Source organism: Palaemon carinicauda, chromosome 1, assembly GCF_036898095.1.
Source record: "Palaemon carinicauda isolate YSFRI2023 chromosome 1, ASM3689809v2, whole genome shotgun sequence".
Taxonomy (NCBI): domain Eukaryota; kingdom Metazoa; phylum Arthropoda; class Malacostraca; order Decapoda; family Palaemonidae; genus Palaemon; species Palaemon carinicauda.
Window position 1 is genome coordinate 84,935,665 of NC_090725.1, and position 60,000 is coordinate 84,995,664.

The 60,000-nt window shown below is 40.9% G+C and overlaps 1 protein-coding gene across 1 annotated transcript; it reads left to right on the plus strand.

Moving 5' to 3' along the window:
• Positions 1-14,011: 14,011 nt before the first annotated feature.
• On the plus strand, positions 14,012-27,843 carry LOC137649443 (uncharacterized). The gene is made up of 11 exons (XM_068382430.1): positions 14,012-14,106; positions 17,298-17,426; positions 19,716-19,864; positions 21,302-21,451; positions 21,780-21,954; positions 22,484-22,552; positions 23,179-23,318; positions 24,186-24,335; positions 25,527-25,680; positions 26,177-26,275; positions 27,599-27,843. The coding sequence occupies exons 2-11, from the start codon at positions 17,321-17,323 to the stop codon at positions 27,784-27,786; spliced, it is 1,380 nt and encodes a 459-aa protein (XP_068238531.1). The 5' UTR covers positions 14,012-14,106; positions 17,298-17,320; the 3' UTR covers positions 27,787-27,843.
• Positions 27,844-60,000: the final 32,157 nt, after the last annotated feature.

Sequence of the window (60,000 nt, forward strand, 5' to 3'; positions counted from 1 at the left end):
GTTACAATAAAAATGTGTTATATACATTATTAGTAGAGCCCAAGTCCATTAAGCATGAAGCTTTTATATGGACCAGATTTAGTTAACATAAAAATAAGGACATGCAAGTGTCATGGCCTAGTTGAAGACACTCACAAATACAAATACATGCACATACAGACCTTCATATGTACATACATAAACACATACATACATACAATATGTACACATACACTCACATACTCATATATACATACAGCATAGCATACATATACACATACATTCATAAAGAAATACAAATGAAAACATTCATACAAACATACATATGTACACATAAGTACATTTACATACACATATACATATACAGTAATGATATAGTATCATAAATGATAAAAGTAGGAAACAATTATAATAGTAATATTAAGAAGGAAATTTGAAGAACGACTGTTTTAATATCCAAGAAGTGTGCGAATGATTGCAAGATAGAACTGTATATAATAATACACGCAGTAGGATTCAGAATGATGCCGAGAAACCTTCATTGTAGAGTTTTGAAGAAGCACTTATGGACATTTTCTACACAGAAAACTCATCCAACATTCAGCAAAAAAATGTATAGTTATTGCTGTAACCAATATTAGTTTATTTGGAAGGTATCTTCGTTAATTGCAAGAAATATCTATGTTTATGCATACGTATGATATATATATATATATATATATATATATATATATATATGTGTGTGTGTGTGTGTGTGTGTATGTGTGTGTGCATGTGTTTACATGTTATATATATCTATATATATATACATATATATTATATATATATATATATATCTATATATATATATATATATATATACTGTATATGAATGTGTGTGCAGGTATGTGCATGTCTGTCTCTTAAAAAATTCTTACTAGGTGTTGAAACACATATGTCATCTCTTAAGATAACAATTTCCAAGTCTCTTCTCATGCTCAAAGCTAACATTCTGAAAAAAAGGAAATTATTGATAATTTGCTCGATTTATTTCATCTGCGGAAAGCTGCTTCAATCATCAACTAATATCTGTCTTCAAGGGTATTCTAATTTTACAATGGAAAGTCACTCTGAGGTATTTCACAATATATTCATAGCACACATACACGCACACACATACACACACACACACATATATATATATATATATATATATATATATATATATATATATATATATATATATTTATATATATATATATATAAACAAGAAATGCATCCATTTCTATTCAACTGCAGGACAAAGGCCTCAGACATGTCTGTTCATGTCTTAGGTTTGGTGATGGTGGAGGATTTTCGTCTGATCGCTCACTGCAAACCAACCTAGTATTGATGGCCCTAACTAGTACAACTTCGCTGATCATGGTAATGCGCAAACCCTGTCACCACGTTAAGGTATCCCCACAAATTAAGGGATATACAGTATATATATATATATATATATATATATATATATATATATATATATATATATATATATATATATATATACACACTCACAAACACGCACACACACATGTATATATACATATATATATATATATATATATATATATATATGTGTGTGTGTGTGTGTGTATCACACATATATATATATATATATATATATATATATGTGTGTGTGTGTGTGTGTGTGTGTGCTTGTGTGTGTCTGTATGTGTGTTTCTTGGAAAGTCTCATAAAATAAACAGGGAATTGGAATTATTGATAATTTTCAGCCAATACATATTTGCTCTCTTACCCAGAGAAGAATGCCAATGTGTATTGGGTGAAAGTAAGAAATTATTTTAATTTCCATAGTTTCTTTCATGGTCCTTTCATAGAAACACGTTAAACTGTTAGATTATAGTTAGAAGATATATATATATATATATATATATATATATATATATGTGTGTGTGTGTGTGTGTGTGTGTGTGTGTGTGTAAATATATACGCATATATTATTACTATTATTATTATTATTATTATTAATTATTATTATTATTACTATTATTATTATTACCCAAGCTACAACCCTAGTTTGAAAAGCTAGATGTTATAAGCCCACGGGCTCCAACAGGGAAAAATAACCCAGTGAGGAAAGGAAACAAGAAAATAAATAAACTACTAGAGAAATAATAAACAATCAAAAAATATTTGAAGAACAGTGACAACAATAAATTGGATCTTTCATTTATAAACTATAAAATCTTAAAAAAAAAAAAAAAAAAAACAGAGTAAGATAGAATAAAAGATTGAATAGAATAGCGTGCCCAAGTTTACCCTCAAGCAAGAGAAATCTAACCAAGAAAGTGGAAGACCAAGGTACAGAGGCTATGACACTTCCCAAGACTAGAGCATAAAAGTTTGATTTTGGAGTGTCCTTCTCTTAGCAGAGTTGCTTACCATAGCCAAAGAGTTGATTCTACCCTTGACAAGAAGAAAGTAGCCACTTATCAATTGCACTACATTAGTTAACCCTATGAGCGAAGAAGGATTGTTTGGCAATCTCAGTCTTGTCAGGTGTATGATGACAGAGGAGAATGTGTAAAGAATAGGTCTACCATTTGGTGTAAGTGTAGACAAAGAAAAAATGAACCGTAACCAGAGAAAGGGATCCAGTGTAGTACTGTCTGGCCAGTCACAGGATCCAATAACTCTATGGATACTATCTCAAAGGGTGGCTGGTGCACTGGCCAACTTATTACTATTATATATATATATATATATATATATATATATAAATCTATATATATATATATATATATATATTTATATATATATATGTGTGTAGCCAAAGAGTTGATTCTACCCTTGACAAGAAGAAAGTAGCCACTTATCAATTGCACTACATTAGTTAACCCTATGAGCGAAGAAGGATTGTTTGGCAATCTCAGTCTTGTCAGGTGTATGATGACAGAGGAGAATGTGTAAAGAATAGGTCTACCATTTGGTGTAAGTGTAGACAAAGAAAAAATGAACCGTAACCAGAGAAAGGGATCCAGTGTAGTACTGTCTGGCCAGTCACAGGATCCAATAACTCTATGGATACTATCTCAAAGGGTGGCTGGTGCACTGGCCAACATATTACTATTATATATATATATATATATATATATATATATATATATATATATATATATATATATAAATCTATATATATATATATATATATTTATATATATGTGTGTGTGTGTAATAAAGATAAATTATGATATATGTAAATGAATGTATGGTTGTGCATAATTACATAGCCATCACGTTAAGGGCTAGCTGAAATTGTAGCAAGAAAAGTTATGCAAAAGAATCCCCCAAATTACGAAACTTATTTTTTGTATTGTGAACACAGCACAAGCAAACAGCTCCGTTCAAACCAACAGACTGAAGGCCGTATCAGAAAAGGATTTCCTCTGATATTTTTGCTCAGCGAAGGCTACCTTTCATAGTTGATAGAAGCTATTGTAATGAAATAACACGCGTGCTGGTATTCGAAAACATTATTGATAGAAAATCATTTTCCTTTCCTCTATTATCTTCGAAGGGATGGCAATATATATATATATATACACACACACACACACACACACACATATATATATATATATATATATATATATATATATATATATATATATATATATATATGTATATGAATTACAAATATCTTATTTTGAATTAGCAAATTGCTGCAAATATGAATGCTTTTCATAAGCTTATATTGCCCATTTTTTTCATCTTCAAATTATTATTTTGGCTTAGCTTCCGATTTTGAAGTATATTTTGCAGTATTGTCTTGATTTATAAAAGAACTTTTATTTCCTCAGTAAAGGCAAGCTTTTAGAGTATGAAAGTAGTAGAAAATATGCCCAACGTTAAAGAGAGGAATTATAGAAGTACAATTTTTTATTGAGATCTGAGATTAAGCTTAAGATCTAGTCCAGTTATTGCGTCCGGTCGTGTTACCATGGCTTTTAAGAACCACTGACAGGATTTTTCAATGAAAAAGAACTAGTCCGATCGGTTTACCAGTGTTTCTTTCCATTATGATGTTTTGAATATGACCTTGACGCTGGAAATAATAACGCGAATTTCCGTTCCAAGAGTCCTATGACTTCAACTTGTTTCAAGAATAGATCATTTGTCATTAAAGGTTACTGGTCTTATAACAGCTATGGTTTTCTTCCGTAATCACTCTGTGTGTTTGTATCTTCCCATCGTTTTTCTCCTCATTAAATTATTATAGGAAGAAAATAATACAAGAATTAACTCTACAATACATAGACGTTTATTAATGAAATGACGAGGAAATATTGCCTTCAAGCAATATATAGGATTAAATTATCTTTCTACATTTTTCTACCATTCATACTAAGATTCATTTTCATCTTCATCTTTACCTTTTAATTTTCATTATCTTTCTTTGGTTCGCATTTGCTCTCAATTGATGGCAGTCTGCTGGGGGGTGGGGGTGGGGGTGGGGGGGTAATGTTTATAGTAATAGCCGCACCCCCATACTCCTGAATTTTCTGTATCCAATCATCCCAGCATCATTCCTAGACATCAACATAAATCTCACAACGTCGCGCCTACAATTATTGTCCATTTAATAAAGGCCGCTCATGAATGGCAGAGGCGAGGCACAGTGATATTGCCCTAGCAAGCAGGACAGTCCCCGAGAGACTGACCATATATACATAAGATCAGCACTCAAGCCCCCTCTCCACCCAAGCTAAGACCAGAGATGGCTAGACAATGGCTGCTGACTCATCAGACAGACCTGTAGTTTCCTCCAAACCCCCACCCTTAGCTCACAAGGATGGTGAGGTTGCAATGACCAACGGAAGTAAGAGGTTGAGTGGGACTAAAATCCAAATCTGGTGAACAGCAGGCAGGGACGCTTCCAATAGGCCACCACAACCTTTGCATCATTCCATGCCTAATTATGTTGAACTGCTATGGGAGGTTACATTCCCTTGTCTCAAATACACTTTCACACCAAACCACTTACTCACCAAAATAAAACTTATAATTGCATGCGATGATTAATACTCAAAATCCTTAACACCTTCCTCACACACATGAATATATATATATATATATATATATATATATATATATATATATATATATATATATATATATATATATTATTACTTGCTAGGCTACAACACTAGTTGGAAAAGCAGTGGCAGTCGAATGACAGTTCTTCTTAATATTTCGTATAGATTTCAAATAATTTCACACTTTCACGACCTCTCGGTGAGGATACAAGAAAACAATTTGCCCAGCTTGACATTTGTGTATTAACTGATTTAGCGAGTCGGACTAATCCTGTTCTCTGAGAATGGGTGACCTCTAAATCTTAATCTTTTGATTCCTTCTGGTTTATTTCTACCTACAGAATTTCAGTACACTGGAGTTTTTTGTAATCCTTTTAAAGACATACACACAAACACGCACACATACAAATATATTTATATATATATATATATATATATATATATATATATATATATATATATATATATATGAATATATATCACAAGCACATGCCACACACACACACACACACACACACACATATATATATATATATATATATATATATATATATATATGCATATATATACAGTATATATATATATATATATATATATATATATATACACACACATATATATATATATATATATATATATATATATATATATATATATATATATATAATGCCGTATATCATATTCACTCAGATAAAGATGTGAAATTAATAAAGGCATGTGCACCTTGTTTTTAGATGCATTAGAGACTTTTAATCTATTCCAATATCTTTTCCATTGGCCACCTGGGAGAAATAGCCGAAAAGGGAACTATATCCGGGATAATGACCGAATGAACTGCCCCACCTTTAAGACCTTAATCCATCCTCTGCTTTAGGGCTTCTCCAGATAAAATGACCGAAATATTCAAGATTCGATGCGAAAAAAAAAGATCTCAGCTGCCACTTTCGTTTGGGAGCACTATAGCCCAGTGAAGAAAGGAAATAAGGAAACAACTAAACTACAAGAGAAGTAATTGATAATTGAAATGAAATATTTTAAGAACAGTAACCACCTTCATCTTTCATATATAAACTTTAAACCATGCTAGGCAGTATATCTTAGCAATTCATGTTTGCCAACTGTTATACTCGTATAAGGAGATGAGCAACTTGGTGGAGTAATGAGAGCTTTGGGTGTGGAGGAAATGTCCCCTAAATCTCGATGAAGTTGCTGGCAGCAGGGTGACGAATTGGGTTTATGGCGATGGACAAACTGTCTCTTCGGCTTTTACTCCTGATGCCTGGCGGTTGATCTTACTACAATTAGTATGGACCGACAGGGGTCACTTGCCGTAGTTAGATAGGCACTGCACATCACGAGGAACTGGCTATCCCTTGATGTTTCTGGCCAATGAATCCTTTATGGATTTAGTCATTCATGGAAAGAGAAGATGACAGAATGGCCCCCAGTCCCCTAAGTAACGGGGTGCTAAGAATCTCCCGGTTTATAAATACTGAAGAAAAATTGAAAATAGGTAATTGGAATGTTAGAAACGTGAGTCAGATTGGAAAGTTACAGCAAGTGGAGAGTTAATTTTTTAAATATAGTTTGGATATCTTGGCCCTAAGTGAAACACGTTGTAAGGGGATTGGTAAGGAAACTTTAGATTAGACCAAGGTAATATGCATATCTACTCAGGAAGATTAGATGGAGTTGGAAGAGTAGGAGTAGGAATGATGATGACACCAAGAACAGAAAAGGGAGAGCTGTAAATAGTAGATTGTTACTAGCAAAGTTCAAATCAAAGCAGTGCAATATGAGTATTATATTTTTTATGCCCCAACAAATGATTCCCCTGAAGATAGGAAAGATGAATACTATGGAGAACTCCAAAGGGTAATAAATGAGATCCCTGAGAGAGATATGAAAATTTGTATTGGGGACTTCAATGCTACAGTTGGAAGAAATAATCAAGGGATAGAGAATATGATTGGTATCGTAGGTCTTGGCGAAGTTGCAAATGAAAATGAAACCCATTTCATAAGTTTCTGTTCAGCGAACAAACTTGTCATTGAGGGTACTCCTTTTCAACACAAGAACATCCGCAAGTATACATAAACTTCACCATGTGGCATTTACAAAAATCAGATAGATCACATTGCCATTAATAAAGAGAGAAGGAAGACTCTAACAAATGTAAGAAGCTATAGAGGTGCTGATATTGGTAGTGATCACCAGCTCCTCGTTGCCACACTGAAATTAAAACTGAAAGCACCCAACAGAAAGATGGATAGAATACCTAGGTTTACAAGAAGAGAACAGAGAAACATTTGCAATTGAATGTAGGAATCGATTTGCAGTCTTAGAAACTTCAAGAGACGAAGAACAGAAAATTAATGAAGAATGGTGTGATATTAAGAACATATATCAGTCAGTTGATAGTGAAGTCTTTGGACACTCAGTTCCAAAGAGAAAGCCATGGATATCAAATGATACTTGTGATACTATAAAAAGGAGACAAAGACAGATATTGATTGTTGGTAGTTTTCGACAAAGTAATGAAAATGACAAGGTAGAGCATACTAAGTATTCCAGTATTGACAGTGAGGTCAAAAGAAAAGCCAGGAATGACTGGAAAGAATATTTAGACAGTAAAGCTGATGAGGCTGACAAAGCTATGAATTCTGAAAGTGGCTATGGTGTAAGAATTTCTCATATAATTATTAATGAAATCTCTACTGTGGCAAAGAAGAAGAAGCATATTCCCATCAAAAAGAGAGGTAAACAAAGACAACATTGGATGGAACACTTTAGTTAGGTTAGGAATAGGAGATATGAAGGGAATAATTTGATTCATTTACCTGAAGTTCATGAAGACCTTCATGTGCCCATGAGTGAGTTCAGTGTGTTTGAAGTCGAACCTATCCTACAAAACTAGAGATGGAAAGCACCAGGATACGATGAAATAACTGTCGAGATGATACTAGCCGAAAATTAAGTGACTCCCAGACTACTTACAAAATTATTTTGTAGAATGTGGCATGAAGAAGGAAAACCTAATGAATGGGAGTTAGGAGTGTTGATGAAAATAGCAAAAAAAGGAGACCTGGCTGATTGCAATAAATACAGAGGCATAACACCTACGTCAGTTGTTATGAAAATATATAGTATGCTTATTCTAAAGAGACTGGAGAGAAAGATTGATGAAAAGCTGAGAGATGAACAAACAGGATTTAGAAAAGGTAGAAGTTGCAATGACCAAATTATCATTTTTTGACGTGTTGTACAGCAATGCGTAGAATGTAGAAATCCCCTTTTGGTGGCATTTGTGGACTATGATAAAAGCCTTTGATAGTGTGCACCGGCCAATTTTGTGGAGTCTTGCATTATTATGGAATTCCTCTTAAATATGTAAATTTGATTAAGTCTGTTCATGAGCATAGGAAGTGCAAAGCTAATGTTAATGGAGTCTTATCAAATGAATTTCCAGTGAAAAGCGGAGTACTTCAAGGGAATGCGTTGCCACTTATGTTGTTTATCCTCCTCATGGATTTTGTAATGCATAGAATAGTCAGAGATGGTGGAGAAGGATTGGATTGGATTGGTGATAAGAATTTAGCAGACCTAACGTATGCTGATGATGCTGTCCTTGTTAGCAGAAACCACAGGATTTGCAATGCTTGCTTACCAGAATGCATGAAATATCACATGAGGTTGGGCTGAAGATGAATAGAAGGAAGACAGATATGATGAGAACGGAGTATGCAGTGGAAGATGAAATATCATTGGAAGAAAAAAGGATTAATGAGGTAGAATCATTTAAGTATTTAGGAATTATGATCTCCAATACAGAGTCTTTAGAATTAGAGTTTAGTGAAAGATTTAAAAAAGCAAATCAGACAATAGCTAGGTTAAGTATAATTTTGAATTCATATCGCCTGAAATTACTAATAAAAAATCAGACTATATATCAGTTTAGTGAGATCGGTGTTACTCTATGGACATGAGTCATCGTATGACGATGAAACAATCTCCAATAGATTTAGTAGATTTGAGAACAAAGCCCTCAGAAGAATATTGGGAGTTAAATAGCAGGACAGGATTAGAAATGAAACTATAAGAGAGATTACTCGAGTGTCATATGTGGAAGATATCATGATGAGGGGTAGATGGAGATTATATGGGCATGCTCTTCGTATTCCCCAAGAGAGATTAGTTCAGCAAACGTTCATCTGGGCTCCACAAGGCACTAGAAAAGTTGGAGGACCCAGGCCTACATGGCCGAGGATTATGAAGTGAGAAGTAGGAGATGATGAATGGAGAAGTATTGAATTAAAAGCTCAAGATAGAGACGACTGGCGAAATCTAACCGAGGCCCTTTGCGTCGATAGGCGTAGGAGATGATGACATAAATTGTAAAAACTTGAAAAAAAAAAGAGGAAGAGAAATAAGATGGTGTGCCCGATTGTACCCTCAAGCAAGAGAACTGTACCCCAAGACAGTGGAAGACCATGGTACAAAGGCTATGACACTACCCAAGACTAGAGAACAATGGTTTGATTTTGGAGTGTCCTTCTCCTAGAAGAGCTGCTTACCATAGCTAAAGAGTATCTTCTACCCTTACCAAGAGAAAACCACTATCATTTATGAGTAACTAATTAACTAACCAAATAGCTAACCAATGGTAGTTCATCGTCTCCGATAATTAAGTACTTTCAAAGTTCGTAAATAGCTGTTAAATGCATAGCAAATACTTCCACTTTTTTTTTTTTTTTTCTTTTTCTTTTTTTTTTTGCAGTAATCTTTTTTCCCCGGTATCTCACTACTGCCTCTTTATGGTGAGATACGATACGCCGAGGTCTCGTGACCTGTTCGTTCTAAATTCTGTGTAGAATACCTTCATTTCTTATGAGGCCCATAATTTTCTGCAATAAGAGGTTACTTCATATGGTGTCGTTTTACAGTTCAGGCCTCTACATTATAGGGAAGAGTTAAATACACACTGATTTTTGTACTTGGATTCTAGTGCCCAATCTCAGGTATTTGCTCTGAAAACCCCTAGTCATAATCCAGCCAAAAGCACGCGAAGCCCAGTTTATTTTATCCATCTTCGTGTTTCTAATAAATCTCGTGCAAGTTATTGAGTAATTCTTATTGTACTCACAAGACAATTATAAGCCGTTGTATTTCAAGTTATAAAATGTTTGCTACTCTTTAGTTACCGAAGATCTACAGGAGTTCTTATTGTGACATCTTAATCTCATTTCGCTCCTAAAAATCTCGTTTTCTTAATATTATTCACTTTTCTGTGTCACCTTGATGCTTTCTTCAGTCACAAATCTTACCATTCCTTGATTTTATCACGGTTTCCGTATGTACTGCAATTTCAATTCAACAACTTCATTCTAATTTTGGTTTGTATACCTTTAGCTTTCAGCACTATCTCTAATTATACGTTCGACAGTCTTCCATTTTCATCAATATGCACAGAAATAAATCCATTATATTGGCGAGACATATTTGATTATTTCATACTTCGACAAAGGATTAAAATAGCATTATTCTCCTCACTAATACCGTGCAGTCCACAATCAGAGAGGAAGACTGCTTGCTCTCGGTGAACCTGGGGGATGTGTATTTTCAAATACATGTCCATCAGTCCAACAAAAGTACCTCAGCTTCATCTTCAAGGGAATAGTGTACCAGTTCAAAGCCCTGAATCTTGGACTGTTCACTACTCCCTAAGTATTCACGCGAGTGTTCAGTGTTCACTCACTCGCCTTGCTCACCAAACGCTGTATATGCTGGCTTGGTCACGAGATCTGTCACTTGGCTTGGGCCTTTCGAATAGAGATATGCCTTTTGAGGAATCTCTTGCTAGAGGCAGTTGCTTCAGGATCTAGACAGATTACTCTCTTTTGCCACGATCTAGGGTCCGTGATGAATTGGGAAAATTCAAATCTCATTCTCAAGCAGAGCATGAACTACCTGGGCATTCTAGTAGATACGGCAGATCCGGAAATCTTTCCACAACGGGATTGCATCAGAAGCCACAGAGAGAGAAAGTGAGAACTCTGATCAGGAAAGTTCCATTCATCTCTCCATCTGAAATATTTCTGTTCCTGGATACATCCAAGATGGGATAAGGAACCAAACGCGTTAGGAATATAATTCCTAAGAGAAAAGCACCTGCTACGTATATGCAATGTGTACATACATATATATATATATATATATATATATATATATATAGAGAGAGAGAGAGAGAGAGAGAGAGAGAGAGAGAGAGAGAGAGAGAGAGAGAGAGAGAGAGAGAGAGAGAGAGAGGTTGTTACATAGATATGTATGGGTGTGTGTGCATGATTTGTTAATAGTAGCAATGTTCCTGATAGCTATTTTTAGAACTATGTCTGCACCATTTAACAACTTTTGACTTTGTAATATGTACAAGGTTGGTGACTCATAGGAAAATAGGAATTGCATTGATACTAACCTTGTTGGTTGTGGTTAAATGCTACATCCCAGTTAGTTGCATTGGTCATATCCTAAGGAGGCCACCTAAAGCACATAACAACAAAAGAGCAATACATCAGCATGTAAAGGTTTAAAGGCCGCTCGTGAATGATAGGGGCAAGGGACAGTGACATTGCTCTATCAAGTAAGACAATGCCCTAGAGACTGATCGTATTACATATGATCAGCGACCAAGCCCCCTCGTCACCCAAGCTAGGACCAAGGAGGGCCAGGGATTAGCTGCCAATAACTCAGCAGATAGACCTATAGGCTCCCCCAAACCCCCATTCTTAGCTCACAAGGATGATGAGGTTGCATCGACCAAAGGAATTAATGAGTTTGAGCGGGACTCGAACCCCGGTCTGGCAATCATCTTGCCTGGTGATTGCCAGACTGGGACACTACCACCAGGCCCCCACAACCCTAATGGTACATAGGACAAGGAATCGTCCATAATTGACTCAATTGGAGATAACTCTGTGTAACTAGCAATTACTGAAGCAGTGAGTAACACAGTGCAGTAAGCTATGCATTGAACTTCCTAGCGTCCTTCAGCTACATTTCCGTGCAATGGAAGGAAATTTTAATGCAATTCCCCATGACTCCCACCGGGGGCAAAAGAGTCCAACTTTTATGGCTTTACAAAATTCATACATGACTAACTCAAACAATCAGGTTTATTAATCAATTTTCACTTGTTCTTTTATTTACTTTCAACTTTTTATTTTATATTGTATAGCACCACACTATTTATATATTCAATGTTTTGCCTTGTTATTAAGCATAAGATGATAGTTGAAACTACTCTCTGCATAATCATTAATAAATGGAGATTCTTATAAATTAATAACTTATATCTTACGACAAAAATTTGGTAATTGGAATAAAAAATATGAAGGAAGATTCAAAATACACCACAAGTGCAATACATTTAATAAGAATAGTTTACGAAAAAAGTATACCCAAAAAGTGTCTATATATATATATATATATATATATATATATATATATATATATATATATATATATATATATATATATATATATATATATATATATATATATATATGTGTGTGTGTGTGTGTGTGTGTGTGTGTGAATGAATGAATGAATTAGCAGCTTTCCTAGAATAAGGTGATAAAAGAGAGATTGCATTTCCTTCCTAATGAAATGCGGTTTTTCTTATGAGTTTATGTTTTGTTCTAAACGCTGCAGCCAAGTGCAAAAAGCTGGATTGAAATTTGATTTTGTTAAAAAATAGTCGTGATTAGCGCTTCAAACTACGATCCAGAAAGTTAAGTCACAACCAACATCGAAATCTTACAACTTATTAGTTGATTTTAAACTGTCAAGTTTTGCTTTACCAACGTTCTCATATTTAAGGCACAATTAAATTCAAATGTCCACCCACACTCTCTTACGTCGGTGAAGGTTATGAAGGTCTGTGAGTGTCAGCAGACTATTGAATTTGGCTGTACCTTATCGGTTTGCAATTGTTCGCAGTCTCTAAAGTGGTCTTTACTAGTCAGTGCTATTAGTGAATATTTAACATAAAGTAGAATGTTTTATCTTTCAGTGTGCTCAAGAGATTTGTTGGTGTCAGTAACAAATTAACAATATTACCATCAGTTAATTACTCAAAATCTTTAATCAAGAAATATTCCGTGTACAAATGTTGTTTATTACTTTACGAGGCTGCATGGAATGACAACTTGATCCCTAAAACATGCTGAGAGAGAGAGAGAGAGAGAGAGAGAGAGAGAGAGAGAGAGAGAGAGAGAGAGAGAGAGAGAGAGAGAGAGAGAAAAAAATTATCGCCATTATAAATTCACTAAAGTTATTGGCAATTTAGTGAAAAGTAGTTCTCATTACCTGATTATTCTTTGTTGAATATTCAAAACCTAATACTGGCTTATAAACGTTTATGAAGGATTATAAAAACATTACAAAGCTTGTAAATATTTTAAGATGCCTATTCACTATCATGTTAGCTTTCTTAATTAACAAAAGAAGTATAATCTAATGAAAATTTGTTGCACTCAATTCCATAAAAAGTTGTGACTTAATGGTATCCCCAACTCTTCTCTCTACTTAGTAATTCTCCTTAGCAATTTCACAATATCCCTTAGATTTACAGGTAAGAAAATTTAGGCATCCGATGACCACACACGCGATGAAGTCAGGGCATCCTACTCCAGGTACCGCTATTCCATGACTCATTTATGACGTCATTGTGGCACTTGTTTTATGAAGATAAACAAAACTTTCCTTCATTTTATTAGCGGTACAGAGTTATTTAGTATTGTATTCTATTGCAATAACGTTAATTAGTGCAAACGACAGCAACGATATTATATTGAAAACTTTAAATGAGTCAGAGAACTTTGGTGACGTCATGACAAAACCCATGACATCATATCCGATTCGGAAACAATAAAAGACTGTAGCTCGTGTAATTCCAAACCATTCTTAGTTACTGAAAGATTGTGAGTGGACGTATATATTATTCTTCTTCACTCCTTTGGCAGAGTTAAATTTTCTTGTGCAAAAATAGGTAAGAAAAATTTTTTGTTTTAGAAAGTGTTGACCTGGATATCGGATCATATCATTTGGTAAAATGTTTTATTTCTTGCTGAAGTTACTATTTTCATATTGATTAAAATATACACTTTAGGGAATCTTCATGAACACAGGTGATTTTTATCAATTCTCGAATACAGCCTAAGTACATTTCGAATTTTTTCCCAATACATTAATGCAGTTTACTTTTTTTGCCTCTCGTTATTTTCTCCTTGTCAGAGGAAACATGCTCCATAGAGTTTGATATTTCATGTTAATCTCATTGGGTTAACCCTGCTTAAAATTTTCTATCAAAATAAGAAAAATAGCACCCCATAACTCTCTCTCTCTCTCTCTCTCTCTCTCTCTCTCTCTCTCTCTCTCTCTCTCTCTCTCTCTCTCTCTCTCTCTCTCTCTTCACATTGCTCGCATGAGTAACAAGATAATGAACAATAGCAGACATAAGTGTTCAACCTAACTTCAAGTTCAATGTCATCACAATGACTTAAAGACTTGGACCTCGAAGAGGTAATCCTCATCCTCCACATCAGGGTGAAACAATTCACGAGAAATTCTCCCTTCGTTCCCTGGGAATCCCGTTTGAGTCAACGTATTTGTGCTTCCTGTAGGACGAAGGATTTCCTGCTTCAACACGACCAGTTAGTGATTCATGTCTTTATTCCGGTTCATTTGTGGGGGAAGATATTCTTTCGCGTAAACTTCTTATCAAGTAAATGAATGAGGATTTGATGTCGGGAAACATTCAGATATGAACAGAGATAACTGACCATTCATTAAGGAGAAAATGCCTAGCAATCTCATAATGTCTAGTTCTAAAGGCTGCGGTTTAGCAGAGGAAATGCCTATATCTTACTGGAAAAGGATATGTCAATTCTGCATCACAGTGTCAGAAATATCGAGAACAGTAATATGAGAAAACTAGATAACAACATTGATATTTTCAGTACACAGGGTTATCTCGCAAAACAGAGAGAGAGAGAGAGAGAGAGAGAGAGAGAGAGAGAGAGAGAGAGAGAGAGAGAGAGAGAGAGAGAGAGAGAGAGAGAGAATCTTTTTCGCGTCAGTTATGCAGGCTGACTTATTATACTGCGTTGAGACATATCATGTTTGTTGATTATTGTTAATATGAAATTGGTTTCTTTCTCTTTGTATTACGCTGATAAACAAATAAAAGGGCTGAAAACACTGACATAATTAGATATAAGAAAATTATTTTGTTTTTAACTATATGTATTCTATATATGTACACAAGTAACATTGTTTATTTGGACGCATATACATATAGCAAAGTCAGCTGCTTGAAAAATGAAATAGTATTATTGGGAAGAGCATAGCACGTACTGATATACATCCAATATATATATATATATATATATATATATATATATATATATATATGTATGTATATATATATATATATATATATATATTTATATATAAATATAAATATATATATAATATATATATATATATATATATATATATATATATATATATATATATATATATATATATATATATATATATATATATATATATATATATTCCTTTCACGCTCTTGGGAGAGAGTGTGTAGTCATACCTTGGTGAGAGTGGGTACCAAGAGAGGTACACTCGGAAGCCACACTCTTCTGCAAATTACCGAACCAGGGGGTTTATTTAGGAAAGGTAGAGGGGGTGGGAAGGGTTGACTCTTTATGTATGCATAAGCAACCACCTGTGAACCTGTAAACTTGATCCAGACATCAAACTCCTTGTCCGAACCCACGGTTTTCCCAGCCAATTCTACATTTTAGAAAGTGTCAAGAGAGAAGAAGACATTTAAAGGCTGTATAGATGGGAAGGAAGGGTTATTAGTAACGAAGAACTTTAACATCAAGGAAACAAAAGGACAACTAGAAAGATCGAAGATAACATGTACAGTGTATAAGGTGCTGGCGACATTGCTGAGGAACCTTATGTGTATGGGCATGCTGGGGCTGATTTTGTTGAATTTCAAATTACTAGAGGCTCATCGGTGATTCAGTAGTTAAAAGTACGAATGTGGTAGTAATCGTTGACTCGCGTTTCCACTTGAATCCTCCCCTTTCATCGAAAACATACATTTATCTATTATACAAATAAAGCTCCGTGTGTGTGTGTGTGTGTATGTGTGTGTGTGTGTGTGCGTGTGTGTGTGTGTGTGTGTGTGTCACTTCTCGTTCATCGGAAATTAGATTAAAAAATTTCACTTTACAAATAAAGTAAACACGTTAATAACATAGGATGTGCTGACACGTTTTCTCTGGCGAGAGGTTAGTGGCTGGGCTAAAAGAAAACTAGCATTTGTAAATACATGAGAAACTATTATAATATCAAAGATTCATGATGATAGCTGATTAATCAATTGCTGGCTTATGAGAAAGAAAGCCTTTGTTGAGCCCCGCATGATACAAACGTCATACCTATGCGGTGATGGCCGGAGGGCACAACTGGGTGAGTAACCTAAAGCAAAAGGGAATACCATACAGTTAATGGATGGCCGTTCCTAGTATTCCTGGCTTCCTTGGTTCCCTTGGGATTCACTATATTTTATACTTACGATTACTCAACCTTTTTAGTAAGTATCTGTGATTATTAATATGCTTTTATTAGCCTTCCACTCGCGTCTGTTTATTGTCTCTCTATTCCAATTTACACCCGCAATTTTGCTTAGCTCTTCAATGGTCATCTCTTCCTCCCTGTTTCCCAACTTCATTCGTAGTCTCTAGGGACCCATTCTATTTTTTCCTAATATCCGTATATATATATATATATATATATATATATATATATATATATATATATATATATATATATATATATATATATATATATATATATATATATGTATGTGTGTGTGTGCGTGTGTATATATATATATATATATATATATATATAGAGAGAGAGAGAGAGAGAGAGAGAGAGAGAGAGAGAGAGAGAGAGAGAGAGAGAGAGAGAGAGAGAGAGGAGATATATATATATATATGTATGTATATGTGTATATATATATATATATATATATATATATATATATATATATATATATATATAAGTGTATATGTGTGTATTTAATGTTTATGTAGATTTTTATATTGATAGATATACACAAAAAAATCACTCATTTTTAATTTGTCTTCTATACAGGTGGGTCTCTTCTCGCAGTCACCATGGGAGTCTCGGCATTTGCAGGACGTTTAACTTGTATACTTCTTGTGACAACACAAGTATGCTTCTCCAATCCCGTCAATCAGGAGAAAACTACCATGATTGTCCGTAAGTATTTTAGTTTGTTTTCAATACACTGTTAAAAATTTACGGTAAAAAACAGTAAAATCCTGGAATAAATGTTGCCAGGCATTTACCGTATTAAAAACGGATACATTGACGTAAATGAGTGATATTGCAGTCACTAACCTGTCAAAGATAATAATAACGTATGGTAAAATTACGGTCGCCTGTATTTTACTGAAATACGGCTGGGAGCAGTATATTTTTACGGATAATTTTTTTTTTAACTGTGTATATCTAAATCGTCTGTATTTAGAGTTTGAAATTTTTCATACTTTGGTGCGTGATAGTAAAAGTATAATGCTATATAACATTTGATTTTCTCATTGAGAAATGGGAAACAATTGCTTTCGTCTTATTGACATCGGCAGACTCACAATGAAATATAATTACAACTTTACATCGTATTTATTTGAAACTTGGTAATCTTATGAGGATAACCTCTGGGTGACCTCAATTAAAGCAGGTTTAAGGAAGGGGGATAATTAAGGGTCAGTGGAAAACAAACCAGCGCTAGAATTCATATATTGACAATTTTGTGTAATAAACAATGTTTCAGGATATTTCTTCGTGTAAAGTTATTAACATAGATGACTGTGTCGGTTTTGACCAGATATTGGATATCCAGAACGTTATTGGTGTGCCCTTTTGAGACTATTTTATGTAGCGTGGTTCGTATAGATATGCCTTTAGATACTTGACCCATATGAAATAAATTCCATAATAAACTTGCATTAAAAATCATATTATTGTAACTTCTAAGGTTATTTTTAATTAACATGTTTTTTTTTCTGTCTTATTCAAACACTACCCGAAGTTTTTTTTTTTTTTTCCCCCAAAGAAGGATGGCATTTGAATAATATTCATGAAAATTGAAACAATGCCTGTCATTAAGTGACGCTTTTATCTCAAACTACAAGTTACTGAAGATTCTCTTGACTTTATTCTCAATATTCTTGAAGAGTATTCAATACAGCATAGATTAGTGTCACATTTTTCTAATTTTGTAATCTCATCTCATTTGTGCTCAGAGATATATATTCTTTGAGCCCTCATCTTCATAGAAGAAAAATTCTGATTTTACATTATAGAATAACCTGAATAGAATTTCATATATGATAGATTATCAGTAGGTTTTCTGAGTATGGAAAATTTAAATATATTAATTTGTTTAACATCTAAAATGATTATAAAAGATAGTGCATCCTTTCCTTTATCCCTAAAATATACTTTCATTTTCTTTTTTATCTAGATTCAATTTCATGGATAGAACCAATAAATTAATACTGGCATAAAACCCACTGGTTCCTATTTTTTCCTTCAGAATCCCCAGATCCCCTAAGCATTGTCAACATACCACTACCCAGTAAATTGACAGACCATATAAAACTGACCAACTTTATCTAAAAAGACTATATATATATGTGTGTGACTATATATATATATATATATATATATATATATATATATATATATATATATATATATAGATATAAATATATATATATGTATAACAAAATAGTGGGGGACAAAGGATTACCTATAGCCATACCAAGAACTAGCTCATAGGCATTTCCATTCGAAATGAATTTATATTTTAGTAAATAAACAAATAAGGGCCTGCACATAAATTTCTGGGTAACAATATATCCTGAAAACGTTAGTAATTGCAAGTACAAAAGTGCGAGATATGAATGTCATTTCTGGTTGATTGCCATTAACCTTATATTGTCATTCTGTTTTAGATGTGACTTATCTGATGTCATAGATAACCTAACCTCGTAGGAATCCAGTATTTTGTATAATTTCATGTATTTCTTTATCAGCTGTGTGTGTGTGTATATATATATATATATATATATATATATATATATATATATATATGTATATATATAGATAGATAGATAGATAGATAAATAGATAGATATATCTATAAATATTTTTACGCATATATATATATATATATATATATATATATATATATATATATATACACATATATGTATATATATACATATATATATATATATATATATATATATATATATATATATATATATATATATATATATAATATTAAAAGACACTTCAGAGTGAGCCATTTCCATTTTCAAGGAATTTTAGAGTAAAAGACCTTTTATTATACAAAATTCATCAGTAAATAAAGAAATAGAAGGAAGTTTTGTTTGTCTTCATAATTAAACATAATGCTTCCTGCTATAGTGGAATTGAAGGTTTTGGAACTGTATTTTTTCTTTCTTCTGATCGCAACAGAATATCCCGGATGTCCTCACTACCTCATGGACGAGAACATGGTCACCAACCAGGTCGTCGATTTGGATCATAGTTTGGCCTTCCTCGTCAGACCCAGCCACCCAACCATTTCCTTGGACATACTTGTTTCCCCTAACACAGCTTACCAGGTGAGAAGAATGGAAGTAGTGTGTCTTTAATGAATTATTTCACATTTCAACCTCCGTAAGAAATTCGTGGTGGGTTGATAGAAAACTGCAATATCTGAACAAGAAAGGAGAGCTGAACTGAAGGACAATCTCATATTGAAAAACAAAAGAATAATATTTTGTCAGTCAATGATGTATCTGCCATTGCACAAAAGGTTTAATCATTCATGAATAGCAGAGGCAAGGGACAGTGACAATGCCCCAACAGAACAATGCTCTAGATCCTGACCATATACACATATGATCACTGCCCAAGCCGCACCCAAGCTTGGACCAGGGAGGACCAGGCATTGTTTGCTGATGGATTATCATGTAGAACTATAGATTCCCCAAACCCCCCATCTGTAGTTTACAATGATGTTGAGGTTGCAGAAACTACCAGAAACTATCGAGCCTGAGCGAATCTCGAACCCAGTACAGCAGATTGCTAGGCAGGAACGTTTCCAATAAGTTACCACAACCCTAGCAAAATCTTCCTCATTGACATTAATGACAAAAATATGTGCTATAGCAATATTGGTTGAAATATAATAATTCATTCTGTATAGGAAAATGATCTTTATACAATAATTAAGTATCCTTAAATTGAAATCCAAAGAATACAAAGTCTTCGCCCCATTTCCAGTATAACATTGATTTCTTTGTAGCGTTGTGCTGTCCACATTTTTCCTTTATTCTTTTAACATCTTGAATTTCTGTTGAGAGGAACACGGTTGAATATGATTGATTCTATTTATATGAGGTTTCTTTTCATTGAAATTTAGAGTTTTCTTCTTAAAAATTATGGAGTTTAATTTCCCTAGTTAACAGTTCAATCGTAATACATATTTAATTACAACTAATGCACACACACACATACATTTATACATTTTATATGAATAGGAGATCTGAATAGGTGAAAAGGGACACAAATTTATTACCTCTTTAAGGGTGACCTATTCATCCTTCCTCGGAGGTAAAGATAGGCATCACTGTTATCTTTTGTACAACCTTATTATTTTTTTTACTGATACGAGAATTTTTAATTCTACACAGGAAGTCTCCCAGCATACTCAAACCATTATCATAATGCTATTGACTTTCATTCTTATCTAAAACTACTTTCATCGATATATTCTTCTTCTTTTTCCCCACCGTTATCCCTACATTAAAGGGTTGATTGCCTGATGCGCCCTCTCCAATCCCTTCCACCATAGGCATACTCTTCCACCAACCCTCTTCTCTCCATATCATCCTTCACTTTATCCTGCCATCTAATTCTATGCCTCCCTCTTGATCTCCCCCCCACTAACTCTCATCCATATATTCTTGAGTTTGTTTTCTTCACAGCATTAAATTGAAGGAAAGTTAATAATACTACAATCAATATCAGACCCAAATTGCTTTATTTTATTTCAGGCTGTAGTGGAAGGCACCAACCTAAGACTTGAACAGTGCAACTTGGATCGAACACGATGTCAAATCATGCAAGAGATAAATTCAAAATCATCCAACTTACTAAATATTAACCAATGGAACATGGTCAACATCACCCTAGAACAGAGCACAGTAAGTTGAGGTTTCGTGTTTTTGTTGAGACTAATATAGAAAAATGGGAAAGCTCTTGTGTTTAATCAATACATAACTTAGAAATCCTAACCGAAAATATGCAATTCTTGACTAACGATTTATTTCAAATGTTTAAAGATGACGATGAAATTGTGTAAAAATATTTTAGTGTTGCGAAAATTATTTCATCTACTTCGCTAGAAGCTGTTTTGTCTTAAGTTCAGGTTTATCAATGACAATGACAATAACTCTTCGACAACAAAATGCCGTTTTTCAATTGAAATCCTTAATCAGCATTTCTGTACATTAATAACGTCGATATTTGCAGATAACCGTTTCTGTGAACCAGAGGCAAACCGTCAAAGCAGAGCTTAAATCTGTGAGCTGGGACGGCTCGTCGAAATCCAAGGACGGAGAGCAATATCTACATTCCAATGTTAAGGTGTCACTTCGTCTAGTGCAGATTTCTGGTTACTCTCTGCTTGTCAATCTTGTCTGCAATGGTGAGTCGGAATGCTCGCGAAAAATTCTCGCACTTGCGTGAAATGTCGATGTCGATACTAAAATTTCTGACATCGGAAAACTGTTCATTTCAATTCGCTAGTCTCTTACTCGCTTTGCAGTTCAATATTAGTAATGATGTTTAAATTTCTTAAGTTTTCCCAAAACGTTTTTAAGAAATTGTAATTTTTTGATAATATTTAATAGCTTTCCTGTTACCTTGTATCCTTTCATACACCTTTTGAATAACATTATATAGTTAAAGATTATTAGCTTGTAAAAAATCCTTAAGAGAGCTATTTTTCTTAATACCTAGTATTAAAGATATAAATATTCTCTACCTAACAGTATATGGAATATTTTAAATATTAATTTTAGTCTTAACATATCTGGATTGGAAGTGCACTCTTGCAATTGTTATATAAATTACCGAGTGCCTATCTCCAGAGGTCCACACAATTCAATTAACTAATTAGACCTTATAACAAAGAGACAGATGAAACCATGCTAATGGACAAATATATCTTGCAGAGACTGAGTCCCCCGTAATCGAAGAGGTGACGATGAAACCACGTGTTGTAACTCCGTCACTGCCCAATCGTAAGTTTAACGGTGTTCCCTAATTCTTTAATGGCTGGATTGTTTGATTGACTGTTAGCTAGTTGTCTGCTAAAAATTTTTATTAATGGCATAACATCTTTAGTGGCAATTTCATGAGAAGTTGCGGATGTTTAATGCAAATTAAAAGTAACTATCAGTCCAACTTTTTCTTTTCATTCTTATCCTCGTTTTACACTCCAAAATCAAACCATTGTTCTCTAGTCTTGGGTAGTGCCATAGCCTCTGTGCCATGGTCTTCCACTGTCTTAGGTTAGAGTTCTCTTGCTTGAGGATACACTTGGGCACACTATTCTATCTAATCTCTCTTCCTCTTGTTTTGTTAAAATTTTTATAATTTATATAAGAAATATTTATTTTAATGTAGTTACTGTTCTCAAAATATCTTATTTTTCCTGGTTTCCTTTCCTCAATGGGCTATTTTCCCTGTTGGGGCCCCTGGGCGTATAGCATCCAGCTTTTCCTACTAGAGTTGTAGCTTAGCAAGTAGTAATAGCAATAATAATAATAATAATAATAATAATAATAATAATAATAATATTGTGTAAGAAGTAAATCGCAGCGTCCCAGATCTGCTAATTTTCTTGATATTCTCTTTTGGTTTTCAGCTTTCCCATCCTGCCCGGTTCATAGCGTGACGCTGGACCAACCCCTTGAGTTGGAACTTGAAGATGAACTCGTGATGGCTGTTCTTCCATCCACCCATTCCCTTAACATGCAGGTGTCGGTCGAGGATAGAGCATATCAGGTACAAATTGTTGGAGCGTTTGGGATTTTGAATAATATCTGCTTACTTTTCAAAAACTAAATGGTGCTAAGCTTACGCCAAGTCATTGTCAGGTCGTTATAAAAGATTATTTTTTTCCGTTTAGATATCTTAGGGAACAAGAAATGCTGGATATAAGATGCATAACTTGAAGGGAATCGGGGAAATTGTATCATGATAGCTTAATGTTTTATTCCAGTTTTAGGCAATGTACTCCTAAAAAGAAAGTGTGTCCCTCTAAGTCCAAAAGTTTTAACTGCTAATATGTCAATGCATATGTACATTTTTCATTGGTAAGGACGATTTAATTGAAGATGGAATTGTCCAATGGGAAATTTGCTTTATTATTTGTGGCGTTTTGCAATCAACCCCTGTAAAGATCAATTAAAGCCCATAAAATTAAAGAAAAAAATAAACATTTCTGAAATGTCTTCTAAGAAGAGCGACATTATAGTAATCACTGGAAGTTGATTTTATGATGATCAACTTGTATCTTTATGTAATGATTTCAATCTTCAAAAACATTTTCATGTGATTTTTTATTTTTATTAATTTCCAACATAGAATCACATTTTGATGGTGTTTGTCGAGTTCCTTTTGGCTCAAATAATTGTTATATTATACTGACGAAAGTAAAATAGAAATAAATGCACTCGCATTGCGTTCATGTTACAAAAAAAAAAAAAAAAAAAAGCTAACTGTCTGAATTTTTCATACAATTCTTAAACTATGCACATTTATAGGCGTAATTTTTCTTTGAAGAAAAGAAAACACAAGAATATTATATATTCAAGATGAATTTTTTTTTTTAATACTATTTTCTACTGTTCTTTTTAATCCCCCCAACAGGCTAAAATTCAAGGGTCAATGACAAAACTACTCCAATGCAGCCCTGACGGAACTCACTGCGAAATGATCGATGCCAGTGGTGTTAAGGGGTCAGATAAATTGAAGGCCAACAAATGGAACTACGTCACTGTGTCTCTCATAGGAGGAAAGGTAGGGCAAATAAATTTCGAATTTACTCCTCCAGGCTCAGCTGAGAGTTGCTGTTCGATGAGCATTTATGTACTTTTTCTTCTGTTGCCAAAACAGAAAATGTGTGTGAAACAAATAATTGACAGTTGGAGTCTCCTAATCTAGAAAGAGTGAATTATCTATTTTCAGTACTACGGAAGCTACCTATAAACAAAATATAATCTTTTTAGAGTAAACCTGAAGGAAGGTGGTCTTCCATTACTATAGTCAATTTTTTTTAGTGAGGCAGATTTGCACCGACTCGCAGGGGTGCCCTTTTAGCTCGGAAAAGTTTCCTGATCGCTGATTGGTTAGAATTATCTTGTCCAACCAATCAGCGATCAGGAAACTTTTCCGAGCTAAAAGGGCACCCCTGCGATTCGGTGCAAATCTGCCTCACTAAAAAGAATTGACTATAATACCTCTACTGACTTCGGCCTTTATTTCAACTCTTGATAAATCAAACATTTATAGTATCGCCAACGGAATGAGAAATCATTCAATGGAATTTAGAGTTCTTGAAAAACACTTTTTAAGTAGGATTTGTAAAACAAATTTAAATTTATTGAGAAAACCCACTCCTATAAGATGCATGATTCATATCACTTGCTATGTGAAATTCCTTTTCTTCATTATTTAATAGACATTTTAACAAGTTTCCATTTTTAGACTTTGCATTGCTATGGATACCGTGGGGAGAAATACAATATTTAAAATTTTTAAAAGGTTTTCGTTATTTACAAACTCAGCTCCACTAATACTTTCTTATCTTACTGCAGTTAACTTTGATTTGGGCACTTGTGACCGTTGAGATCTTCACAATATTAACCTCTACAAATGCATCTTGCTAGTAAAATTTATTGCTAACTTGAAACGGTTTGCACTACGATCCTTAAAGTGTAGATTGTCAACTATAATTAACAAAATGCAGATAACACAGACAAATTATGTTCTTATTCAATAACCACTTCGATGTACTCTCCCATCATAATCAAGCCTCTAACATAGTAACTACTATAAGGGACTCTCATTCCAACTTGAGTCCTTTTCCATCCATTGTCAGTCCTAATTCTTTTCGGACATGTAAAGTTAAATCCAAGTTCTAGCAGGATGGAATTCATGAAAAAAATTCGACATAAGAACAATGAATATTTTTTTCTTTATTTGTTTTAGGTGACCTTTCAAATCAACACGGATTATGACCCCATGGGAAATTCCATGTCATTCGGCCCTAATACCGCTCATGCCACAGTGGTTGTCTTTGTCCCTGAACCTGAACCTTCTGAAGAGACTGGCACCGTAATCAGAGTTAATGTTCGCTGCGATGGTAAGTAAAGAATTCCAGTAATCAATAAAACTGGTGCTTATAAAGAATGGGAAATTAACGTATATCAGTTAAACATTTCATACGTACATTTTTAATGTGTTGTGACCAAGAGTTAGAAAGTATTGGGAATTGCATTAATTAAGTCGCCAGGGACTTCTTAGTCTGACTTTAGGGGGAGGGAATCCACCTGGAATATTCAAAGTGTGATTTAAAAGGACCAGTTAATATAAATTCAAGTCATTGTGTTCCGTAAATGACAGTTGACAGTTTTGATATTCATCGGGTTAAAGTAAAAATAGAAGATTTCTTCTGTTCTGGAATTACATTGTCAATTCTACATCTGTAATTTCTGATGATCAAAATGGGACTGATCATGATCAAGTCCATGAAAAACACTGTTATATACCAAACCTGACTTGATATTCTTTTTAAGTTATTGCAGTTTTTGAACGAATGTGCACATAATGCTGAAGTGTCATTGTATTTTTTCTAACAGAAGCTGAAGCGACAACGATCAGCAAAGATGAAGAGACAACAATCAGCAGAACTGAAGAAACTACTATCAACGTCCATTACACACCTGCACCTATAGGAGGTGAGTGAATCTGACCAAAACACCATAGGGAGGTAGTGGCATCATTGCACAACACACGGTGCCGGTTTGGCACTATTTTAAGGTCTTTAAATTGTTCTTTGGCTCCCAGCTACATATGCTTTGTAGCCCACTACTTTAACAACCCCCCCCCCCCCTCCTCCTATTTTGTTGTCCGGCCTCTTTTATCTTTGACTTCATAATGCATCAGCGGAGTCCCCCCCCCCCCCCCCCCCCCGGTTGCATCTGGGCACCATAAGCTCCAGATCCGGATCATATGGCTTAAATTTATAAGTACAATCGAACCAAAACAAACTTTCATCCAACCGAAAAACTTTGAGCTAATGTTTTGTAGTTATTCCACTTAACCTCTTGAAGCATGCACTTTTTCGGACCTGCATACATGTGTATAGACCTTACAGGGATGACAGATCCTCGTCTTCAAAAATTAATGAATGAATAAAACAGTACACACGGGGGGGGGGGGGGCAGATAGTTCATTGTGGAAGTGACCAGTATGAAAAGATTGATTAGGATCGTTGACCCTTACACTCTTGAAAAGAATGGCGTGTGAAAAATCTCCCCAGCTATAGGAACATCACTTTGTACAAGTAAACTCATTCTTAAATCTCAAGTATCAGTTTAGAAAAGCACAAGCGTCATTTAAAGAGCATTTTTGACATTTTGAAAGAAGACATAGCTGGCTCCATGATGTGATCCTACCAAGACATGCTATAATTCCTTTTTACTTCTAATTGCTGTGTAGGTAGAAAAGGTATTTAGACTAGGCGAGGTCCTGAGCTACATAGCACTTGGAGATCCCCTGTTGAACGATCACACACACACACACACACACACACACACACACACACACACACAAATAAAAGGTGTCACAAACCAGGTTTAGTTGAAAGAAGACTATTCAGGAAAATCAGTTAAAATTTTGGTACACAAGCTATTTTGAAAAGCTCAGTACACATAAAAACATCATACTTTGAAACCCTCCATAAGCTTGTATAGCATACTGTATGCCTAAATTTTGTACTCTCTGACGTTCTGTTCATATCTGTGTTACATTTTAATTTTGTAAATTAAAGGCCATTTTAACCTGCTAACAAGAGCCACAGAATCTTTCCTAGAGTGCTAGATTCATTTCTAAGACACATTGTGTTGGTAAACCTTATCAATACTTATCACCCAAGTTATGGTATGGTACGTTCTCTCTCTACATACGTAAGTGTTTGCTATGTTACGGACATGCTTCTCTACAAACATAAGAAAATTATGGCTCATACTTATTCCTCCCATCTCCATCTTTAATTACAGAGACAACAGTAACTCCAAACGACACTCAGGATGACTCTCATGTTTTGCGGGTCATAGCTATCATCCTGGCAATCATCATAGTCATCCTACTAATTGCACTGATCTATTATTGCTACACGACAAAATGCAAGAAAGGGAATTCGCAAACTTCCTACCAGCTTCAAGAAGACACCCAGCAACAACATTAATATAAGACAGTAGTCGTGAGAAAGGGTTGAATTATATATAATTAGGTTAATTTTAATGTTAATGATAATAACTGTAATAATTATAATAAAATTGTAAAGATAAATGTTGTCCCCCATCTTGAAGTTAGAACAAGCTAATAAATCCCTCCCTCTTTAATAATGATGACCAAACCTAAGCCTTGAGTGGACATTAGGTAACAAATACCGGTAGGTAACCTGTTGGAGAACAAACGAGTACAAATTACTGCTGGTCCCAAGACCAGATAAATGGGGGAGAACTGTTGCCTGGTCTAGCCAACCAAGTATGAAAACTGTGGTAAAAGCTAAATAATTAATCTCCATTCAACAATGGAATGCAATGGGGCTAGGGCATACCCTGAAAGCAACATTCTCTAGTATCCCTTGAATGCAGTGAGAAAGTGCAAAGGGTACCGCAGAAGTCATGACTGCAACTGAAGAAGTTAGTAAGGAGTAGGGATTGGAAAAAGAAAGAAAAAATGAGAATTAGAAATTGGAATGGTAGCCTCACAGGGGAGGGAAGAGAGGTGGTTGAAGTCATACAGAGAAGAAAAATTAGGATTCCATATATAAAGAAGACTAAATGGAAGGGAAAGGTGTAAGAAAGCTTGGGGAAGGATATAAAGTTACTACACATGGGAATATGTAGAAAGATTTCCGAAAAGTTAACTATTAGTCTTATATAGGGACATCAATGCCAATGTAAGTGAGAGTTCTGATGGCCTCTGCATATCCCCTCAACAAAAGTGCAGTAGAAGAGGAGGAGAAACTCACAAGGAAATTAGAGGAAAATATATAGAAAGAGTTCCAAGAAGTGAACTGTTATTGTTATATGGGAATATGAATGCCCATGTAGGCGAGAGTTCTAATGGCTTTGAAGGAATACATGGAGGAATAGGTTTTGGAAGAAGAATCCAGGAAGGTGGAAGATTGTTAGAATTAGAAGAAGCTATGAAACTGGTAATCTTACATGCACAGTTTGAGGAAAGGAGAAGTCATCTGGTAAAATATAGAATGGACAAAATGAAACTCAAGTTGACTATATTTTGGCTGGGGAGTGAGACAAGGAAATTATTTTGGATTGTAAGGTTAATCCAAGTGAATCTGTTGTAGTTTAATAGAAACTGGTGGTAGCAGATTTTAGGTTGAAAGCAATAAGGATAAGCCCCAGCCAGGAATGGGAGGATCAAAACAGCTGAAGGGGGCGAGGTGAGAGAGTTCAGAAGTGAAGTGGAAAGAGAATCAGAATCACCTGAAGAGATGTGAGATGTTATGAAAGAGATTGTAGTACCAGCCAGCAGCAAAGGCCTAAATGGTAAACCGCTACAGAAAAAAGAAACATGGTGATGGAATCAAGACGTTTAAAAGCTGTGAAGGAAAAGAGTATAGCTGGAAGGTAGGAAGAGGTGAACAAGTACCAAACTAGTGAGGGATATAAACAAATAAAGAAGGAAACAAAGAGAATGGTAGCAATTGCAAAGGGAGAAGACAGGAGAGCGTGGTATGAGATGATGGGAACACCAGGAGAAGAGATAAGCTACAGATTTGCAGAAGTGGGAAGAAAACACAGACAGCATGTAGGAAAGGTGTGAATTATTGAAGATAAAAATGGAAATATCTTAATTGAGGAAGAGGCAATCAAGAGAAGATCAAAAGACTATTTTTACACAATTGTGAAACGCTGAGAGTGATTGTGAAGAACTGGAAAATGTTCCTCCAGTAAAAGGACAAATAGAAAACTATAGAGAGAGTGAAGTCTAGGATGCTTTAAAGAAAAGAAAAGAGAATGAAGTTGCAGGGAAATTAGCAGCAACAATAAAAATGGTCAAAACATTGGGAAATCTAGACAAAGATTGGGTCCACACACTCTTGGAAAAGATCTGAGATGCAGAGGACATGCCAAGGGACTGGAAAAATAGTTGGATGATGGAATTATATAAAGAAAGAGATGTGTTAAACTGTGGGAACTCCAGAGGAATGACCACTTGGAGCCTGTATTCAAGATACTAGAAAAAATAGAAGGAAGGTTGAGAGTTGATAGATATATATGAGCAGCAGTTTGGGTTTAAGAAAGAAAGGGCACAGTGGGTGCTATCTTTATGTTAAAACAAGCCCAAGAAAAGTACCTAGAGGGAAACAGGAAAGTTTACAGGTTTTTTTGTGGATCTTGAAAAAGCATATGAGAGGAGGGTATCATTAAGTCAGTCTATTGGTGTTTGAGAAAGATAGGAGTATTGGAGAAGTTGATAAGGTTAGTGATAATGATGTATAAGGGGGCAAGCCTTGAACGACCATACAGACAAAATATGGGGAGACTGAGGCATACCCTGTGGTGGTTGGCCTCCATCAGCGATCTGCTTTGAGGCCATTCCTGTCCCTTCATGTTATAGACACTTTGTCATCAGAATTAAGAAACAACGAAGAACTGTGGGAACTGATGTTTGTTAATGATTTAGTCATTATAGCAGACACAGAAGACAGATTATAAGAGATTTGAATAGAGAAATCATAAATGTAGGACTGAAAATTAATATTAGTAAAACTAAGATAATGTTCAATGAATATGCAGAGACAACAAATTAGGGTTACGGTTGAACCTCTAGAGATTGTTAAGGAATATATGTATTTAGGACAGAGAGTAAGTGTTTCCTCAGAACATGAGACTGAAATTAAATGGGTAAACATTGAATGGAGAGCCTTTGGTAAACAAAATGAATTTATAAAAAGTAAAATGCCACTTCTCTCTAAAAAGAAAAGTATTTAATCACATGGTCCTGCCAGTATTAACTTATTCATCAGAAACTTGGAGCCTTACGTAAGCTTTAGAACATAAGATAGTTATAACTCAAAGAGCTATGGAAAGAATAATGATGGGAATAACACTAAGAGATAGAAAAAGAGCAACATAGATACGAGAGAAAACTAAAGTAGAGGATACTCTAACAATATGTAAGAAAAAAAAACGGACATACAGAGCACAACTGTATAATGAGAATGGCAGATATTAGATGGACATTAAGAATGACAGAATGGGTCCCTAGAAATTGCTAAAAAAGAGAGGGGAATGAAGAGAAGACGATGGATAGACAAACTAAGAAAAATTGCGAGTATAAATTAGCGTATTAAGTCCATAAATAGACGGGAGTGGAAGGACATGTCTGAGGGTGTGCGTTTGTCCTGAAGTGACCTAGTTAAGGCCAATGAGGATGATGATGATGATATAAATATAAATACATATGTATGTATATATATATATATATATATATATATATATATATATATATATATATATATATATATATATATATATATATATATATATATATACAGTATATATATATGTATATATATATATACACATATATATACAGTATATATATATATATATATATATATATATACATATATATCTATATACAGTAATACCTTAAGATACAGGTATAATTCGTTCCAGAAGTCAATTTGCTCGTTTCTTTAAAAAATCTAGTCTGGTCCGGCCCTCTAAAAACATCAATATCAATGATAGTGGCAATGGAAAATACATGTTTTTAATTGCTATACTGTATGGACATACTGTACACACACACAAAATGATATAAATGATTACTGTGATATGAAATAAAACGTGGTTTTATTATGAGCTCTTACCTTCGAGACAGACGATAGTGGTGGGGTGTGGAGCAGAAGGGAGGAAGGGAATTTGGATGGTATTGTAATACTGTTCCTTACGCATAGCGTAACATGACAAATTTGTAGTGTAGATAATTTGTATTTTTCCTAACCATACAAACCTTAGCTATTTAATTAGGGTATTACTTTCGGCGTAGCGGAAATGACGAGCCATTAGAATTTTAACAAGGGTTTACTACCCCCTCGCTAGTTAGCGAGGGGGTAGGGGAGGGGTAGCTAGCTACCACTCCCCCCTCACACACCGGTGAGTAGCTCACTTTGCTTAGAGGTAGGACTTCCCGGGGGACAGGGCTAGTGGGCAAGTTTGATTAAATAGCTAAGGTTTGTATGGTTAGGAAAAATACAAATTATCTACGAATTTGTCATTTGTTCCGTAACCGAAATACAAACCACGCTATTTAATTAGGGTGACTTAACCCTTAGGTAGGGTGGTAAGTCCCAGCTGTACTGGCTTTGGCTTTTGCCCGGGGACTCAGTATCTGAGTGTGTTAGAACTCAAGATAAGGAGTCCCTGCACCTCACAAGTGCCTTGCTCTGCAAGGACCGCGGCCTACGTAAGCTAGTGTGTGAAGGAGTGAAGTGTGACTCATCCTAGGAAGTTGACCTGGAGTCCTTTAGATGGAAATCTAGGTTAGGACGATCCCAATACCACCTCGTAAGGGTATGGGGACGTGACAGTATTAACTTAATACTAGGAACACAAGGAAACATGGTTTACCTGCAGTGGTTTGAGGTCAGCTGTGCAGAGAACCCAGGATGCTGCTTTCCCCAAGAGAGGGGAGAATGAAGAAAAGAATAGGGGCCAGGCATATCTTTTCTTTCATGCAGACTAAAACCGGGTAACAATGCCCTCAACCTTCTGCTACTTGTCCATTAAGGTGCCTGAGGTTTAAACCAGCTGTTGTGCAGCCACCACAGGGCCGATAGAGAACGTATCGAGCCTCCTGTGGGTCACGTCTTGCAGGTAGTGGGCTGTGAAGGTCGTTTGACGATTCCAAACCCCTGCTTGTAGAACCTGCGCGGCAGAGTAATTTCTCTTGAATGCCAGGGACGTAGCAATGCCCCTGACATCATGTGCCCTAGGGCGACGTGACGGAAGAGGGTCAGGATTCAGGGAATGGTAAATAACCCCGCGAATCCAAGCTGAGATTGTATTCTTAGTGACCCTCCTCTTCGTCCTTCCTGTGCTCACGAACAATGCTTGCACCCGAGGACGAATTGCAGCTATTCTCTTAAGATAGAGCCTCAGACTCCTTACTGGGCACAATAGGAGATGGTCTGGGTCATCTGTTACAGAACGGAGATTCGAAATCCGGAAGGAGTCGAACCGGGGGTCCGGCACTCCTGGATTCTGAGTCTTAGCTACAAACTCAGGGACGAATCTGAACGTTACCTCCCCCCATCCCCTTGAATGGGCGATGTCATACGAGAGACCATGAAGTTCGCTGACTCGCTTGGCCGAGGCCAGAGCAAGCAGAAACACCGTCTTCCAAGTCAGATGGCAATCAGAAGCCTGGCGTAATGGTCGAACGGAGGTCTCTTAAGAGACCTGAGGACTCGAACCACGTTCCATGGAGGAGGTCTCACTTCCGGCTGAGGGCAGGTAAGTTCATAACTTCGTATGAGTAGAGAAAGTTCCAGCGAAGAGGAAATGTCCATTCCTTTGAGCCTGAAGGCAAGACTTAAGGCTGAGCGATAACCTTTCACTGCCGAGACTGAAAGGCGCATTTCTACCCGCAAATACACGAGAAACTCTACTATTGCTGGAATAGTGGCATCGAGTGGAGAGATACCCCTTCCACGACACCAACCACAGAAGACTCTCCACTTTGCCTGGTAGACCCCTGTGGATGACTTTCGCAGGTGTCGAGACATCCTTTCCGCAACTTGTTGCGAAAAGCCTCTCTCTGTTAGGAGACGCTGGATAGTCTCCAGGCGTGAAGTTGTAGTGATGCTACGGCTTTGTGGAAGATGTTGGCATGTGGTTGTCTGAGTAGCTTGTGTCGAGGAGGAAGTTCTCTCGGGAGTTCCGTCAGGAGGTGCAGAAGGTCCGGGAACCACTCTGCGTGATGCCATAGCGGAGCTATTAAGGTCATCGAAAGGTTGACCGATATTCTGGTCTTGTTGAGTATCTTCTCATCAGACAGAACGGGGAAAAGGCGTAGACGTCGATGTTGTCCCACCGTTGTTGAAAGGCATCTTGCCAGAGTGCCTTGGGGTCCAGGACTGGGGAGCAGTACAGCGGGAGCTTGAAATTCAAGGCTGTCACGAACAGATCCACCGTCGGGGAACCCCACAAAGTCAAGACTTTGTTGGCTACTAGACGATCCAAAGACCACTCGGTACTCACTATCTGAGATGCCATGCTCAGACTGTCGGCGAGCACATTCCTCTTGCCTGGAATGAAGCGAGCTGATAGTGGAATCGAGTGGACTTCGGTCCATCTCATTATCTCTACTGCAAGATGGGATAGCTGCTGTGAAAAGGTACCTCCCTGCTTGTTGATGTAAGCCACTACCGTGGTGTTGTCGCTCATCACCACCACGGAGTGACCCGCTAGGTATTGTTTGAACTGCTGAAGTGCCAGATACACGGCCTTCATTTCTAGCAGGTTTATGTGGAGGCCCTTTTCTAATTCTGACCATAGGCCTGAGGTCCTGTGGTTCAGAACGTGGGCCCCCCACCCTTTTTTTGAAGCGTCCGAAAACAGCATCAAATCCGGGGGGAGGACGAGAAGATCCACTCCCTTTCGTAGGTTTTCCTCTGTCAACCACCACTGAAGATCCGTCCGTTCCGCAGGACCCATTGGGACCAAGATGTCCGGGGAATCGTGTCCTTGATTCCACCGGGACTTGAGTCGCCATTGCAGGGATCTCATTCTGAGGCGACCATTTGGAACTAGACCGGCCAGAGAAGAAAGGTGACCGAGGAGACGTAACCACAATTGGGCTGGGAGTTCTTCTCGTCTGAGGAAAGGAACTGCGACCCTCCTCAGCCTTGCTATCCTGTCGTCTGATGGGAAGGCTTTGTGGAGATTGGTGTCCAAGATCATGCCTAGATATACCAGTCATTGAGTTGGAAGCAGGGAAGATTTCTCGAGATTTACCATGATCCCTAGATCTTGGCAAAGTCCCAGAAGCTTGTCTCGGTGTCGAAGAAGGGTCGACTCTGAGTCTGCCAGGATCAGCCAGTCGTCCAGATAGCGGAGGAGACGGATGCCGATCCTGTGTGCCCACGAAGAAATCCGTGTTAACACCCTGGTGAATACCAGAGGTGCTGTGGAGAGACCGAAACACAGCACCTTGAACTGGTAGATCTTGTTGTCTAGGCTGAATCTTAAGTACTTCCTTGAAGACGGATGGACTGGGATCTTTAAGTACGCGTCCTTCAGGTCCAGTGTACGCATGAAGTGTTGTGGTCTCACCTCAAGTCTGACCGTGTCCACCGTCTCCATGCTGAACGGGGTTTGTTTGACAAACCCGTTCAGGGCTGAGAGGTCGATGACTGATCTCCAGCCTCCAGACGCCTTCTTTACAAGAAAGAGTCGACTGAAGAAGCCTGGGGAACTGTCGACGACCTCCTGGAGAGCGCCCTTCTTTAACATGGCCTGGACTTCTGCCTGTAGGGCTTGGCCCCTTGCCGATCCCATGGCAAAGGAGCTCAACGACACTGGATCCACTGTCAGGGGAGGTAGCGATGTTATGAACGGGACGCGATATCCCTGACTGATTACGGAAATCGTCCAGGAATCGGCCCCGAGTTGCTGCCACCTTTATGCGCAACTTTGAAGGCATCTCCCCCCTCTTGTGGACATGCAGGGGGACTGTCAATCCTAGCGTTTGCGGCCTCGGCCGCTCCCTCTAGGATTCTTTCCTCTCCTGGAGGACTTTTTGCCTTTCTTGTCTTTGACAGGAAAGGGCTTCGACACCGTTGCCTTCGCTGCCACAGCCGGTTTCGTTGTCTTGGACGGGCGAGGTTGTTGAGATGCCGGAGGTTTATAGAGCTTTGATGTAAGAGCCCTATGAAGGAGGGAGTCCTGGTTGGACTTCTTCCACCTCTCGGCTGCCTGTTCCAAGTCTTTAGGCTCGAACAGGTTCTTTCCTAAAAGGGAAGAATGTCTGAGCCTGCTGACCTCGACGGCTGGGACCTTCACGTGGAACCTCTCTGCCACCGCATCACGACGTTTCAGGATTGAGTTGGCCCACAAGTTCGAGACTTGGTGGGCCAGAAACTCAATGGTGTGGGTGCCCGAGAGGAGGAAGGTCTCCAGGGCCTTCCTGGTGCTCTCTTTAGACAAATCTTCGGATCGCAACAGGATGCCAAGAGATCCCAGCCGGATGTCAAGCCACGAAGTAGCCTGCATGGCACACTTTGCAACCTTCTCCTGGCTTATGATCTCTGTTGCCGAGAAAGTCACTTGCCGGCTAGAGAGTCTCTCAAGAGGGACTCCCTTGGTAAGCTCTTCCACAGAGTGGTGCAGGGGAAGAGCTAAACAAGCCTCCTCCGTGATCACGAAGTACCTCCTCTGTTGGACGCGAGGAGGAGGGAGGAGTTTGTTGCCACGGCTGGAAGAGGCGAGCTCGGAGAGCTGGCCCTCGAACTTATCCCTGGCACTCTTCACCCCTTGGGACCAAGGCAAAGCTGCACTGGCCGTAGCGGGTTTCTGAGTGCCAAAGACTTGGTCCAGGACCGTGTCCTTGCCCTCGCGAGGAGGAATCTCAGGATCGGGAATCCTGTTGAGATGCCTCATCAGGGTCAGGACTTGCCAGAAGGCATGCTCTGACTCTTGTGGCTCCCCTCCTGGAGAACTGGCAGCGAAGTCTCCCGTCCCCAAAGACTCTTCTTGGGGGGGGGACACGTGGACGTTCTCCGTGGGTCTTGTAGGTTCTGGACGGATCCTTGAGGATGACTTGGGGACTATCTTGGAATCCTTGGGTTCCCTCCTGGGAGGAATACAGGACTCCAACAACAACGTCTGAGGGCTCTTCTCTGCTCCAACCTAGGACGATTCTCCAGCGCGAGGTGGGGTTTCTCCCATTGGTGCGATGGGAGAACACCTCACCTCGTAAGACTCCCATGAGGACGGAAAATGCTCGTCCACGGGAGAGGGAGAAAACGTCTGGGGGGGAGAGGGAGCCTTCCTTAAGGATGTCCAAGGAGCCAGCTTGACCCTCGGAGAAGTTACCACGGTTTCTACTCCTCTCTTTCTCTTCAGTGGGGTCGGAGCCGCCATAGTTTTGAGACCCATCTCAGCGAAGGCAGGTTTGACAGCCTGCACGACAGCTCTGATGAGGGATCCAAACCATAGTGCTGCTGTCAGAGACTCCCTCTGAAGGGAAGAGGATCGGGCGATCCTTTGGAGTAGACACGACTGCTGGACCTTGCCTGGAAGGAAAGGGAAGAAGAGGAAGGTTAGTTCCTCGACCCATCTGGTGATTTCCCTCCCTCCTGCGAGCGCGATGGTTTGCGCTTGCGGGGGGGATGGGGGGGGGACGTGAGGATGACCTGGCTGCTCTCGTTCCTGTAGGCTCGCGCGGTAGCTCGCGTTGCCTCCCGATGAGAAACGCGCTGGGGATCGCGCTGGTGCTCGCGCGACATTACCCTACTAGGATCGCACTCAGGCGATCGGTCGCGCGGGGATGACGGCGAGGGCACGGGGGCGAGCGTTGGCGCGCAGGAGAGCGATGGCGCGTTGGCGACCGATGGCGCCCAGGCTAGCGATGGCGTCAGGCGAACGATGGTGCGTAAGGCGTGTAGGCGAGCGATTGCGCACAGGTGAGGGTACGCGCGGGCACGCAGGAGATCTTATAGATGGTAAGAGGGCGCGCTGGCGAGCGATGGCACTCAGGCGATGGAGCGCGCGGGTGCTCAGGAGATCGATGGCGCGCTGTTGCGCAATCTGGAGAAGCAGGAAGCGCAGGCGGTAGTGCAAGCGTTTGCACGCGCGATAAAGATTGTTCGCGAGCACGTGGGCGTGCAGGATCTTGGTGAGCTCTAGGCGAGCGCCCACACACAGGGGTGTTACCCTAGCGCGTGGGCATGCAGGAGGGCCCACAGCAGGAACTGGTGTCTGCGCGCGATGGCTGACGAGCTGGCGGGGTCCTATGGCGCGTAGGCGAACGCTGAAGAGAAGGAGAAACTCGGTTCTTCCTTCTTGCGCCCAGATCCGGAGATCGTGGGCACGCAGGCGAACGCTGACGCACAGGTGAAGAGCGCTGGCGAGCAGAAGATCGTGGGCGCGCAGGAGATCGTGGGCACGTGGGGCGCGCATCAAGATGAGGGCTCGCAGTTGTACGCTGGCGAGAAGAAGATCGCTGGCGAACAGGAGAGCGCTGGCGAGCAGGACAGCGCTGGCGCGCAGGTGAGCAGGAGAGCGCTGGCGAGTAGTCTCAGCTGCAGAAGGTCTCTGGGGCGTTGTCTCCGAGTATGAAGTTCTGAGCAGAGAGGACTTCACCGCAGGCGAGTGCTCGCAGGCAATTGCGCGCGAGCGCGCAGGAGAACATTGGAGCGCAGGGAATACCTGGCGCTTAAGGGACTTGCTCACATTGTGAGAAAGCCCCTTTTGCCCCGAAGGGCGAAGGGACCGGTGCCCGTTGGATAACGGGATGCGTGGGCGCCCAAAGCGCGTCACAAGCCAGGAACAGAGACGGCAGGTCCGAAGGTCTGGCAGGCGAAGGAGAACGATCAGCAGAGAGGTCCAAGGATGCAACTGCAACGGTCGGTGCACAGCGAGGAGGATCCTCAGCGGGGGACTGCGGCGGAGAAGAGCCGGAGAGGCGCCTCCTAACTCCCTTGTGAGGAGAAGGAAGGCCTCTACGGCGAAGAGGAGGGCGAGCCTTCCGAAGGATACGTCCTCTGGGGGCGGCAGGCAGACCATCGTCAGTCCTCCGAAGAGGAGTCTCTGTCAGTGAACTCCCCCGAGGGGAAGAATCACCTGCAGGAGAGACCGTTGGACTTAGCTCCTCCCTCGAAGGATGTTCGGAGGGAGAAACTAAGCCTTCAGCTGCATCTGGAACCAAGGCAGGGGTTTGACCTAACTCGTCGGAGGCCCCTGCCACAACAACGTCGACGATAGACAGAGGGTCAACCTCTGCTACTGCCGGCGACTGTTTGACAGCAGCCCCAACTTGATTATGTCAAACAGGGCTTCCCTGGAGGGCGAGCCCTTAAGCCCCAAGGAAGCCCAAAGCTGCAACAAATCATCATTAGCAACAGTGTTAATAGATAAATCCTCCCCCGGGGGAGGAGGAGGAGCTGCCTCGCTATGGGAGGCAACTCCCTCTCCCGAACCCCGAGGTCGGTCAACAAAAGAACAGCCTACACTACCACTTGACGGCCTCTCGGAAGAGACCGATCGAGCGGGAGCTTCGGAGGAGGTTCGGGCTACGGAAGAAGAGTCCTTGGAATTTTCTTTCTTCAAGGAAACCATTGAAGGAGAAAGATCCCTTTTGGACTTCTTCTTCCAGCGCCGGGAAAACCTCTCCCACTGGGAGGTAGACCACTCCCTACACTCACTACACACTTTGTCTCTATCACACCGTTGGCCCCTGCAGAACGGACATAAGGTGTGAGGGTCCGTTTCGACCGCCAACATACATGTACCACAAGGGCGGTCAGGTAATCCGGGGCACTTCCGCATAATGGTAGTGGCCAACTTCCAAGCACAAACTGCAAAGAAAAAGCAAAAAAGATTAAGACTGTCAATAAGCGAGGGTGGGAGCAGACACGTCTGTTCATCACCCGAGCTAAAAGCAAAGTGAGCTACTCACCGGTGTGTGAGGGGGGGAGGGGTAGCTAGCTACCCCTCCCCTACCCCCTCGCTAACTAGCGAGGGGGTAGTAAACCCTCGTTAAAGATCTAATGGCTCGTCATTTCAGCTACGCCGAAAGTAATACCCTAATTAAATAGCGTGGTTTTTATTTCGGTTATGGAACAAAATTGATTTTAAAGTCAACTTAACTGAACTTAACTTGAGAGATGTCCACAGAAATCAATGACCATATGAACTGAACGAATGATGCAGGTTTTGAATGCTACCAAGAGCTTGGCCATCTAGCGTTAGCATCGGTAAGCATGCTCATATCTCTATATTTTGCTTGTATCATAATGCAAAATTTTGCTAATAGGCGGGCTTGTATCTCAAAATAGGGTCCCTAATTATGCGAGAATTTGGACGATCAGTAACCCTGCATAAATGGAAAATTGCATATTTCAAAACACAACAGAAATAATTCCATTAGGGCCATGGCTACCAACAACTTGCCTATTCAAATATGTTTACTGCCCATTTCCAATACTTTCTGTGTACTGTACTGTATTTTTTTTATAATATCAAATTGTTCACGTAAATAAATCAAACATTTAAAATACTTTCAAAGTTCTAATTACTTGAAAAAGGTTAAAATTACAAACAGGATGGGCGTAAATACCTATATATCCCGTTATAACACAACCTAAAATACAGACAAATTTTAATAAGTTTGTCATCTATTGTATAAGACAACTGGTGAATAGCAAAACCATCACTGTATAGACTAGCTTTTGTTGTATCATTGAAAATCCAAAATTATCAAAATAAAGGCGATTCTATGTCATGCGTTTCCTAAACACGCCAAAAAAGGACAATGAAAAAAGACAACCATTGTTTTGTTTACGTTTATCTATTTGACAACTATCCTACCAAGTATTGATTATATGATGATTTTGTTAATACCAATGTTATCCTACTTAATATTTCTTAAAACTTCGAAATAAATGAAATGAACGACATTTATATACTGTAATGTTTTTCTTAAAGACGCCGCCTGAAACGGAAACCTTCCATTTGTTTACTATACACTCTAGCTTCGATCATAATAAACAAACGAAAACATTAAACACTCATGATCAAAGTGATAACTAACGATATTAAAAGTTTTTAGTAAATATTATGTTATTACAAATATTTTACTTACCGTATCCATATAAATTCCTACACACGTAGCAAAGCAGTAAGACTATGATTTTGCGTTTAATCAACAATAGCAAACTGCCGCTATGACAGAATGATAGTTTACGATAATTCTAAACTGTTGCAAAAGATAATTGTCCATTCCATATCCAAAATACTTTTCCTAACTTCAGTTATAAAACGGATTTTGAGCGAAGCGAAAAATCTATTTTTGGGTGAGATAGCCATGGCGTCCTGATGGAAGGTTCCTTTTTGGTAGCTTCCTTGGGTAAATAACTACTAGATATTCCCAGAGAATTTAACCACTGGTTATCACAGAATTCTAACTTCTGGAGCGAGTATCCTAAAGGTTTCCCTTTAAGACATCGGCTATCAACAGGGGACGCATGTATTAACGCGCCACATAGCTATCTGCACCCCACATAGAGTTAACACTTCGATGTGGAGGGGCGGAGAATAGCTTGGGAGCCGTTCCACAGCTATACTCGTCCGTGGCTACTTTTGGTACTGGAAACGTAAACAAACGGGTGCCATTGCTAAATGACGTCACGTCCGTCCTCATCCTGACGCCAGTTGCTTGCCAATCACCATGATACAGCAGGACAGGGTAGGACCTGAAAGGCTGGACGAAGTAGCAGGGAGGGTCCATCAGGACGCCATGGCTATCTCACCCAAAAATAGATTTTTCTCTTCGCTCAAAATCAGTTTTTTGGGCTCAAGCCATGGCGTCCTGATGGAAGAATACCAGAGAATCAATGTATCGTGGTAGATTTCCCCTTGTAGTGTAAGTGCCGAGGGCTTTGAATAGAGTAAGCATAGTAACCTCGATAGAGGTTCCGTGGGGCTGAAACTTCCTGCCCCCCTTGGCAGAGAAGTCCCAACGGACCATGCTGAGGATCAAAGTGGTTCTTGAAGGGCTACCCACCTTGCGGGGAGAACGTGAAGAACTCGGAGACAAGACAGAATGGTTGATATTCATATAGGAACATTCTCAATGACAGACAAGTGGTGGTTAGGCACTGTATATTGTAAAAAGAGAACGGTCTGGTCTCGAAGGTATAGCGCAAGTAAGTATTCAGTTAGGAATAATTACATAGCATAGGTGAGTATATAATATGGATTGAACCAATTATCTTCATCATTTTTATACAGAAAAAAGGAGGGGATAATGAAACTATGACAACCATGTATTTCATAGTATAAGTAGGAGTGGATTGAGACGCACAAGTAATAAAATAGAAATTTTATTTCACAATTGCAGAATATGGTAAATAAATGCAATAAGGGATGTAAAAGTAATTTACAATAAATTATAATGTACATAGTAATGAAAGACTTCGCTCTTGAATCTGAAAGAAAATTTCAAATTATTAGAAGGCACAGGTTCCAGAGGAACGTCAGTCTTTAATAAGGAAAAAACACATCATGCTCTAGGCATGCGGCACTCATGTGACGACTATGACATTTCACCTTGAAAAAGAACAGTCTATGAAAAAACACTAAGTGTCTCTGAATTCACTACGTATCACACGAGGGTCAACATAGGCACCCGAGGAGTTAAAGTCCCAAGTAACTCACTGTTCTATGCAGAGTTAGGTGCAGGTTTCATAACACTACCTGCGGCTACCACAAAATGTTTGACTTCATGCACTTGTTTCGCGTAATGCTTGAAGAAAACACGCGAGGATTTCCAGCCTGTGAAACTCTTGAGGCTTTCGAAATTCATGCTCTGAAAGAAATTCAGAGACGATGCGACTTTTCTAGGATCATGACCTGCGGGTGTACTGTCAGGATCCGCTCTGCGAATGAAGTAGGTGATTTTCGCTCTTAGTTGTTTCAGTGACAGGTTGCTATCCGATGTTTCTCCTTTGAAGAGTTGGCCTCCACCAAAGTCAGAAGTTCTACGAAGATAGACCTTGAGGCTCTCTACTGGACATAGAGAGGCATCTTCTTTCAGGGGGCAGATTCTCCAAGGGCCCCATCTTTTGGTGGGTAGTTCGTTTTTAGCGAGAAACGTCGGATCCGGGAAGAGGGTAAGGTCTCCTGAGTCTGTAAACAGAATGTGACCCTCGTCCCTTGATAATGCCACTATTTCGCTGACTCGGGCTCCTGAGGCAAGAGCAAAAAGAAATATAACCTTTTGAGTCAGATCCTTGAGAGGGCACGAATCGTTGTCCAAATTGGAGGCAAAATGGAGCACCTTGTCCAGGGACCAGGAGATAGGTTTTGGTGGGGGTGCTGGGCGTAGACGAGCGCATGCCTTCGGCAGTTTATTGAAGATGTCGCTGGACAGATCAATCTGGAAGGCGTACAGTAGTGGTCTAGTCAAGGCCGATGTGCAGGTAGAAATCGTGTTGGCTGCTAAGCCCTGTCCATGAAGGTGAATGAAGAAGGACATGCAAAAATCAATGGTGATTTCCGTAGGATTTTTTGCCTTGACGAATGAGACCCATTTTCTCCAGGATAATTCGTATTGCCGTCGTGTGGATTCGGTCTTGTATTCCTCGAGGAAGTCTAGACTTTTCTTCGAGATCCCAAACCTTTTCTTCGCGGCTAGGGAGAGAAAATCATGAGATGAAGGTCCCTGACTTTCGATGATGAAGCGAAGACAGTCGACTTCTGTACTTGCTGGGAGAGAACTGGGCCCGGGAGAGGGATCAGCGTGGGTTGTAGCTCCAGGACTAGGGGGTACCAGTTGCTCCGGGGCCACTTGGGAGCCACTAGGGCCGCTGTTCCTTTGAAGGTTCTCAGTTTGGAGAGGACTTTTAGCAGAAGGTTGGTGGGAGGGAACAGGTAGATCCTGGACCATCTGTTCCAATCCAGTGACATGGCGTCCACTACTTCTGCCTTGGGGTCCTCGTACGGGGCCACATATCGAGGAAGTTGATTGTTGTCGCTCGTTGCGAAGAGATCGATCTGAAGTTCTGGGACTTGGTGAGAGATGAAGGAGAAGGATCTTGCGTCTAGAGACCATTCCGACTCTATCGGGCTTGTCCGAGATAGAGCGTCCGCCGTCACGTTGCGGAATCCTTGTAGATGAACTGCAGACAGTTGCCATTTCTTCTTCTCTGCCAGACGGAAGATTGGGAGAAGCACCTGATTTATCTGGGGAGATCTTGAGCCTTGGCGATTGAGACATCGAACTACCACCGAGTTGTCCAGGGTTAGACGAATATGGATCGAGGGAGGCGGGGAGAGTTTCTTCAGAGTTAGAAGGACCGCCATGGCCTCCAAGATGTTGATGTGAAACGTCTTGAATAGGGGAGACCATGTTCCTTGAGCCTGTTTTTGGTGGGAGTGACCTCCCCAACCCTCCAGCGAAGCGTCCGTGTGGATGTTGAGTGATGGAGGTGGGTGTTGAAGAGGGATGGACCTTTTCAGGGCCTTTGCTTCCGACCACGGCTTTAGGAGTAACCGAAGTCTGTTTGGGAGCCGTCTCTTGAGATCTCTTCGAGCGATGGATGCGGAACGTCTCCAGACTCCCGCGGCATTCTTTAGCTGTGCACGTAGCACTGGGTTTGTCACTGAGGCGAACTGTAGAGAGCCTAGAACTCGTTCCTGCTGTCGTCTTGAGGTCCGTTTGGATTTCAGCAGTCTTTTGACAGACCCTGCTATTTCCTTCCTTTTCTTCTGGGGGATGGAAAGGCGGTGTGACTGAAGATTCCACTGGATTCCTAACCATTGGAACTTCTGAGCTGGAGAGAGGCGAGATTTCTTTCTGTTTATCTTGAATCCCAGGTGTTCCAGAAACTGGGTGACTTTGTTGCAGGATCTTAGGCAATCTTCGGGCGATGGAGCCCAGACCAGCCAGTCGTCGAGGTAGGCCATCACCCGGACGCCGCGGAGGCGAAGCTGTTGAACGATGGCGTCTGCCAGCTTTGTGAAGATCCGTGGGGCCACATTGAGGCCGAAGGGCATGGCCCTGAAAGCGTAGCTTTTCCTTTGGAGTCGAAATCCTAGGTAGGAGGAAGCGTGGTGGTTCATTGGAACGTGCCAGTAGGCATCCGCCAGGTCTATGGAGACCGTGTAGGAACCTTGAGGCAGAAGGGTCCTTATCTGTTGAAGAGTCAGCATCTTGAACTTGTTGTTCGCTATGAACTTGTTGAGGGGGGATAAGTCTAGAATGACTCTGAGTTTGTCGGAGTCCTTCTTGGGGACGCAAAACAGTCTCCCTTGGAACCTGGTTGACTTTACCCTCCTTATCACCTTCTTGTTCAAGAGATCTAGGACATATTCTTCCAGAAGGGGGGTTGACTGTTGGAAGAACTGCTGGAAGGTTGGGGGTGGTTGAGTCCAGCTCCAGCCTAGACCCTTATTGACGATGCTGTGTGCCCAGGGATCGAAGGTCCAACGATCCTGGAATTGGCGGAGTCTTCCTCCCACCGGAAGCACTTCATTGCTTCTGGTTTCCCGAGGGTTTACTGCCTCGGCCGCTAGCTCCCTTTCCTCCTCTGCCTCTGGAGGGACGGCGAGATGCGTCTCTGCCTGCACCTCTGTTTGAGCCTCTACCTTTGGGACGAAAGGTAGTTGACTGTTGCTCGAAAGCAGGGGTGAAAACCGGCGACTGTGACAAGACCGGTTGGGTGACCAGCTGAAAGGTCTGCTGTGGCTGAGCTGCCACTTGGGGAGTAGCGGATCCCGGAAACTGCCGTCTCTGTTGACGTTGCTGGGGTTTTGGTTTAGTGGGTTTCCTCTTAGGTTGAGGGCCGTCGTCCTGAGAGGATTTTCTTTTCTTTGACATGCCCCACTTATGGAGAAGGTTCCTGTTCTCCGTGGCGGCCTTGTCGGTGATCTCTTTCACAAGGGAGGAGGGAAAGAGGTGCTTACCCCAGATGTTGGAGGAAATCAGCCTCCGGGGTTCGTGTCTCACTGTGGCACTGGAGAACACGAATTCACGACAGGCTCTACGAGCCTTCGTGAAGCTGTACAGATCTTTTACTACGGTCGCCAAATGTGTTTTGGCGAGAACCATGTAGTAGTCAGGGACCCTAGTGTCACCGGCCATGACTTCAAGCTGTACCTGGAGGGACATGGATGCGGTGAGCCTTTCCTTCGTGTCATGTTCCCGACGAAGGAGATGGTCATTAAGTTTCGGGAGGTCTTCGTTAAACTGACGGCCAGCGACGTCAGGTTCTAGTTTTCCTACCACAAATGTTGACTGGACATCTTTCCAGTGTCTAACATCGGGGGGAGTAGTCAGGGAGAAGGGTCTGCACTCCTCCAGTGCAGGCCAAGGCTTTCCTTCTTCCACTGCCTTATGTACCGCAGGGAAGGCCTTTTCCAAGAAGGGGAGGGTCGCATCGTCTGGTGCGACGTAGGTAGGGTGCTTCTTGCTAAGCGCCGGAAGTTTCGAGCAGGTGAAGCCCCTACTTTTCACTGTATTGGCCAGCATAGCCTGGGCCTTCGCGAGATCGAACACTATCACCTCCTTTGGTTCGGTCTCTTCTTTAGAGGCAGGTTCAGATCGAAGTCGGACGTAACAGTCCGGATAAGCCTCAAAGTTCGGGAAGAATTCCACTTCTTCCAGCACAATCGAGCCGATCTTTTCGCTGATGAAGATCTTGCCCGTTGTAATTGGCATGTGCTCGGCATACCTCCAGGGGTTGGTATCTGAGCATGCGGGGAGGTCCTTAACCGAAATCCGTTTTGGCTGCTTCGAATTTCCCATGTTGGTCCTGAAGAACTCGTGCGTCTCGCGGAGTTTCTTATCCATGAGAGCCTCAAGCATTTTGAAGATCTCCTGGGTGTTGGATGGGGTGGGATCCGGGGTAGCAGATGTAGACGGAAGTGAAACATCCGTCAGTGTAGGAGTCGGTGTGGGGGTGGAAGGTGGAGCGACCTCCTGCTCCGACTCAGGGTATTCCACCTGGTCTTCCTCATAGTCCAATTCTTCGCCCATGAGGTTCCTCTCCGTATTCTCCGACACTTCCGACATACGTTCCGCGTTGTCGGCATCCAAACGGCACTCGTGCATGGACTGAGCCATGACTACGTCCGGTTCCAGCGTTATCTGGACGGTGGGGATCTGATCCTTGGGGACCACAGAGTCTGGGGATGCCTTCGGGAAAAGCAAGGCCCTCAAGTCTTCGGTGGCAAGGTATGGTCCGGTGGCGTTCTTTTGGAAGCCACGCACCTACTTGCGTAGCTTCTCTCGAGAAGCGTCCCTAACCTCCGCTGAAGGAGGATTGTTGAACGCCTCGACCAGGCGGTCCTTGCAGACTGTACAGTTCTGCGGGTCCCAAAACTTCAGATCGCCTTTCTTGTTGGCGCAAGGGGCGTGGGTCCTACACCCCGTGTGCCCGTAGAAGTGTGGGCGCCTCACTCCACAGAAGTTGTGGTCACACTTCACGTACTCCTCCTGTAAGAGAAAGAGAACATGAGTATATGGAAGTCATACCAATGACTTATATTATTCTAAAGTTAAATATTAAAAAGTTAATTTTAACTTAATCTTAAGTAATTAATAACATTGTGATGTTAGAGAGTGGAGCGGGAAATGAAGTAGATAGACACATACTCCGTGTAACCCGCCCGGCTGGTTACCGTAACCTTATCCATAGGCAATTTGTTTGTGGCCGAGGACACAAGGCAGAATTCTTCATAGATTGCCAGGGAGGCAAAGGGAATTCTAGTAGGAATTGCCTAAGATATAAATCTGGGACTGAGACCACTCAGGCCATTAAATTGGGGGTGTAGAAGACCCCATAGGGTAACGGTTTCCGGCAACCAGCCGTGCTAAGATACACACAGCATGCTGGAAAATTGTGATATGCAAGAAGACAGCACGGCTACTAATAGAACTGTAAGACAATACCTATCTATTTATGTAGCCAAACCATCTGGTTGCAGTGTAGGGCTATCAGCATGGTGTTGATAGCTGGGTGAAGGGGTGCAAGTCTCTTGGCGCCTCCGGAAGGCCCCGGCAGACCGGGGGCACGCCGGAGGCCGCTCCAGCAGAGTTTCTGGCATTAGGGAAGACATATAGAGAAGTCAGGAGTAATACCAGGATGGTGGCCGCCGGCACAGCAGCGGCACGCCGGCGGGAGGCGGCCCGATGGACGGACGACCGAAGCTAGGAGGTATGAGGGTAGGCCATCGGCTGTACACCGACGGGAGGCGGCAGCCCTCCGGCACACGGAGGACTGTCGGCCAGGGGGGAACAAGGATGTGTCACCAAGGGGGAGGGCGGTATCGCCGACAGTAGAGGCGGCAAGGGACCAGCACCAGGACAGTTAAAAGAGACAGAAGGAGGGATGTAGGGGTAAGGACACTAACCCCAAAGCATCCCACCTGAATGGGTGTACCCATGATAGGGGCTAGCCCTATCACCCAATGGCAGTGGGCCGCAGGCGGCCGGGAGCCAGAGTAGCCCAAGGGAGGGCTAAGGAACACCCAAGAGGGGGGGAGAACCCTTGCGGACAAAACGCATCCAGTGGCTAACCCCATAGGACACTATGAAGGGTATATGTACCAGAGCGGACTGCACACAGGGACTCAAGATAGCCCTGTCACTCCACCCTAAGGAGGAGTTGTAGGACAGGGGACAGATGGGTATAGGCTAACCTAAGTATAGGCTAGGCCATACAAGGGATAGGTGGGGAGGGGAGAAGAAGCAGGGTCTTCCATAGGGGAGGCTCTGTACCAAAGCGGCCACCAAGGAAGGGAGGACGCTGCCTAGCCTAAGGTAGGCAGCCTGGCTGAGAACGGTGCATGGGTACCGTTTCAAGCAAGGCACAGAACTAGCTCCCCCCAAGGCCTAACCTAGAGCAGGGATGTTACACCCTAAGCTAGGAAGGTTGGAAGACGTTTCGCAATTGCAAGGAAGGTCAGGTAACCTAACCTCAGCAATTGAGGAAGGGCAGGCCGTTCCTCATTCTCGGACGCAACCCTAAGGGGGATCATTCCCTTAGGGAGGACAGAGAAGCGATAGGTACTCTGGTATGAGCTTGATCCCCTTATTTGGTAGGGGGAGCAAGGCCACACAGAGGGAGTGCCCTAAGGCAGGGGGTGAAGGGAGCATATAGGGGTCCTACATTTAGGTTAGGTTAGAAAGGCACACTATCAAACCTATCCCCTATATGGTCCCTGAAGGCGAAAACACTTGCATCACAGTAAACAGTATCATAAAATAATGCCACTATCTTCATAACTTAACCTAGGATCACTGTAATATATCATGCATGAACACTGATGATAGGCGCTCTGGCCTAGGGGCTAAGCTAGCGATCTAGTATGGGGTCAGGCGATGACCGATAAACAAACGTCAAAACACGATATATGAAGTTCCTTGCTATGAAGACTAAATAACTAATAGTATCAATTAGTTAATAAAGGCAGAGTAAGCTGTTCAGTTAAGCTAAATAACGCATGCAATGTAACAGCGACGCCATAAAATGGCGTGTCCGGTAGCAGCACAGCTCTGCCAGAAAACATAAAATATCTCGAAAAGTAAAAGTTACTTTACGGTCAGAGCTTATTTAAACAATACTGGAACCTGGTACTCAACTTTCCAGAAGAAGGCGAGGCCGAGGGTAGAGACATAGCGAAGATGCAAGCCGATGAAATAGCACAAGGGAAAATCCGTCTTAGTAAGGCAAGCTACTAGTAGAAGGATGAGGACGGACGTGACATCATTTAGCAATGGCGCCCGTTTGTTTACGTTTCCAGTACCAAAAGTAGCCACGAACGAGTATAGCTGTGGAACGGCTCCCCAGCTATTCTCCGCCCCTCCACATCGAAGTGTTAACTCTATGTGGGGTGCAGATAGCTATGTGGCGCGTTAATACATGCGTCCCCTGTTGATATACGATGTCTTAAAGGGAAACCTTTAGGATACTCGCTCCAGAAGTTAGAATTCTGTGATAACCTGTGGTTAAATTCTCTGGGAATATCTAGTAGTTATTTACCCAAGGAAGCTACCAAAAAGGAACCTTCCATCAGGACGCCATGGCTTGAGCCCAAAAATCAACTTTTACCCACCTCAATTATAGAACCACTTGAAAAAAAAAAAGTAAAAGAAGAAGTAGGCTATTAGGCCGGTTTTTAAAGTCATCGAACTATTAGGTTACCGCTATAATGTTCGATGTGACAGATGGTACGAGATTGGAGAAGGTAATGAAAATTGAATCATGATAAATTTTCAATATAATTGAGTTAATGAAGCAACAAAGATTTCATTTGTTAGAGAGATAGAGAGGTAAGAAATAAGAAGTAGTGAAAGGTAGGAGAGAGAGAGAGAGAGAGAGAGAGAGAGAGAGAGAGAGAGAGAGAGAGAGAGAGAGAGAGAGAGAGAGGGTTTTAAATGTACTAAACAAAAAATATGATTGGTTATAACAAATTGTTGCTCATCAAATATCAACTGTATAGATGGTTTGAATAAGTTAAGAAATGGTATAAACAATACTTTGCTACTCTATTCGTACGCGTATATTTCTGGGTCGACCTGTGACGGCTGGTGAAAAGGGTCCTTCTTTACACTTTTCTGATATAAACCTTCCAAATATACCAGAGAAAGATAAAAGCATGGAATGCAGAGGTTACTACCCTCGCGCGAGCACCTTGTGGGTGTCGTGTATAAAGCAGGGGCGTGTGAAAACCACTATTCACAGGCTGTCTTCCATTTAGCTAATTCCTTCGTCAAAACGGATGGGCCGATACAGAGGCACCAGCTACGCTACCTGAACCACACCACCGACGCCCGACACGAGCGCCATCTGAACAACATCCTTCTGTATTGAACATGATGGCTTGGAAAGGAAAGGGTGGGATCGTACAAAATAACAGGGAAGGGTTTCACCGGGCGTCACAGGTCTCTCCCCAGAAATAGATTTTTCCTTCGACAGCTTTTTGCAGTACCGGGCAGTTGTACTCTTCCCAGTATTGTGTTGTTTTTATTTCGACCCGCTTGGCCTTCCGCGGTGTCGGCAGCCATTGTTGTTTTGATTTGCATCGCTGGGAATTTCATGTTAGTCTTGCCCATTTGGTACGCTGTCAGTTAGGTTCTTGGTTAAGTCACTGGCCTTACGCCTTTTTGAACCATTATTATTATTATTATTATTATTTCCTATGGTACTTTTTGCTAGCAAGTCTAGTCTCGAACAAGAATAGCGTTCTGGGTTTATTATAGTTTAGTACCCGCCCTGAGAGGCGTTCGTCAGTGGTCTATATCCTTTTAGATTTTGTTAAAGCAGACGTTATTCTTCGTTCGTTGTCTTGTATTTGATGTTATAATTTTATTGTTATACTTATATCATATTATAGTGTGCTTAATTAGGTTCTTTATAGTGTAACCACGAGAGCGAGAGCATGGAGTTCTTGTTTTCTGTCGCTACAGTCACGAGTTACCCTTTCTCTCGTTTTCTTTCTTAGCCTCGAGTAGGAGAGGTGGATTTCCCGTTTTCCGTTTTATACAATCACGGGTTCTCCCTCCCCCCTCTCCCTCTACGGGTATATGATATTTTACGATTTATTTTATTATGTGGTTACTGTTAAGATAGCTAGCGTTATTAATAGGTCCTGTTCGTGTGTGAGTCATTGTTTTGGTCCAGCTTTATGACGCCACCTGTTCCCCTCGTAGTTCCGTCCTCTCCCCGCTACGGCTTGGGAGTAGGATCTGAACATTCATCCACTCCGCCGTGAGTTCTACTCCGCCATGAAGGATACTCATTGAGATTGGAACCTATAGTTATATATCATTTGGAGTGCAACCCTCTGGCAGGTCCTCATCCCCCCGGTGGTCCCTTGCACCCAGACTCCGGCCACGGCCATATCCACACAAAATATTCATTATTAATCACAACTTATTTATTCCGGACCTTTCACCGGACCTCCGGCTTCACCGGAGATCACCAATACGCTTAGCAATGATGTTAGCCTTAGCTTTTAGCTATTGCTTGTATTTTATAATTTATTTGGTTACGGGCCTATCACTGAATCCTCGACCCTGTCGGAGGTTCCGCAGATTACATTAATTTATTTTATTCTTATTTTAATAATATTTATAGTGATACGGACCCATGTTAGATTGCTCCGGCATACTCTGGTGCAGGAAAATTTTATATTTAAAATATTTTAATATGGAGCTCCGGCTCTCAGTCATTGAACCATTCTATGCACACATATTTCATGCTATCTAGACTCTGTTAGTAGATCTTAATCCCTTACCAGAGTCTCAAGGAACATCCAGACTTATGTCTCCTTTCTTTTACAGAAGGTCCGCTGCGCTGCTAAGGGCTGCCCCGCCTCTTTCAACGATCCCGTTGGACATGACCTCTGCCGATCGCATGCACATTGCGCTATCTCCTTTACAGTATTCGGGAGCCGGGACAAGCCCCATACATGGTGTGATTCCCGGAATCGTGCACGCTCTGTTACGAGTGGTCCTCCTTACTCCTGAACGATGACGTAAGTTGGTTTTCGTTTTGTTCCTTTTATCCTTTGGCGATGATTTAATTTGTTCCTTAATTATGTATACATCGCTTATTTCGGAGAACGATCCTTCTCCTTCATCACTAATCCCCTCAACTCTTTCAGGCCGATGATGAATCTCTTCGGTCGGCAAAAGCGGCTCTTCGTCCTTGGGTGTCGGGCTTCGGCAGGAATGCTCCGTCTGGGGCACCCTATCTCCTCGACAGAGACATGGCCTCCCGACTCTTCCCAGGCTCTACCACTGCGGCAGTCACACCGGAGGCGGCTGCCCCTTTAATTGAAGCGGTCAGAGCGACCATCCCCACGGAAGACGAATCTCTTTTATCGGGGGACGTGTCAGCTCTGGATTTAGACATCGAGCCCATGGACGAGAAGGTAGGTGGTGTCAAGTTGGTGGAAACCTTTTTATCTCCTACTCCTTCTTCTACCTCTTCCTTTCTCGGCTTTGATAAGCCTACGGCTTCTCCTCGGGATCCCTCCGTCCCCGTACGACCCAAGGTGAAGCCACTACGTACCTATAAGTCATCAGCTTTGCCATTGTCTACGTCACCGGTCCCCGGACCCTCGACTGTTCCTGATGTTCCTATTGCTTCCCATAAAACTGTGACTTCTAAGAAGTCGAAGTCCGCCAAGTCCAAGGCTGAGTCGGCGGGTGGCTCTCAGGTACCCTCCTTCCCCGTCGACCTGATCAGGGATATAGTCAAGGAGCAAATTCAGCAACATTCTGGGGCTGTGACGGAGCTAAAAGATATGGTGGCGAATCTGATCCGCTCCGGAACACAGATTCCTCCGCCTTCAGCCCCAGACGCGTCGAAGTTACTCCCCTTCGATAAAAACAACCCTTGGAGGTTTGCCTTGCATGCTCCTTACTTAGATGGTACCCTAACTCTAGATGGCATAGGCACCCGCCCTCTAGAGGACCTAGAATTCTACCCCCCGGGGCTAGAATTCCCATTCAACGGCTTCGTCCGCCTAAAGGAGCATGCCTTGGTTAGAATGGACAAGGTACCGAAGGAAACGGTGATATTTCCAAAAGAACAGGCCCAAGCTGTCTGGGCCAGAACTCTATTAGAATGGGGGTGTACCAACTCCAAGCTCACCCCACACAAAGGTGCCTACACTATTTTTACAACGGCATCGTCCATTACCTTGCCACTTATAGATAAAGTGACAGATCTGACAATACAGGCCGTCAAGGAAGGCTCTGCCATGCCGGCTCTCAAAGAGACGGACCCCACCTCAATGCTCATTCCGAGTACCTCTGCCACCTGGGATGACGCTTCTTCTACCTTCACGGTAGGGAAGCTAGACCCAGACTGCGCCTCTACTCTTTTTTTCTGAGAAGCTTCCCAGATTACTAGAGAGTCTTCTCAAGACCGAGTTCGAGGCACGTAATAGGTTAGCTAGGTCCCACTCCCATCCTGAAAGAGAACACCACAGAGTTACTCAAGAAGAAAGCAATCAAACGGGTTCGATCACTGAAATTCCAAGGCCGCCTATTTACAGTTCCAAAGAAAGACTCGTCGGCGTTGAGAGTAGTTCTGGACTTGTCAAAACTAAACTCTTACATTCTCTGCGACAAGTTCCGTATGCTGACTATCTCTCAGGTACGGACCTTACTTCCCCGTGGGGCCGTCACCACCTCTATCTATCTTACCGACGCCTATTATCATGTGCCAGTAGCTCGAAACTTCTCTCCTTACCTAGGCTTCCGTCTAGGCAAGAAAGCCTTTGCGTTCAAAGTCATGCCCTTCGGTCTCAGCATTGCTCCCAGGATATTCACGAAACTGGGAGAGACAGTGCTCGAGCAACTCAGGAACCAAGGGATACAGATCATCGCCTATCTGGACGATTGGCTCATTTGGGCTCGGTCGAACCGGGAATGCAACAGAGCTACGACGAAGGTAATTCAATTTCTCGCCAAACTGGGATTCCAAGTCAATCTCCAAAAGTCTCGCCTACAACCATCAAGCCGCTTCGAATGGTTAGGCATTCGGTGGGACCTTTCAAAGCACAGGCTCTCCCTTCCTCCCAAAAAGGTAAGGGAGATAGCTTCCAAGATCAGGAACTTTCTCAAACACAAACAGGTGTCCAGAAGAGCTTTAGAAAGAATCCTCGGCCTTCTCCAATTTGCTTCAGTAACAGATCTCCTATTAAAAGCCAAACTCAAAGACATCAATCGAGTTTGGAGAAAGAGAGCTACAATACCTTTAAGAGACAAGATCTCGAAGATCCCCTCTGTCTTAAAAATGAGACTACGCCCATGGTCCGAACCGAGGAACCTCTCCAAATCGGTTCCTCTGCAATTCCCCCCTCCACAAGTGACACTTCATACAGACGCGTCTCTGAGTGGCTGGGGGGGGTTTACTCCCAACATCAGATGTTTCAGGGCTCTTGATCACCCGCCATGAAACAGTTCCATATCAATGTTCTCGAAGCCATGGCAGTGTTCTTGACCCTGAAGAGAATCTCTCCTCCGAGGTCGTCCCACATCAGAGTAGTCTCAGACAGCACAGCCGTAGTACACTGCATCAACAGAGGAGGATCCAAGTCACCCAACCTGAATCAGGTCCTGGTCACTATCTTTGCCTTGGCAGCAGACAAGAACTGGTTCCTGTCAGCAACTCACCTAGCAGGAGTCCAGAATGCGATAGCGGACTCACTATCCAGGACGAAACCACTGGAATCGGAATGGTCCCTCGACATAAATTACTTCCGGTGGATACTCAGGCTGGTTCCGGGCCTCCAGGTAGATCTATTCGTGACTCAACTGAATCACAAACTTCCCTGTTATGTGACCCCAAACCTGGACCCTCAGGCTTATGCCATGGACGCATTAACTCTGGATTGGAACCATTGGAAGAAGATTTACCTATTCCCTCCAGTGAATCTTCTAATGAAAGTTTTACACAAACTACGCTCCTTCCAAGGGGCAGTGGCCTTAGTAGCACCTCACTGGCCAAAAAGCAGTTGGTTTCCTCTCCTCCTCGAGTTGAAACTCCGTCCCTTCCAGATCCCATTCCCCAAGCTGACCCAAGTAGTCCAAACTTGGACTGTGTCAGATTCCTCAAGGATAGCCAAAACCCTAACTTTGTGGACTTCATGAAGTTTGCAGCTCGTAGAGATGCGAACATCGACCCGGAAAATGTCCTCTTTATAGAATCAGACAAAAGGGACTCTACAATTCGTCAATATGATTCGGCCGTTAAGAAACTAGCAGATTTCTTAAAGAATTCAGACCATACTTTTATGACTCCTAATTTAGCCATCTCCTTCTTTAGGTACATATTTGACAAAGGCCTAGCAGCTAGCGCTATAACCACCATCAAGTCAGCTTTGAAGAAGGTCTTCCTTGTTGGGTTTAACATTAACCTAGCAGATTCCTATTTCTCATCCATTCCAAAAGCATGTGCTAGGCTTCGACCTTCGGTTCGTCCACAAAAGGTCTCTTGGTCTCTGAACGATGTCCTCAAACTTGCGTCAGACACGGACAATGAATCCTGCTCCTATATCACTCTTCTTAGGAAGACTTTATTTCTAACGGCTTTGGCCTCGGGTGCTAGAATCTCAGAACTAGCAGCTCTCTCACGAAACTCAGAAAACATAGATTTCCTCCCTTCAGGTGAAGTACTTCTTTCTCCAGACAGAGCTTTCCTAGCTAAAAATGAGGACCCACAAAATAGGTGGTCCCCTTGGAAGATTATTCCTCTTCTCCAAGATACTTCTCTGTGTCCAGTCACTACTCTCAGGGCCTTTTTAGCTAGAACTGCCACCCGCTCATCTGGGTCCTTGTTTATCAGAGAACAAGGAGGTACTATTTCCATTCAAGGCATTAGGCAACAAATCCTATACTTCATCAAACAAGCTAATCCGGAATTATTTCCCCATGCTCATGATATCCGGTCAGTAGCTACCTCCATCAATTATTTCCAAAATATGGATTTTGATGACCTTAAAAAGTACACGGGTTGGAAATCTCCTATGGTTTTTAAACGCCACTATCTAAAGAACATACAGGCCCTTAAATACCCAACGGTTGCAGCTGGGAGCCTCATCTCTCCCCATTAATCCCTTGTTCTTCCTTTCATCCATCTCTCCTCTTCTCCCTCCTACCTGCCACTCGCACCACGTCGCCGCTCTCTTTGGTGGTTCGTTAGCCCTAAGTTTATTACATGTTTAGTTCCTATGGTTATTAACTGTTATTGTGTTTACCGTAACTTTAGTGTTGGGTTATTCTCAGCCATGTCAGTTTTGTTGCATATTGTGCTCTGATACTCGGAGGCTTCCTTGTTATCATGTTTATTTAGCCTTACGTTCACTATGTCCTTTGGCTAGTTTGTAATTTATGCTTACTTACCTTAATATAATATATTATTTTCCTTACATGGTGTTTATCTCTCTCCTCATTAGGTTACTATTTATTATTGGGTTTGGAAAGCATTCTCTGGTACATTTTCACCGGCCGTCACAGGTCGACCCAGAAAAGGGATTTTGACGAAGGAAAAATCTATATCTGGGGAGAGACCTGTGACGCCCGGTGAAACCCTTCCCTGTTATTTTGTACGATCCTACCCTTTCCTTTCCAAGCCATCATGTTCAATACAGAAGGATGTTGTTCAGATGGCGCTCGCGTCGGGCGTCGGTGGTGTGGTTCAGGTAGCGTAGCTGGTGCCTCTGTATCAGCCCATCCCTTTTGACGAAAGAATTAGCTAAATGGAAGACAGCCTGTGAATAGTGGTTTTCACACGCCCCTGCTTTATACATGACACCCACAAGGTGCTCGCGCGAGGGTAGTAACCTCTGCATTCCATGCTTTTATCTTTCTCTGGTATATTTGGAAGGTTTATATCAGAAAAGTGTAAAGAAGGACCCTTTTCACCGGGCGTCACAGGTCTCTCCCCAGAAATAGATTTTTCCTTCGTCAAAATCCCTTTATTGAGAGCGACAGCTAGACATCAGTTGACCTGATCACAGCCAAAAGTAAAACAAAAGAAGTCAGCAATACTCGATTTTTAAAACACACCCGAATTTTAAAAACAAAAGTACATGTTTTCTTAAGGCGCAATCAACCATTTAAAGAGTAGCAATTTTCTAGAATAAAATGATGTTTCCTAAAAAATAGTGGTTTGCTGACGAAATCGATTGAAATGGATGTATACACGGTATAATTTTTTCGTTTCGTATTTAATTGACACTTTTTAAGAAAACCGATTTTGGTTTCTTCGTTTATATATAAGTATTGTATAACACCACAGAGAGAGAGAGAGAGAGAGAGAGAGAGAGCCTTACCTTACCTTATTGCCTTATTTTTTGTTTGGGTTCCCCCAGGTCCCTCAGTGTGAGGCACCTCGTATATCCACCAGAGAGTTGCTAATGCATCTTCCGGTGTATTTTGCATCTTCCAGTCTTGGATGGTCTGGGATGCATCTTAGGTATTTATCGAGCTTATTCTTAAACACATCTACGCTCACTCCTGATATGTTTCTTAGATGAGCTGGCAGCACATTAAATAGTCGCTGCATTATCGATGCTGGTGCGTAGTGGATTAATGTCCTGTGCGCCTTTCTTAGTTTACCTGGTATATTTTTTGTCACTATTAATCTACCTCGGCTTGCTCTTTCTGATATTTTTAACTCCATGATGTTTTCAGTAATTCCTTCTATTTGCTTCCATGCTTGTATTATCATGTAGCGTTCTCTTCTCCTTTCTAGACTGTATATTTTTAAAAATTTCAGTCTTTCCCAGTAATCAAGGTCCTTAACTTCTTCTATTCTAGCAGTATAGGACCTTTGTACACTCTCTATTTGCGCAATATCCTTTTGGTAGTGTGGGTACCATATCACATTGCAGTACTCGAGTGTACTACGTACATAAGTTTTGTAAAGCATAATCATGTGTTCAGCTTTCCTTGTTTTAAAGTGTCTGAATAACATTCCCAATTTTGCTTTACATTTAGCCAACAGTGTTGCTATTTGGTCGTTGCATAACATATTCCTATTTAACATTACACCAAGGTCTTTAATTGCTTCCTTGTTTGTGATTGTCTCATTATTAGGTCCCTTGTATGCATATACCATTCCTTCTCTGTTTCCATAATTTATTGATTCGAATTTATCGGAGTTAAATACCATCCTATTTATCTCCGCCCATTCATATATTTTGTTTAGATCTCTTTGTAGTGAGTTCCTATCTTCATCACAAGTAATTTCTCTACTTATTCTTGTGTCATCGGCGAAACTTCTCACTACGGAGTTTTCAACATCACAGTCTATGTCTGAGATCATAATAACAAACAGCAGTGCAGCTAATACCGTACCTTGTGGCACACCAGATATTACCTGGGCTTCATCTGATTTCTCGTCATTTGCAACCACTATCTGTTTTCTGTTTTGCAGGAATTCTTTTACCCATTTTCCTATCTTTCCCACAATATTATGCTTTCTCATTTTTTTCTCCAATATGTTATGGTCTACCTTGTCAAAGGCTTTTGCAAAATCTAGATAGATCACATCTGTGTCTTTTTCATTTATCATATTTTTGTATATGTTTTCATAGTGTGCTATCAGTGGGGTCTGTGTACTTTTTCCAGGCACGAAACCGTGTTGACCCATATTAAACAAATTATTTTTAACCAAATGGTTCATTATTTTCTTTTTTATTACCCTCTCATACACTTTCATAATATGTGATGTTAGACTAACAGGTCTATAATTGCTTGCCTCTAGTCTTGATCCACTTTTGAAGATAGGGGTTATATAAGCTAATTTAGGTTTAACATATATCTCGCTCATATCTACACTTTGTCTTAGCAGTATTGCAAGCGGCTTCGCGATAGTGTTTGCAGTTTTTTTAACAAAATCGCTGGAACTCCATCTGGTCCGGCTGCCGATCCATTTTTAATTTCGTTTATAGCCGTGACAATATCTGCTTCATTAATATCTATATCCGTTAGATATTCAACATTTTCTTCTCTCATTTCTGTTTCATTATTCTCATTCGCAATTCTTGGTGTGAACTCACTCTAATATTTTTCTGCTAATATGTTGCATATTTCCTTTTTTTCATTCGTTAGCCGTCCTTCAATTCTTAGAGGGCCTATTCCTAATCTCCCTTTATTCATCTTTTTTGCATAGGAGTAAAGTACTTTGGGGTTTCTTTTTATATTTTGAAGTGTCCTTTCTTCTAAGACCCTTTTTTCATTTTCTTTTGACTGTATAATCTTTTGTTCTGCATTTTCTATCTTACATTTTATTTCCCTCATTTTCCACACATTTTTTTCTTTTGCAAGATTTCTCTTCCACTTTCTAATTTTCTGAAATAAGATCCTTCTGTCTCTTGGTATGCACGTCTTTTGTTTATTGTTTTTTTTCGGTACATATTTTTCAATTTTCTCCAGTATTTTGTACAGTATGTCCGTATTTACCTGTATATTATCACTTACAAATACATTTTTCCATTCTTTATTCAGTTCTTCATTTATTTCTGACCAGAGAGAGAGAGAGAGAGAGAGAGAGAGAGAGAGAGAGAGAGAGAGAGAGGAGAGAGAGAGAGAGAGAGAGCTGTTGTAATCGAATGCTGTGTTTTTGTTTCTTATACCACCTGAAGCAAGGAATTGATCGCCACAACTAACAATTGTCATGTTAATTTCATTCTTAAACTCAGATTGCCATATGTGAACTAAGATTTGATTTCTTACAGAGAGAGAGAGAGAGAGAGAGAGAGAGAGAGAGAGAGAGAGAGAGAGAGAGAGAGAGATTTGAAGTTTTCTGGCATCAAATCAATCTCTCTCTCTCTCTCTCTCTCAGAGGAGGCACAGTTGCCTTCTTTTTGAAGGGACTTTGCTTTGGCTTTGGTGTAGACCGCAGTCCTGATCGGCTGCCCTGCCTGACATCGCTTACACCCCTAGGGAGCATATATTCATGTATTGTACCAGTCACCAGCGTCCATCCTCCCAGCAGCCAGGAGTCCTGGCGTGGTTAGATCGACAGTTCAAGACCTGTGAAGCCATAATAGACAGTAACTGAAAGGATAAATTTATGGGGAATAAAATCATACACGTTTTATACTGGATTAGGTCACTCTACATGCAATATCCCTGTACATTAAAGGATAGCTTGATTTGATCATGC

Excerpts from the sequence above, each read along its gene's own strand:
- LOC137649443 (XM_068382430.1), top strand. The coding sequence starts at position 17,321 with ATGGGAGTCTCGGCATTTGCAGGACGTTTAACTTGTATACTTCTTGTG. Across the intron at positions 24,336-25,526 it reads TGTCTCTCATAGGAGGAAAG|GTGACCTTTCAAATCAACAC; the intron begins GTAGGGCAAATA and ends TATTTGTTTTAG. Across the intron at positions 26,276-27,598 it reads CACACCTGCACCTATAGGAG|AGACAACAGTAACTCCAAAC; the intron begins GTGAGTGAATCT and ends CTTTAATTACAG.